The 64,813-nt window shown below is 35.7% G+C and overlaps 5 protein-coding genes and 3 pseudogenes across 10 annotated transcripts; 4 read left to right on the top strand and 4 right to left on the bottom strand.

Moving 5' to 3' along the window:
* Nucleotides 1–4,886: 4,886 nt before the first annotated feature.
* LOC148929626 (putative F-box/LRR-repeat protein 9) lies at nucleotides 4,887–6,713 on the bottom strand. Its single transcript, XM_089056959.1, has 2 exons — nucleotides 6,148–6,713; nucleotides 4,887–5,427 (listed from the first exon to the last, which is right to left on the bottom strand). Exons 1-2 carry the CDS (start codon nucleotides 6,630–6,632, stop codon nucleotides 4,887–4,889), a joined length of 1,026 nt encoding a protein of 341 aa, XP_088913085.1. The 5' UTR covers nucleotides 6,633–6,713.
* Nucleotides 6,714–8,579: 1,866 nt separating this feature from the next.
* Nucleotides 8,580–10,258, top strand: LOC125195492 (ras-related protein Rab-2-A-like). The gene is made up of 6 exons (XM_048093636.2): nucleotides 8,580–8,631; nucleotides 8,782–8,921; nucleotides 9,019–9,101; nucleotides 9,715–9,919; nucleotides 10,018–10,089; nucleotides 10,226–10,258. The coding sequence occupies exons 1-6, from the start codon at nucleotides 8,580–8,582 to the stop codon at nucleotides 10,256–10,258; spliced, it is 585 nt and encodes a 194-aa protein (XP_047949593.2).
* A 4,684-nt stretch (nucleotides 10,259–14,942) lies between these two features.
* Nucleotides 14,943–18,596, top strand: LOC125196429 (glucose-1-phosphate adenylyltransferase small subunit, chloroplastic/amyloplastic). The gene is made up of 9 exons (XM_089057327.1): nucleotides 14,943–15,301; nucleotides 16,124–16,420; nucleotides 16,651–16,920; nucleotides 17,016–17,195; nucleotides 17,410–17,513; nucleotides 17,616–17,727; nucleotides 17,909–18,007; nucleotides 18,101–18,220; nucleotides 18,297–18,596. Exons 1-9 carry the CDS (start codon nucleotides 15,050–15,052, stop codon nucleotides 18,411–18,413), a joined length of 1,551 nt encoding a protein of 516 aa, XP_088913453.1. The 5' UTR covers nucleotides 14,943–15,049; the 3' UTR covers nucleotides 18,414–18,596.
* Nucleotides 18,597–19,553: 957 nt separating this feature from the next.
* On the bottom strand, nucleotides 19,554–22,057 carry LOC125193577 (uncharacterized). 2 transcript variants are annotated; one of them, XM_048091401.2, is made up of 4 exons: nucleotides 21,961–22,057; nucleotides 20,205–21,382; nucleotides 20,043–20,109; nucleotides 19,554–19,845 (listed from the first exon to the last, which is right to left on the bottom strand). In XM_048091401.2, exons 2-4 carry the CDS (start codon nucleotides 21,335–21,337, stop codon nucleotides 19,678–19,680), a joined length of 1,368 nt encoding a protein of 455 aa, XP_047947358.2. In that variant the 5' UTR covers nucleotides 21,338–21,382; nucleotides 21,961–22,057; the 3' UTR covers nucleotides 19,554–19,677. The 2 variants fall into 2 exon arrangements, with proteins under 2 accessions (XP_047947358.2, XP_047947359.2); XM_048091402.2 differs by having other exon boundaries at nucleotides 19,704–19,841.
* Nucleotides 22,058–27,026: 4,969 nt separating this feature from the next.
* Nucleotides 27,027–34,348, top strand: LOC125193829 (uncharacterized; annotated as a pseudogene). Its single transcript, XR_016128819.1, has 6 exons — nucleotides 27,027–27,882; nucleotides 29,441–29,653; nucleotides 29,833–30,054; nucleotides 30,184–30,327; nucleotides 31,926–33,729; nucleotides 33,835–34,348. The product of XR_016128819.1 is annotated as an uncharacterized LOC125193829 (transcript).
* A 3,281-nt stretch (nucleotides 34,349–37,629) lies between these two features.
* On the bottom strand, nucleotides 37,630–38,826 carry LOC148929625 (uncharacterized; annotated as a pseudogene).
* Nucleotides 38,827–44,484: 5,658 nt separating this feature from the next.
* Nucleotides 44,485–60,098, top strand: LOC125195490 (uncharacterized). Of its 4 annotated transcripts, none has more exons than XM_089056301.1 (7): nucleotides 44,485–44,969; nucleotides 45,114–45,332; nucleotides 47,406–47,618; nucleotides 47,799–48,020; nucleotides 48,166–48,309; nucleotides 57,656–59,500; nucleotides 59,606–60,098. In XM_089056301.1, exons 1-7 carry the CDS (start codon nucleotides 44,486–44,488, stop codon nucleotides 59,995–59,997), a joined length of 3,519 nt encoding a protein of 1,172 aa, XP_088912427.1. In that variant the 5' UTR covers nucleotide 44,485; the 3' UTR covers nucleotides 59,998–60,098. The 4 variants fall into 4 exon arrangements, with proteins under 4 accessions (XP_088912427.1, XP_088912428.1, XP_088912426.1 ...); XM_089056303.1 differs by having other exon boundaries at nucleotides 44,778–44,969; nucleotides 45,106–45,332; XM_089056302.1 differs by lacking the exon at nucleotides 45,114–45,332.
* Nucleotides 60,099–63,438: 3,340 nt separating this feature from the next.
* On the bottom strand, nucleotides 63,439–64,296 carry LOC148929624 (uncharacterized; annotated as a pseudogene).
* Between the last annotated feature and the right edge of the window lie 517 nt (nucleotides 64,297–64,813).

Raw genomic sequence — 64,813 nt, 5'->3', positions numbered from 1 at the left:
GAAAGAGAGATTTGTAATATTACTTCATTTATTGAAATCTAAAGATAATTTATAATATTATATTGTAATTATAGTAAAATTTACTTTCTCTATCCAAAAAAATAGATCACTTTTGTCATTTTGGGACATCCACAAAAAATAGATCACTTTCTAAAATGGAAAGTTTATCTCTCATACTTTTCCCATTTTTTCTTCCCTCTCTCATACTTTACCCACTTTTTCTCGCTATCTCTCTTACTTTACCTACTTTTTCTTCTCCCCTCTCTTACTTTACCAATTCTACATTAAAATCTGTGCCGAACAATAATAGATCTATTGTTTGTGGACGGAGGGAGTATAAAATTAACTCGAAACCAGCTAGTCTATCCCGACTGACACCCTCAAATTCTAATCATGAGTTTGAATCAACTCAATTGCTTATTTTAGTAATCATATTATGACATGTAAATCAACTATATCAATGAGTTCAATTTAAATACAAATCACTAATGCAATTATATACTATATTAATAATCATATATTTATGTATATCACTAATGCAATTACATAGATCAACAAATATAATATAGAATTTATTTAATATTCCTTCCATTTCGTTCAAGATCACAAATTTATAAATTAAAATTATAAATTTCATGCACACCAGTATTTATTTAAACCTATATGTCAAAATATTTCAAATTTAAGCTCATAAATATTGATCTTTGCAATTTGAGAATAAAAAACTGCACAGATTATAATAATATATCTAATATTTTGTAGACTAGTCACAATTTAATTCTATAAATTATTATTTGATTTAATTATTTCAATTACAATATTGTGTGAGGTAATATTACATATAAATTACGTATCATCTCAATTACATCACTCTCTATATATACACACAACTCATTCTTATTATTATTCATAGTCTCCTTTTCTACGGCTTTAATTACATCACTCTCTATATAAAATAATGAAGTTGTTACTTTTCTTTCTTCTTTGTTTTTTTTTTAAATAGTATGTTCATATTTTTATTAGCATAATTATTTTATCAATAATAAGAAATTTAATTTGAATATTAACTTGTAATATCAATATTAACCGGGTCATCTTCTAATGCTTATAGCATCACAATCAAAAATCAAGACCAAATCTCCACCCTTAGATCTTAAAATGAGTGGTTGAGATTAAATTTTACGAATCTCAATAAATAGTAGACAAAATCTCAATACAGTTTTATTGAGATTTCACATGCATTATGTTGAGATTTCACATGCATAATGTTGAGATTTTATATGCATTATATTAAGATTGTTTTATGTATTTGTTGATAAAAAATATGTTACGAAAACTGAAACAAAAATCTTCAAATTTCATCATCCGAACGTCGTCGGAACATATTCAAGTGAGATATCGTTAGAATCCTTATAAAATTACCTTTAATTTGATATATTTTTTTCTAAAAAATAATATAAATCGAGTGAGTTATGTAAATTTAAAGTTTTAATAAGTGAAAATTGACATTAATACCCTTCAATTTTATTTAATACTCATTTAAATTTTTCCACATGGCATTATATCCACCACTAGATCTTCTAATCCAATGGTTAAAAATTAGTCTCAGTTTTTGATTGCTAATTAGTTAGCAATTGATCACATCCCCTGTAATATTATAAATTTGAAATCAAATCTAAAATCTTTATTAGAATACAACATAGACAAAAAGTTAGACGTGAGATCCATTAAGAAAGCGATTAAAAGCATAACGGACATATTTATTTGACGTGTAAATTGATATATTTGAATTATTTGATCATCTTAATTTGGCCATTTTATTTATCAACCCTAAACCCTTCGATGTAAGAATTTCATTATTTCAAAAGGTAATTTTTTTTCTATTTCCAAATATTGAAGTCAAGAATCAAGATTAATTCACTCGTTTGTGATTGTGGCTAAAAAGATCAATTAATCATATGTTTAGTAAAAATAAATTTTGAACATAATTTTTTTCCAAAAACAATCGTCAATTTTTCGAATTAAGAATACTTAACTTAAAAAAATCATTTTGAAGAAGGAAGAGGTTCATTGAAGAATGAAGATAAAAAGAGTATGTAAATTTCCTTTTTTTTTCTTATGTAATCTTCTGTTTTTTTTTTATGGAATTTGCAAATCCGTCAAACGAGGTTTCAGGAATTACTAATGCCGCCGTTGATTATGTAACAGAGCTTTCTAGTTATTACCTCCTCCCAATGGCGGATCCAGGGGGTGAAATATTTATTAGTAGGTTGGTTTAGAGCGAAAATGATATTTTTTTTTCGATTTTCGAGACGACGTCGGGGCAAACGGAGGGGGCGGACATGGTAATTTTACATCCGGATAAGAAGAAATTAGTCGCATGGAGGGGGCGGCCGCCCTCTCCTACCCTCCCCAAATCCGCCACTGCTTCCTCCGTGTGTCAACAGATGTCGCATTTTTTATGTTTTAAAAAATTATTTAACTTTGTAAAAGAAATATTAGTAGAATAAGTTAGTGGAACGTGAATCCTATTTTTATATAATTAGTTTTAGAATAAAATATGAGCGAAGTGAGCAAACGGAATGTAAAGTTCATTATCATAAAATAATAGGAGTAAAAAAGAAATAAGACATTGGATGGTGGTTGAAAAAGGAAAAATGAGACGATAAATGATGGAATGAGAGTACTTCTTTTTCTTCTAAAATATAGTAGCTTTCTAGAATTCTAGTTATTCGTGGGCAATTTCCCCATTTTTCCCTATGTTGGCGGTCATGTACTTCTCTTCATCTATTGGCAAATTATCAAGCGACATAAGATCGACGATAGAGCTCATCATGGGAACCTAAAAAGTTTGAACTATAACCTATTTATAATTATTGTTCACGTATTCAATCTCTGAATTTCTTGCCCCTCCAGACTCCATTTAATGCCCGTTTTTATATTTTTCATTCTTATTCACAAAAAACTAACATATCTCATAATTTATTCATAATAAATGAAATGTATAGATATATTCAATAATAAATATTGTAAATTATTTAAAAAATAATTTTTTTTATCATTTACATTTGATTTATTGTTGGTTTTTATGAAGTTGTATAGTTATCAATAGCATTTCTTTATCATCAAGTATGTTGAATTTTCAGCTTTTTGAAATCATGCTACTACGAGTTATTAAAAAAATACCTTACAACTATTGGTATGAATTGGACCTCCAATGTCAAAATCTTGGATCTGCCACAGGCTAGAACTGACGTCATTTACCCCAAACACGTCGTTAAACTTATACAACTAATAGGCTACAAGAATGATTAATGTTATATATGTGCGGCTCTTCCACGTCCTAGCCATTGACTCCTACAACGAACCCCTCGCAATAGGAGATCCATAAATGATAAAGTAAAAGAGTGGGAGAAAAAAGTGATTATAAATGGATATGGACTGTTTCTATTGGACTGATGAAAAATAAAATATGGTCTATTTTTATGGATGGAGGGAGTATAACTGTTGGTTCATAAGATTGAATCTCACAACTTAATCATAGATGGATAATCATGTGATAATTAGTCAATTCAACTAAAATAATTCATAACTTAATCTCAAATAAATTATTATATGATAACTAATTATGACAACCCAATCACAACTACATATATTGTTTATATCTATCTATGCTCAAAAGCAAACGGCAACCAACAACATTAAATAAGAAAAATCTAATGACCTCATGGTCGACAAAACAAGGCTTGAGGGCATGTAAACAAAAGATGCCTATGTTCATAAAAGTTGAGTAAGGAAGGTAATACTCGCAAAACACGAGTGGCACACAAGCTAGGTAACATTCTTGAGCCTATTAAACTAGTCATGAATTTTAGGAACAATTGGTTTAGATTTCTTCCTTAGACAGGATGGGTTTCATTAGACATAGCTAAATCTAACTCATACATATGCATATGAAATAACGGAGTCTGAACATCTACAATGGGGCGAAGGATGCGACGGACGATGCATCCTCTGCCCCTTAGTCCACCACTGCAGCACCACGGACTATGCACACATTATCCTCCGCGGAGGATGCATCGTCCGCGTACTATGACACGGAGGATGCATCCTCCGGCCTATCCTCCGGCCTATCCTCCGCCCATTGCAGGGGTTGCGGAGGATGCGACGGACTATGCACACATTTTTCATTTATAATTTTTTTTTTTTCTTTTATATATATCCCCAAGTTTTTTACTTCATTTCACACCTTTCACTCCACTTTCTTCTCCATCTCAATTTCTCTTTAAATTCAATAATGAATTCCGACGACTTTCCATTTTTGCAAGCATAAAAAACAAAAAATAAATATTGATAATAGGATTTGCATTTAAGTTGTGGTGTTTTTATATTTATTCTTGCTAATTGATACGTTTGTAAACATAAAAAAAATACAAAATATGAGTTAAAATTACAGGGCGGGCTATAGTCCGCCCTATTGCAGGTGGAAGGGGCAGAGGATAGAATGCTGACGTGGCGAAGCATAGGGCGGGGCTTAGGGCGTCGCATCCTCCGCCCCATCGTGGATGCCCTAAATCGCTAACTCAATAACTTGTCAACTATATGGAGTACATTACTAATGTCAACAAAAAAGACATAAGTATGTCACAACAAATTTAGTTATTAAAAAGAACTGCACCAGTTATTAAAATTCACAAAATTTTACAAAACTCAAGTGAGTGAGCGACTAGATTAAAGCACCAGATTTGATGTTGGACGTGAGGATATGAATTACTACTATAACTCAATAAAAACAATTCGAGTATGCACAATGTCTAAATCTACCATTCATAATTGTCAAAAACTAAGAGAACCAACTTTTAATAAAAAGCACAATAAAAGTAATTTCAATCAAAAACATCACAAGAAGCACCAACATTCAAAAAACCAAGAGGATACGGAGCATCAAAATCATAGGTATCCTGCCATTTCTTAACCCAATCCACGAAACTGATAGAGTCGGAACAGAGCCACAGATCTTTTTCCCAACATCTTTTTCCCGAAGATTTATCGTCAAAACCAGAGCATCGCCGAAGATCAAGTGATTTGAGATTGGGGCAGCCATCGAGAATCGGTTCCAGCACCTTATTTCCAGTCATAAATTGACAAAGCCGGAGATGGTGCAGATTAGGCATGGTTTTCCCAATTGCGGCAGCATACTCTCTAAAATCCGGACCCCTGGTTTCACAGTTGTGATATGTAACTGATTTCAAGTTTGGGCAAGCAATGCCAATGGTTTCAAAATCTCGGGGATGGACCCATGGCTTCATGACAAGGTGCAACTCTTCCAATTGTCGCAATTTAGTTATATGCAAAGTCAAAGGAGTACTTGCTCCTTCATAATCATATAGACACTCTACAAGCTTAAGGCATCGAAGCTGACTTGATCTGTCACAACATACACCAAATCAATGATTCTGGGAAAAAGATGTCACATTTTTTTTTTTGAAAAACTTCTCTTTCACATTAATATAAATATATTATTTTCTCTCTGCACTCAACAAACAAAACAATATCTCCTAAAATCTCGTGTCATTCCCCAAGTGTGTCATCTATTATGCGAAGGGAGTACTATATACTCCCTCCGTCCCCGAATAAGAGTTACTAATTTCCATTTTGGGCCGTCCCCAATTAAGAGTAGCACTTCACTTTTACCATAAATGGTAAGTAGGTCCCACATTCCACTAACTCATTTCACTCACACTTTATTATAAAACCAATATAAAACAATGGGTCCCACATTCCACTAACTCATTTCACTCACACTTTATTATAAAACCAATATAAAACAATGGGTCCCACATTCCACTAACTTTTTCAACCAACTTTTCTTTACATTTCTTAAAACCCGTGCCCGGTCAAAGTGCTACTCCTAATGGGGGACGGAGGGAGTAAGTATTAACCACAAAACTTGTGGTTAAATTTACAAATTTAGTACTCCCTCCGTCCCATGTTACTCGCACTTTACATTTTATGCCGTAAATTTATGATTGATTTTTTAGAATAATATGTGACATCACTTGATAAAAGAGCTCTTAACTTAATCTAGCATATTAATCAAATACATGAATTCTAACTTAAACTATAAACAGTGTAAGTAATTTGTACCGGTCGGCTACATAGTTTAGCAAGGCATCGAGGTGAGAACCGGCAAGCGTTAGATCGAGCAATTGTCCCTGACTACGATCCACTGCACAACGGGAAATGTGCTCAAATCGGTCGACTGCCAAGGAGCAAATTATGTCACGTGTGTTGACTCCGCTACGGGGAATTGTGTCGCGTGCGTGGACCCAGCAACAGGTATAGTAACTGCAAATGCTACGCCTATCAGATCCGCAGCGGCTGGTGTACCGGAAATCGCGGCGTCGAATATCCAAATGAATGACGCGCCAAATGGAGGGATCCTTGGAGGCTTTCCACCATGTAGTGCACACAAACTGCGCGCTCATCAGTATCTCTTCGGGGTGCAGCCTTTGCAATATATTCACCGTCAAATCTTCGGGAAGTTCGGTCCATTGCGGCGAAGGCGGGGCTGAGGATAAACAGGCCGCCGTCGGAACTGGAGGTTCAATTTGCATTCCTGTGCTGCACATCTTCGATATCTAGGTTTCGGTATTTGGGTTGGTTGTGTAATGTTTTAAAATATTGAAATAATTATAGGCTCCACGGTTCAGGTTACTCCCTCTCGGGCCACGGCCACGGCCGAAAACACTTCCACGGCTACAAAAATTTGTCCGGCCCAATAAAAGTCACTTCAAAGTCATATCACAAACATAAATCACATTATTAATCAATTGTTGGTATATTTTAATTGAATTGGAACAAAAATTATCGGACTAAAATAATTTGAAAAAAAAACATCATTAATTTAAAAATAAATAAATAAAACTAAATATTCGTTGTAAAATAAATATGAGAAAATTATACAACGACAATTAAATAAAAACACTTAAAAATACACCGTCGCCACTCACTCGGTGGCATCATCCGAATCCACCGCTGCTTCCCCATCGCCCGTTGTCGTCGCTGCCGCCGCCGATGCAGCAGACCCTGTCATTCCCAGTTGACCCCTCTGCCTCTGGCAGGGACGGATCCATAAATTTTATATACCTGGGGCAAACATATAGATAAAGGCATTTTAAGGATCTAAGAAGGGGCATATATAAGGGTATTTCAAAAAAAAAAAAATAATACTCAAAATAGCACAAATGAATTTTTTTGAGGAGGGGCATTTGCTCCTTGTGGAACTACTGTACATCCGTCACTGGCCTCTGCATGATGTCCCAGTGCACCCCCTTGGCGACCGATCGGGTCGGTCGCCGCGGCGTAGGCATTAGCGACATCGCCCAGATGCTTCAGCATCTGTAAGTCCAAGTTCTTGTCCAAAATCGCCACAGGGGTAGACATTCCCAAAGCGGTATGCAGACGCGACCGCATATACAACCTTTTACCAAAAATTTTGCTAGGGAGGGGGCGACAGTTGATTCGATTGGAGAATTCCGAGGGTAAAAGTGGGCATATACAACATTTTCAGCCAAATCGCGAAAAGCCGAGCCCTAATATATACCTGTTCACCACCGTGATTGTGTTAACATGAAACCACCGATAGTAGTATTTGTAGGGTGGAAACCCGAAACATGTTTATCGGATCGATGAATTTGTGTAGGAGCTACCATACGCTGTGAATGTGTTTCAAGGCTATTCAGCCCTACCACCAGCCCCCTTCCTAATACAAAATTCCAAAACAACAAAATAAACTGACCATTCGCATAATATTCATTGAAACATCAAGGGCATATTAGTAATTTAAGTCTGACTATGCCTAGATGACTAGATCAGTTGCATATATTTTCAATACGAGATCATTTGGAAAATATCAATTAGATATTAGCTCCTATAATGATTAAATTAATACTTATATGAATATTGACTAAAGTAAGACTCACATGAAATTAAAGAAAAGACCCCAACATCTCCTCTTTATGCGTTTTATTCGTTAATTGTTGCCGTTTCAAGCACAATCTCATTAATTTTTTCACTTTCTTGGGCTTGGTGAATTACCCATTACCTAAATATAAACCATTGTACATAATGGAAAAAATTACTACTCTTTTATGGAAACTAATTTGGGATTGAGCAAGCATGGAAATTATTGTTTAACGAAAATTATATTAGGATCAATTATACCATAAATACGCATATGAATTTTTACTCTAAAATTTAGTGATAACTGATAAAGTGTCAATCACCGTTGATTAAACAATAATAAATTTATAATAAAACCCATTATTAAATAATTGGGTTTGATCGATAATGCAAGATATCCTAATTGGACAAGGAAAGGGACTTGTAAGAAGGAAAGATTATCCTATAATTTAATTTCCATAATAAAAGCCTACTCCAACTCGCACTAGATTCTCTCTTTATCTATAAAAAGGATTATCCTATAATTCAATTTCCATTGCTGATCTATCAATTTTTCCCACACCAAATATCCTTAATTGAATATTTCTTAGTCTAGTTTGCAGTTTAACAAATTCATGTCTTCCAAGTACGATTATCTGTTTAAATTCATAATAATTGGTGACACAGGTATTAGATTTTTCTTATTACTACATTGGGTTGAATGGTTTGAATATATTCAAATTTTTGTGTTAGTTTATGTGATGCATGTACAAGAAAAAAGATTTTTTTAAGTATGTGTAATGTCTAATAATAGTGTGATTAATGTCTGAGGTGCAGGTGTTGGAAAATCATGTTTGCTTATGCAATTTATTGGTAGAGGTTTTCGGCAAGCTCATGATTTTACCGTTGGTGCTGAATTTGGGGCCAAAAATATTAAAATAAATAATAAAACTATCAAGTTATATATGTGGGACACGGTGAGTTCTATCTTTTTTTTACAATTAATTAAATAATTGATTGATTGATCAAATATATTGTGAATTTCATTTTAATAATTTTTTAATTTAATTTCAGGCTGGTCAAGAGACATTCAGGTCTCTTACAAGGTTTTACTATAGGGGTGCTGTTGGAGTGCTACTTGTTTATGACATCACAAGGTATTACTATTGTCACATTTGAAGTAACATACATGTAAAATAGAGTATTTATTGTAGACCAAATTGTTGGAAAAATTTACGAAGTTTTGTTAAATTGTGGTTCGTGTAATTTTAAAAAATTAGTTGGAAAAATCACGAAATTTAGATTTGTTCGGCAATCAACCAATGGTGATATTGTATTCATGATTTTTTTGACTAATTTGTAAAGTTGTGACATGAACTAAAATTTGACCATACTTCATAGTATTTCCCGCCGTTTGCCCTTTATTATCTAACAACGTGTCTTCAAAATTAGGAGTAATAAAAAAAATCAAAACTTATATATCAAGCCCATTTGTTTAAAATTTGTCATTTGTTTGATATTTAAAGTTAAGCTCAATAGCCTATTATCTATACGAAAATTAGAAAAGAAAATAGAGAACAATGAAATTCACTTAAAATAGCAAAGTGAAGAAAGGAAATCGATAGCTCATAGACTTCACTTGCTGCATCATTCTGCAAGCGACTGCTTAGACTTTGAGGCTCCAAGTTGCTATAATTATTACATAATAGAGTATTACTATACTATTGATTTCATGATTGGGATATCATTAATTTAATTTTTATTTTTCAGGAGGGAAACTTTTGACCACATTCCTACTTGGTTGGAAGATGTTAGAAAATATGTAGATACAAACACAAGCATAATGTTGATAGGTAGCAAATGTGAGCTTGATCACATGAGAGTTGTGAGTTTTGAAGAAGGTAAACACTTTGCTATGATGAATGGCTTGCAATTCATGGAGGCTTCTGCCAAAACAACTCAAAATGTGAATCAGGTATATATAAAATATCATCATATAAAAACTAATTAATTACTCTCTATTTATATAAATAATAATATTAATAACTACTATTATTGTATTATTTTATGCAGGCATTTATCAGAACTGCAGAAACAATCTATAGGAATATTGAAGATGGAGTTTTTGTTCTACCTAATGAGAAGGTATGTTGTTTTCTTAATTAATTAGAACTTATATTTCTTCAATTTTATAACATATTTTTTAATAAAATTAATTGATAAATTGACAATCTCTTTGTTGATTAATTATTGTAGAGTGGAATCAAAATTGGTAATGCAGGGAGAGGTGGTGGTGGAGCTTGTTGCGGATTGATTTGATTTTAATGAAAATATTTGTTAATTATTGTATGAGAGGCTCTTTTATTTTGTTTTCAAAAGAAAATGTTTTGAGAATTTGCAAGAGTACTTTTCTTTTAATTGTAATTCATAGTTTTTAGTTTTATTTGATACTACTAATGTTTATATTAAATATGTCTAACTACCAAAACTATTTTTTATTCTATTTCCGAATTATTGAAAAGATAATATGGAGGGGAGCAAAATTGATTGGAGTGGTTGACGAGTGACGACGACCAAATAAACCTTAATATGTGTAATAGCTTTTGTTTTGTCACTTTATTACCAAACGCAATGGTTGGAACAAATGCTTGTATAATTAGGGCACTTTTTTTCTTCTTTTTTTTTTTTGTGACCTTGATGATCTGATTATCAAACTACACAAATTAAAAGAAGTAATTTTTTGGTTACCAACGAATTTATCAATGAAATATATTGCACTATAAAAGGATAATAAAAGACAATTAACAAAGTGCAGAAGATCATTAGAAACAAGGGGTTCGTTTATACGTTACTAAGAGGTTGATAATTACTCTATTTAATTTACTTAATTTATTATATTTAAATCTCCCTTCAATTGTATTTAATTATTTCATCTACTTTATTATTTCTCCACTTATTTACTCCCTCCATCCCAGATAATTTGGGACACTTTGACCTGGCACGGGTTTTAAGAAATGTAATGGAAAGTGAGTTGAAAAAGTCGGTGGGATGTGGATCCTACTTTCAAAGTACTCCCACCGTTCCACAGTAATAGAGGCGTTTCGTTTTGAGCACTCATTTTGAAAAAATAATACTCCCTCCGTCCCGGCTAAGATGACACATTGCTTAGCCGGCACGGGATTTTAGGAGTTATTGGTTAAAGTGTTAAATTTTGGAGAGAGAAGGTAGATGTAAGTATTAAAATTAGGGATGTCAATTGGGCCAACCCGTTCGGGTTCGGGCCAACTCATTCGGGTTGTCGGGCTATTTGGGTCCGGGCTATTCGGGTTATGAAATTTTCGGGCCATAAATTTTCAACCCTGATCCTAACCCGCCGGGTTTCGGGCTAACCCATCGGGCTATTCGGGCCTAAGAATTTTAAAAAATAATCTCTTGTAATCAAATTTTCCTCAATAAAATGATTTTAATTTTTAATTATTTTTTTCTTCTTAGTGATAGAATCATATAAAATCTTCAAATTTTTCATAGTTTTCCTCAATAGTTGGGAGAGAAGTCTTTCATCTCAATCAACTATATTCTAAACAAAGATAAATTAATGTTAAATAGATTAATTTCAATTAAAGCTTGTGTTCGTGTAATTATTTTGGCATTAGTCATAATTAATTATTTTAAAATTAAAAATCATATCTTACATGAATAATTAATGATAAATATATTGAGATTTTGATGGATTAATTCCTAATTTTGGCGTTGGTGGCATAATGACAGGTGATAGGACGATGGGATAATGAGTTGAGGTGGAACTTGAAAGTTGATAATGTGGGATTGAGTATTAACGTGTAGAATGTAGATTGAAAAAGACTAATGAGTGTGTCACATGAAATTAAAAAATACAAAAAATCCTTAAAACTCAATATTTTTTAATTAAAAGTTGCAACCCATCGGGCCAACCCACAACCCGTTCGGCCCAACCCGTTTAACCCGCCAACCCATTCGGGCCAACCCGTTTAGCCCGTTTTATATTCGGGTTATAAACTTAAAGCCCTAACCCGCTCATTTTACCGGGCTATTCGGGCCGACCCACGGGTTTCGGGTTGAATTGACATCCCTAATTAAAATAGAGAGATAAAGAAAGATGAATATATTAATAAGATCGAGAAAAAGTGGTTGAATGTATTAATTGGAGAGAGAAAGTTACCAAAAAAGGAAATGTGTCATCTTAGTTGAGACAAACTAAAAAGGAAAACGTGTCATCTTAAGCGGGATGGAGGGAGTAATAAATAGTTAAAGTGGAGAAAGAATAAAGTAAGATAGAGAATATTGTAGATAAAACTCTTCACTACATTATTCTCGCTCTTACTTTACTCTTTCTCCACTTTAACTATATATTATCATTTTTTTAAAATGAGAGCTCAAAACGAAACGCCTCCATTACTGTGGAACGGAAGGAGTATTAGTTTTATTATAAAATGTGAGTAGGAATGAGTTAGTGGAATATGAGGTCCACTACAAAAAATGGTAAAAGTGAAATGAGACAAATTAGGTGGGATGACCTCAAATGGAATACTGGGTTGAATTATTTGGGACGGAGAGAATATTTAATAATCTTGTTTATTCAAATAATATATACTCCATCTGTCCGCGAATAAGAGTCTCGTTTTTCCATTTTAGTCCGTCCGCGAATAAGAGTCCCGGTTCACTTATGCCATAAATGGTAATAGGGTCCCACCTTCTACTAACTTATTATACTCACATTTTATTTAAAATTAATATAAACAAGTAGGACCCCTATTCCACTAACTTTTTTCTACCCACTTTTCTTAACATTTCTTAAAATCCGTCCGTCCATGAATGGCGGACGAAGGGAGTAACAAACATCACTCTCGGTATTCAAATCATACGATACTAGAAATAATCTCCACAATTATTAATGTCACAGTAGAAAAAGTAATTAAGAAATTAGAAAATATAAGCAACGGTGCAAAATCACTTTCGTCACAGATATTTTTCACATGCCACCTGTGACAACTTCAAATTTCTTTGATTTATTTATATGGGAAATTGGTTAATTGACCTGCCAAATATGGGACACAAAAATAAGGCTCACTTTACCAATTTACCCTCCGTATCACGTGTGGTGTCCCCCCGATAATGCAGTATTAATATTACAATCAATTTTGATTAAATTGGGTTTGTTTTGTAATTTTAAAAACCAATAAAAATATCAAGAAATCTAATGTTGTTTCTTGTTTGTAAGTTTTCAGAGACTTTGATTTGATAGAACATTATTCGGTATTGACAACTAGAGTTTAAGTTTTTATGTTTATCAGTTTGACAATATAATTAATAATTAAATTTTATGCTTGATCACGTTAATAATTTGAGACATGTCACAATATGTTAGGGATGTTAATGTAGCCCGTAACCCGTGGGCTGGCCCGAATAGCCCGTCAAATTTATAGGGTTAGGGTCGAACTTTTATAACCCGAAAGATATCACAACCCGACTAGCCCGCACCCGATTAACCCGCAACCCGTTAGTGCCAGACCCGAAAACCCGATGGGCTGGCCTGAAAACCCGATAAAATTTTTATTAATCCAATTTTTACTCCTAATTCGACACTTCATTGATTAATTTTATAATTATAGATAACTAAAAAATGTAACTTTCAATTTTATATTAAATATATATTGAATTTTTATTAATATAATAATAAATAAATAAACTAAAAGCTTTAAATTTATTAAAAATTATTTAAATTTCTAAAATATGAATTAAAATTTTATGAAATATCTCAAATATTAGTACTGGATCATGTTTATGATTGAATTTAAACATATATCTCAAATTTGTCATTATTAAACATTTTACATTTTATGAATATAACTAATTTTCATCATTATTTATGAGATTGATCGCATGTTAATCTTATCGGTAGCAACCCGATTAACCCGCTGGGCTAGCCCGAAACCCGACCTTTTAGGGTTAGGGCCGAACTTTTATAACCCGAAAGAAATCACAACCCGACTAGCCCGCACCCGATTGACCCGCAACCCGGTGGGCCGACCCAATTGACATCCCTACAATATGTTAATAATATGTTTTATCTAAACTAATATTTCGATGTGTAATAATTGCAATGAGCATTAAGATTGAAATTTTAACTAAAATAAGTATTATTTTAACGATTCACCTTTTATTATGTCTATTAACATATGCAATTATAAATAAGTGACATTAAATTTTAGGAACTTTGTCTGTTGCGTTAAATAGATAATGCTTTATTGAATATGTTTGTGTTAAAATGATAATACCTCTTAAAGTGACATTGTGACACCACGTATACAGCAATATTATAAACGCTACAGAAAAATTTTTAAACGCTACACAGCAATCGATTGCTGTATAGCGTGTTGGATATTGCTGACCGAGAAAAATTGCTGTATAGTGTATAGTAACAATATTGCTGGCCGTATTTTTTAGATTTTTTTTGCCACGTGACAGCTTATTATTCGTCCACGTGTACAAGTGATTGGCTAGAAATAATGGTATGGTGTTATTTTAAGAGGTAGTGACACCCTAACACTTTCCAAATTGAATATATTAGTAAATAATAAAATATAGTTTTTTGTATTAATGATGATTTGCTTTTTAAAAAAAAAATAGAAAAATATAAAATTTTTATTGAGATTGACTGAAAAGAAAAATATGACCCTTTTTTTTATGAGACTGACCGTATACAAAAAGCATTTGTCATTTATTTATCTTTATTTCTTTTATCATAAAAATAAATTAATTTGACCAAGACATACTCACATGATTCTAGGAGTAGACTTACTATCACAAAAATCCAAAACAAACGAAAATAAATTGACAAATCGCATAATATCCATAGAAACACCAAGGGCATATCAGTAATTCAACCCTCACTCCGCCTAGATCAATGAACATTCCCTTTCATCTTATAGTATCTCGTGATGTTACTATAAACTCACCACTCTCATCATCTCATCTCATTTCAGCTCTCTCTCTCTCTTTCTCTCTCACACACACATACACACACACACAAACACGCACAAAGTGTGATAGGAGCTTTTGCGTGGCAATGGCAGCGGCAGCAGTGTACCAGTCCACTCCGAGCAAAATTGCAGCGCCTCACCACTCGGAGAGTGTCAATTCGACGTCGTTTCAGAGGCTGTCGTTCGCGGCGTCCGACGCGGCCGGGGAGAAAATCACGCCGAAGCTCCGAATGCGGCGGAGATGCGAAACGGAGCGGCGGAGACCGGTGATTGTGTCCCCGAAGGCGGTTTCCGACTCTCAGAATTCGCAGACTTGCCTTGATCCTGACGCAAGCAGAGTAATTTTTTTTTTTTGTTCTCCATTTTCGATTGTATGGAAGGTGAAAACGAACTGCCTCTAGCTATATCGATTGGTTGATGAATTCGTCTTTGCGTGCGTGAATTCGAAGGATTTTTTTTTCAAATTCGTTTATGATTGTGTGTGAAATCGTTGCATTTTTGCGATATTGTGTGCTGCTTTTTTGCCTAAAAGTTAGTGAAGGTACGTGTTTTGAGATCTGAGCTTACTGTTTTGTGTAGCGATGAAACCTTTGCTTTGATTCGAAGTTATATTAGTGCTTTGTGCAGATCCGCGATTCGCTCTCTTGTGAAACAACAAACATTTAGAATGCATATGTAGCTTTAAACCAGGGGAGTCTTTATGCTGCTTAATTGATTTGAGCAAGCAACGAGTGTTACATTTGTTTATTGAAAATATAGTTTGGTGAAATTCTCTGTTATCTGCTAATGTATTCTTAAATTTTGGGTAAGGTACAGTTAGTCAGGCCAATACACACGTGCAAACAAAGTTTGACTCACTAAATTAGTAATGTGATTCCCCATTATACTATTCATTTACACTTGAATTAAGCATATGCATTGTTACTTCCATGGATTAGATCAGTAAGGTTCTCCAATTTCCATGTTATTTTTGTGCTTTCTTGTTAACACAGTTCAATAATTCTAAAGTACTGTGAATGGATTGAAGTATTTTTGTGATATCTAATTCAACTGATTTTATGTGGACATCGCATCTTCTATCTTGTGGCTTGGAAAATTGAATGTATTGTTATCGTATAAATAGAGTGGTTCATTAATAAAGTGTTATGGTCCTTCTGCAGAGTGTCTTGGGAATCATTCTGGGAGGTGGAGCTGGAACTAGGCTGTATCCGCTAACAAAGAAGAGGGCAAAACCAGCTGTTCCTCTTGGAGCAAATTACCGGTTGATTGATATTCCTGTTAGCAATTGCTTGAACAGTAATATATCCAAGATATATGTCCTCACTCAATTCAATTCCGCTTCCCTCAATCGCCATCTTTCGAGGGCATATGCAAGCAACATGGGTGGATACAAAAACGAAGGTTTTGTTGAGGTTCTTGCAGCTCAGCAAAGTCCAGAAAACCCCAATTGGTTCCAGGTACTTATTATGGCACCTGCATTCTCAATGTTCACTTAGATGAACATATATCATGCACAAAAAATTTAATCTTTTGTCTAACGGGTACAAGTTCTTCAGCTGCATTTGTTTCAATCAAATGTTATGCATGTTATGTTCCAGATTTGTAGTCGATGCTTGATATCATTTCAACCCAATTGCTCTTTTTTAGTGTGTTAAACCGGTGATACATAAAGTTTGTTCTTCTTTAGGGTACTGCAGATGCTGTGAGGCAATATTTGTGGCTGTTTGATGAGCACAATGTGCTTGAGTTCCTGATTCTAGCTGGAGATCATCTGTACAGAATGGATTATGAGAGGTTTATTCAGGCTCACAGAGAGACAGATGCTGACATTACTGTTGCTGCTTTGCCTATGGATGAAAAGCGCGCCACATCATTTGGACTGATGAAGATTGATGAAGAAGGGCGCATCATCGAATTTGCTGAGAAACCAAAGGGAGAACAGTTAAAATCTATGAAGGTGGATTTTTGGGCAAACACGCTCAAGCATTTTGAATAAGCTAAAAAATGGACCGATTTTTAAGTTTGCTTTTTTCCGTGGTTCCATTTTTGAAGGTTGATACTACCATATTGGGTCTTGATGATAAGAGAGCAAAGGAGATGCCTTACATTGCAAGTATGGGAATATACGTTGTTAGCAAAGAAGTGATGATAAATCTTCTCAGAGATGACTTCCCCGCAGCCAATGATTTTGGTAGTGAAGTTATCCCTGGAGCCACTGCGATGGGATTACGAGTATGCTTCTGAACTTCACTTTAGTTCGTCTCTACTTTAGTGCAGTGGTTTTGCAAACTAATTAATCGGGTAAATATAAAGGTCATGATGTTTTCTGGCACTATCTTCTCCTTTAATGTGATTGTGGATTTCTCAGTGACTTTACATAACACTATCACTTTCTACTCTTACCAATTTTGTGAAATAGGATCTAACAGTTAAATTTTCATTAAAGGTGCAAGCTTACTTGTTTGATGGCTACTGGGAAGACATTGGTACCATTGAAGCTTTCTATAATGCCAATCTAGGGATTACTAAAAAGCCAGTGCCCGATTTTAGGTAGGTGTTTGTTCTTATCACGAACCCTTCCTACTTATTGTTGTTTACCAGATAACCATTGCAATACCCTTATATTCTTCATATTTCAATTATCTTGTGCAGCTTCTATGATCGATCTGCTCCAATCTATACCCAACCTCGATATCTACCTCCTTCAAAGATGCTGGATGCTGATGTCACAGATAGTGTCATTGGTGAAGGTTGTGTGATCAAGGTGAGTAATCTGCAAACTGGCCTAGTATAATAGAGAAGGTTAATATATTCGCACCATCTAACCTTCTGTCAAAAATTAGTATAGCTTTTTATGCTAGTCTTCTACTCCATATAAAAAATAGCGAACAACATCCTTTAGTGTGCCAGATGATCCCATTTTATCGTGATCTTATTCCGTGCAGAACTGCAAAATCCATCATTCTGTGGTTGGACTTCGGTCATGCATAGCTGAGGGTGCAATCATAGAAGACTCCTTGTTGATGGGTGCAGATTATTACGAGGTAAATTCTCCCCTTGCAACTTAAAAAAGTTCTGATCTTTTCCTATCCTTGAATTCGGAGCATGTTACACGTTTTACTTCCTCTGCATTATAGACGGACGCAGACAGAAGGTTTCTGGCAGCCAAGGGCGCAGTACCTATCGGCATTGGTAAAAACACTCACATCAAGAGAGCCATCATCGACAAAAATGCCCGGATTGGAGAAAATGTGAAGGTGCGAACTTATATGGAGTGCATTTGAAAGAACATCCTCGCCTCACCTCTAAACTATGTTTTTCGATATATGGCAGATTATAAACAGTGACGATGTTCAAGAAGCAGCGAGGGAGACGGACGGATACTTCATCAAGAGTGGGATCGTCACTGTGATCAAAGACGCCCTGATTCCCAGTGGTAGTGTGATCTAGAAATCGCCGGTCCGATGAAGCAACGTGACGGAGGTGGAGAATGAGTTCTCAGCTTTATGGGTATAATCTAATCTTGATGTACATAACAGCTGAGAATTTAAGAACTTTCAATAGTTTTTTCCCTTTTGTTTAAATGGTGATATAATAATTTAAAACATTAAAATAAACGTTAATTTCATTGAATGCCTCTCCCTTTCATCTAAATATATTATGGAGATGCAGTCTTAATCTCAAGTTTGTTTCAAACATCAAGAGAAACATCGTACTAAAAAATGGTGGTTTTGTCTTAAATCTTACTGTGAAATGAGGTCTTGGTTGAATTTTATGATTGCCCTAAGAAATACTAGGGGTAAGTAAGTATAAAAAATATTCCACCGTTGTTTCATATTAACTCCCTACGTCTCACAAAAGATGTCACACTTGTGGGACAGCACGAGATTTTAGGAGGTTTTGTTTTGTGTGTTAAATAGAGTGAGAAAATATAAATTTTATATTCATGTAAGAGAATTTTTTCCAAAAAAGGAAATGTGACATCTTTTGTGAGACAAACTAAAAAAGAAAGTGTAACATCTTTTGTGGGACGGAGGGAGTACAAAGTTTGTGGTTTAGATAAATAATACTCCCTCCGTTCCATAGTAATGGAGATGTTTCTTTTCTGCACGGAGATTAAGAAAAATTATGTTAGGTGAGTTAAGTAAAGAGAGAATAAAGTGGAAAATGAAAAAGGTAAAGAGATGAAGAGAGAAAAAAATAAGAGAGAGTAAAGTAGGTGTGGAAATATGTGTTGACTTTTACTAAAAAGGGAAATGACTCTATTACTATGGAACGGAGGGAATAGTTATACTTACTACAAAAAGTTTGAAGTTTTGATAAATGATACAAAAAGTTTCATTAGACTTCGTCAAATATTTTGCCCACGCTTGGCACATAAATTCCATCATTTTTTGTTGATAATTTTTTTTTTAACATTGTGCGGATTTATTTCACATTTTATATAAAATCGTCAATTTATTTATTTGATGTTTACGAATTACTATAAAAATTTAATCCCATATCCAATTTTAAGAAACTTCATCAAATACAAACACATGTAAAAGGATATCTCTATTTTCTAATTTAACAAGAAAACCGATCATAATCATGCAATTGATCATCAATTTAACTCATGATGAAATAGACAAATTCATTCAAAGAGTTAATCAGCAATTTCACTCTTTATAGACAAAATTAGACAGCCAACTATAGACCAACCAAAAATTGCTGTCTATATACCTTCACTACCATCCTCCAAGTAGCCAAGCTGCACAAACTTCTGAGTCCTCCATTTATCCTTAAGATCAGCCGGGGTCCGAGTCGGGTCGAACTTTTCGCTCTCATCCAAGATTTTCTTCCAAGGGATGTTCACTCCCACCTGATATTCTCTCACTCCTTCCTATAGCAAACAGAAATCGTTAACCGAATCACTCAACCGGTTCCAAAGCCAAAGTCGGAAGAATGTCAAGTCAATGTAGAATAGTAATTTTCGAATACGAAGGCATAAGGTATGGTTTCGTTAGCAGATTTTATGATATAACCGCGTTAAAAAAAACGAAAGAAGCTTTTAACAGCGTTTCAAGAATCAACATTTACCCTGAGTGCTTCTTCTTCTTCCTCCGTCCACATCAGTCTACTACGTTTCCTGCTGCCAGGCGTGTCGCTACCTCAGCAAGTGATTAGTTCCTGTCAGTAAGGATGCATATACAAGAAAAGGCAGATTTCGAACATAGCTAGTAATTTATACTATAATCTTACGATTTTTTGGATTGTATTTCAGATTTGCTCAACCTCCTAGCTGAACTCAATTTTATAACTACTTTTCTCTTTCCCATAGCCGAAGATGGACTCCTAGCAGATTTCTTGGCAGGAGTAGAAGTTGGAGATGCGTGCTTCTTCTTATCGCTAAATTTACTTTGCAGGACTGAAATAGCATTGGACTCTTTGTCCACAAGCGTGATCCTTTTTGGTACTCTCGTAGCTCTTGCACGCCCAGTGAGTGTGGAGTCTTCGTTGGTGGAAGATAACGAAGTTCCAAAATCCTTCCCCTGAGCATTTTCTTCTTCATCAGAAGCTTCCCGTTCCTCTTCCTCAGCATTTTCCTCTTCCACAGAAGCTTCACGTTCCTCTTCCCGAATCTGTTTCTCTCCCACAGCTATATCGCCATTTCCCCTGTTCAAATCAAGCGAACGATCCTCATCTTTAGAGCCACCAGAAGATTCAGAATCTTCTTCGACCTTTTCCTCTTCACGAGGTTGATCAATAACCCTGTCATTGTTAGCCTTATTTTTACCATCCTCACATAATCCATTATTCACATTCGACTGATTTCGCCCATTCTCTTCACACGTCTTACTTTCTCGCATACCATTTTCACTTTTACCATACTCACATAATCCATTATTCACATTCGACTGATTTCGCCCATTCTCTTCACACGTCTTACTTTCTCGCATACCCTTCTCACTTTTACCATCCTCACATAATCCATTATTCACATTCGACTGATTTCGCCCATTCTCTTCACACGTCTTATTTTCTCGCATACCCTTTTCACTTTTACCATCCTCACATAATCCATTATTCACATTCGACTGATCTCGCCCATTCTCTTCACACGTCTTGTTTTCTCGCATATCCTTTTCACTGCCATCCATAAAGATCAACAAAGCCTTCTTTTTCGCCAGAGAAAATTCTCTAGCTTTGCGCGTCTCAGCAACAGCTTGCTTGTACACACAATAGGGGCAATAGAAGCGCCCGGCATCATCTAACCTAGCCGGACCGCCCAAACACCGCTCATGAACAGCCAAAGGACAGCCGATTTCATTGCAAAGCAGCACATTCCCACCTTTATCACATTTTATGCACAAATGCCTCTCCGACCAATCCATTTCAACCGAAACACCACCCCCTTCCGCCCTCACACGATCACAGCTCTGTGCATTACGATATTACATCAATTAGACATACAATTAATCCATCAAACACCTTCACAAAGCAATGATCTAGTTTAACAGCAGCAAATTCTTCAACCACACAGCAATTGAACTCAACCACAAGGGGGAAAAAAAGGCTATTTTCAATGTTTTTAAGGGTAAAATGAAATGTATAGAAACATTAAAACAGGGTAAGCTATCATTTTCCCCAAATTTGTAGTAGTAAACTTTCAAAACTCAAAACTCAAAACACAATAAACACTAACTAAATACAGATTTTTAATTATCTGATTCAGCCTAAATGCAACAAATTAAGCAGCAAAACATGAATGAAACAGTAATCCATTCCAACAGCCAAATGCTCCTAAAAAGATGCAACAATCAGAAATTATTTTGATGAACTGAAATAAAATGATTAAAAAATAAATGTCTACCAAAAATCAGAAACGCCTCGGCATTTGCAAATTTTAATAGTGAAATTGAACAGACAGAGTAACGAATACGCACAAATTCACGCAGCAAAATCAAATTTCATGGATTTGTAAATGCTAAATTGCTGTAAAAATGAGAAGTTGTACCGGTGGCGAAGGAAATTCCAGCTAGAAGAGAAGGCTATTTAGCTACAATTACTGTATGTAAAAAACTAAAATCAATGTGGCAAATTTTAAATTTAGGGTTTTTCATAGTCAAAGGATACCGATTTGTGGGTTATTAATTGTATGTACATATATTAATTTAAGATTGTGATCAATTGGGATTTTTTTATTGTAATTGAGTAATTGAGAAGCATTATTTTATTGAATGAATGTCCAAAATTTGTCATATGAAAGATATTTTTAAATTAATTAATTATGAAATGGCAAAATGATAGTTTCATGGTACTTCAATAAATACTTTTTTTAAATTTTAATTTTAATTTTAATTTTTTAAAAATATATATATATATATATATATATATATATATATATATATATTTTATTTTTTTGTCAACTACATTTATAATTCATGTAGGGGAGGGAATTCAGTTAGTTCGGTTCCGATCGAACCAATTAGTCGATTAATCGATTCCCATTTTTTTTTTCAAAATCCAGAACCGAAACCGAACCCTTTGTCGGTTAGATTCCCTATATATATATAAAAGTTAATTCGATATTCACAAAATCTCACATTAACACTTTATACACCATGACACTTATTAGAAATGGACCACTCACCCCTTAAAAAGCCTCATAAGGGGGAGGGTTATCCATACTTATATAGGTGAGCTAGGATCATCACCAAGTCGATATGGGACAAAATTAGGACCAAAATGATAAAATAGTCATACGTTAAGGACCACATTTGGCCCTTACTCAAAAATTTATTCCATCTTTCGAAGAAGAATAGTCCGTTGCGCGTTGACGAAGACTCAAACATCGATTTCACATTTATAATACTTAAATAATAGCACTCTTCGTCCGATTTGTAGCTAGTCGCGTTCTTTTTTGGGTTGTTTTCCATATAGTCGAATCATATCTTTTTTAGGAAAAACGCAACATATCTCATCTCTTTTACTTTGTTCGTTTTTCATTTCTTTACATACTTTATTAAATTATCATACTTTACTTTCTCTCTATTTAACTCAATTAACATAATTTTCTAAAATCTCTTACCAAAAAATTGTCTCTACTATATAGAGAGACGAATGAAGTACTACCTCCGTCCCTCAAAATTTGCTACACTTTGACTCGACACGGATTTTAAGAAATGTAATGGAATGTGGGTCATACTTTTAAAGTATTAGTTTTATAATAAAATGTGAGTAGGAATGGGTTAGTGGAATATGAGGTCCACTACCAAAAATGGTAAAAGTGAAGTGTCAAATTTTCAGGGACAGACCAAAATAGTAAACTGTATCAAATTTTCAGGGACGGAGGTAGTAGCACGTAGTATCTTGTAGCAGAAGGGCAGTGAAAATCTATTTAATTTTTTTTTATTAATAGCTAGGCAATTCTGTTGAGGTACATTAGAATAAAATTAGGCTTGTGAGATAATAAGAAACAAAAGATTAGGATAAGATTAGACTTGTAAATCATTAATGTACAAATCGGATTCCGATCAAATAGTAAGAAAATTATCCTTCAAAATCTTAATCTCAAAATTTAGAAAAATTCAGCCTCCATTTGGATTTTCCGGCATGTACCCCCAACTCCCTAAATTTAATTATATTGATAAATTAAAATATTTATCAATAGTTATCATAAGAATAATTTATGTTTTTATTTTAGTTAAACTAAATAGAAGATGGATTGTCGAAATATTAGGATTTATGTTTAATATTTTAGTTAAACATCTTCTATTATTTTTATATTAACCTAATTGAGAAATTAGGATTTACTTTAGTTTAACTAAAATATTTTACTTCTTTAATAATTTATGTTTTTATTTTCGTTTGATAAGTATTTTAATTTATCAATCTAATTAAATTTACAATATTTATGGATTAAATGAAAATAATATTTTAATATAAAAGAAACATAGTACATAGTACTCCCTCCGTCCCACATTTGTAGTAACATTTTTAGTTATGGCACGGGTTTTAAGGAATTGGTGGAGTGTGTAATTAATGAAGTGAGAGGTGAAGTGTGTAATAAATGAAATGAGATAGTGGAGTGAGATGATGGAGTGTGTAATAAATGAAGTGAGTTGGTTGAAGGTGAGTCCCTCTTTGACTTTTTGATTTTTTATTTTTGTTTTGATTTATTTTAATATAGATAATGGCATTTGGGTGTAATTTTAGTGAATAATGAAGTAAAATTTTATGTGCAAATATGGTAAATTCTAATGTTACTCCAAATGTGGGACGGACTTTTATGGCAAATTGTTACTCTAAATCTGGGACGGAGGGAGTAATAAAAATGAGAATGACTAAAAAAACCCTTGGAATTACATTTAGGTTAGAAGTGAGGGGAAAAGAGTATAAAAGACTCAAAATAGTAAAAAAGAATCTGAAATGATATTATACCCATACGTAGAGGCTTACAATGCATTTTTTTTAAATATGGATACCTCTAGCGTTCGACTAGTCATACGTAGAGGCCAATTTTGTAGTTCACTCTATATAAAGAAAAGAAAGAAAGGTGTTCTCCATATTTGAAATTAGAAAGTAAATAATAGAACCATAAATGAAGGTAAATGCAAATATTGGGCTTCAGATTTTTGTAAGTGTGATTCCTGCCCCTTTTTAAAGCCCATATCTTATCGGGCCAAGCCCATAATAGCTGAAGGTTTGCTAGAAATCGGCCCCAATCAAATTTTGTTAACTACTTGCCATTAATTAACTCTTTTTGTGTTAATTAAATCTAATTATTTCCTTCCTTTCGCTTATATTAAAAAAAATTATTTATATGATCTACCTTTTCATTTATTTTACTTTATTCTTTTCTCGTTAACTCTCAAAACAATACTATAAAAAATCACGTATCCAAAAGCAAATGTATTATTTCTAATGGAATGGATGAAGTATTACTCCCTTCATCCCACTCAAGCTGTCCATTTTTTACTTGGAAATAAGTCTCTTCCTCTTCACGTCTCATTAAAATATTCAACTACTCTTTTCTCTTTATTTTCTCCACCAAACAACTCCTCCTAAAATCCTATGTCACTCAAGAATATAGACATCAGTTAATTGTAAAAATGCACTGTTTGATAGATTTATTTTCCTGTTTAACGTAAAACAAGTTTTTGAAGACTTGAGCCGACGACGACCCAGCCTCATTTGCCCTGTTGATCACGTAAAAGGCATTGTTGAAATAGTTTTCCCAGAATTTCGTCAATATGTATAAATATCTTATAACAATCCAAAATCATAATGTCGTAGTTGATACATAAGTATTGTTCGCATAATTTTAACCAAAAAAAAAAAAAATGTTATAGACGGCAAAATTTTAGATGAATTTTATAGCCATAAGTATCAAACTATTTATATCGATCTCTGAGCCAGTCAAAAACCCAAAACTCATCCATGCTAGATCTTCACTACTTATGTTTCTCATATTTTCGAACACAGTTTTGTTTTTGTGACATTTCAATAAGCACTGCAAAAAAGTAGTATTCCGTCCATTCCATAATAAAGTTATTTTATTAATATTTTGATATATTTCATAATAGTGGAGTCATTTCCTTTTTGATAAATATCTACACATTTCTCTCACTTTCTTTACTTAGTTTTACTTCATTCTCTCTTCCTCTCTCCACCTTTTTATTTCTTACTTTATTCTTTCAACTCACTTAACATAATTTTTCTTAAACCGCGTGCCGAAAAGAAATGTCTCCGCTGCCGCGGAACAGAGAGATAATTTTTAAGGGCACAAAAATTGAGAAGCAATTTGAAATTTTTTAAAAGAAATAATAGTTTAGGATGCAAAATAAAGCGTATCTAATTTAAGGACAAATTAACTTAATTTTTTACTTTTTTAGGGCATTTCAATTTGCATTTTCTAATTTTAACTGTGACACCAATAATAAGGACAATTTCTTAAGCATTGGTCGTATATTTAAAAACCCAAATTAACGTCCTTAGCGTCCTTAATCCTTAACAGATTCTTTTGTTGTAGTTAAGCCTTGCACTAATTAAGTTGAGATAGCAATTATACATTGCCTGCAACTTTATTTATTCTTGATGTGGGATGCGATTAATTTGTACTTCAATGACATGTAGAAGGGCAAATCCGATTGAATTTTTTTTCTGCAAAAATAATTGCGAACAAGATTAGGGTTTTAGGATAATACACAAGAAAACAAAATATGAGAACAAGATTATACTCTCTCCCTTCCCAGATAATTCGACTCACTTTGACCGGGCACGGGTTTTAAGAAATATAATGAAAAGTGAGTTGAAAAAGTTGGTGGGATGTGGGTCATACTTTTAAAGTATTAGTTTTATAATAAAATGTGAGTAGAAATGAGTTAGTGAAATATGAGGTTCACTCCCAAAAATGGTAAAAGTGAAATGAGTCAAATTATCTTGGACAGACCGAAATGGAATACTGGGTCAAATTATTTGGTACAGAGGGAGTATAGTGAACTTATGATAATCAAATAATAAGAAAAATATTCAAAATCTAGAAAATTTAACCTTGGTATTTTTCCAACCCCAACTCCATATGTAATTATGCATCGATATGGAGATAAGTGTCATCCCAACTGAATTGTATTTTGACATAAGTGAGACTTTTTTTATTTTTTATTAATAAAATCTCTAATTTTAATTAGCTATCCAAACTTTTCTCTGTATACAAAAAATACTTCCCACTAAGGAAAGGTTGAGTTGACTACGACGACTCACATTTATCTTCATATTTGTGAATCTAATTGAAACCACATATATATAGACATCTTGATAGTCTGGAAATTGTTTTCATTTGTTTCTTAACCTGTTCTTAATTTTGTTAGTACACATAAATTTCCACACAAGAATCCTTCTCATCGTCATATATACGTTTACAAGAATCCGATTAAATTCCACATGCTTATTTTGGCGTATATTTCATTGAACAAATCAAATGGAATCAAATAATATCAACAAAAAATTAAAATTATAATTAAAAATCATACTCCGTTTATATAAAAGGATTACCATAAAGAGTCTGTTATAAAGAACACCGTCTACCAAATGAAACTAACCAGAAAAGAAATGGAGAGTTTTACTTTTACCTTTGCTCTTTCAGTGTTATTATTAAACAGCTTTGCTTTCTCCTTTAGCATTGTCGCAGATAAATATGCACTCATTTCCTTCAAAAACTCCATCACTTCCGACCCTTATTCTATTTTGAGCACCAATTGGACGCAAAACACATCAGTCTGTAATTGGATTGGTGTGTCGTGCGGCCTCAGACACCACCGTGTCACAGCTCTTAATATCTCTAGCTACGGCCTTGTTGGAACTGTTGCTCCACATCTTGGAAACCTTACGTTTCTCAGATATTTGGACATCAGTTTCAACAGTTTCACGGGGATCTTACCCTCTGAGCTATCTAAACTGCATCGGTTGAAGGTGATGAATGTGGGAGTCAATTCATTCACCGGAGAAATACCAACATGGATTGGCAGTTTACCTCAACTAGAGAAACTCTATATGTACAACAACACTTTCTTAGGTACAATTCCTGCATCTTTGTCTAACAGTTCTAAGCTCCAAATGTTATACTTGGACAATAATCAGTTGAATGGGTCCATACCACATGGTATTTTCAATGTATCTTCCCTGAGAGATATTAGAATTAGCTCTAATAGTCTAACAGGTGTGCTCCCAAGTGATATGTGCAATAGTCTCCAAAATATTGAAGTACTTTATATTTGGAACAACCAACTTTGTGGAGAAATTCCACCAAATATATGGAAATGCAGACACCTTCAGCAGCTGGCATTATCTCAAAATCATTTCAATGGAAAAATCCCAAGCGAAATTGGAAGTTTGAGTATGCTTAGAGAGTTGTACCTGGGCTTAAACGATTTCAGAGGTGCACACATCTCTTTTTAATTACCTCTATATGTGATTTCTACATTATTATCTCAGGGATGTATTAGTATGACAATACTTCTTAAAATGACAACGTAACACCAACGGTAGCATGCAATGTTATAAACGCTGCAATGCAATATACTCCCTCCGTCCCACTTTAGCAGTCCCATTGACTTTTCTGCCTTTTTTTTGTAAAAATGATAAAAAATAGTTAAAGAGGAGAAATGATAAATTAAAAGAGAGAATAATATAGAGAAGAGTCTTATCTACATTATTGTCTCTCTTACTTTACCCCACTTCAACTATTTTTTACCATTTTTACAAAAAAAGGACAGAAAAGTCAATGGAACTGCTAAAGCGGGGCGGAGGGAGTACATTATAACGCTATATGGCAGTGTAGTGTTTATAATATTGCTTGTTGCATTTATAACATTGCATGCTACGTTGGTATTACGTTATTACTATAAGAGTGGTGTCACCCTGACGCACCCCTACTATCTCATCCTTTAAATATAGCAACTTTTGAAATAACACGTTTTTTAATACACAATTGTAAAGTAAGAAAGATAGAAGAAAAATGTAGTGTACGTAGTGTTAATAAATTGTGTTTATCTACATTATTATAGGTAATATTTTGTTCAAAACTTTCCTAAAATATAAAATGCATAAATTAAGAGACGAGTCAAAATAAAAATAATTATTATTTTTAAAAGACGGGAGTAGTATATCATTGCTATAACAATTCATATTAGACACGCAACTCTTACCACTCTATAAAATAAGTTCATGGTCATTGGTCCCTGATTCAAAATTCTAAAGGTGACAAAATGTTAGATTTTTTACTTTATCCACCATATATATACTCCATCCGTTCCATAAAAATATGAGCAATAAGTATGACATAGGAATTAAGACAAAATTGGTAAAGTAAGAGAGATGAAGAGAATGATATGTTAGTAAGAGACAGGAGGGGATTGTTAGTTAAAGTAGTGTTAGTGGACAGTGAGACCTATATTATTAAATTGTTCGATGCATTTCAAACATACGAAGCCGAAAACGTCAACATACGATGAAATTTGGCTATCAAACGACGAAATCATAATTTTATGGGTTTTTCGAATTTTATTTTAATTCTTATAATTTCATTTAATTTGTTTTTTTAAATTACGTTTTATTGTTTTTCCATTAGTTTGATATTATTGAATAAAAATCATTTTTAAGAAATTATGCTTTCTTAGATTTTCCAATAAATTCAGTCATTCACGCAAATAAACAGTAATTTTATTATCATATACTATGATGTTTGTATCAAATTTAAATGCATAACTGAAAAGAGGCCGATTGAATATATGCTATAGAATAATAAAAATGATTATTTAATCAAATCAGTTTTCTGTATCAAACATATCTAAGCTCATAAAGGCCTCTTTAAACTGTTGTGTGAAGAGGCCTCTCATGGTTGAGAGTGGACTGCAAACCAAACTTACTCATAAACATATTGGGAAGATTTAATTATAGAGTTTCCTAATATCTTCTTTCAACGTCTATAATTGCAGGAATAATCCCCGAAGAAATAGGGAATCTTTCACAGCTAGAGGTGTTGAGGCTCAGAGGCTCCGGTCTGACCGGAAATATTCCATCTTCAGTGTTCAACATATCTTCATTGAAATGGATGGACCTCTCTAACAATAGTTTGTCTGGAAATATCCCAACTTTTCACCATCTTCCAAAGTTAGAGGGATTATATCTGTTTCATAACAATTTACAAGGTACGTTTATAATTTGAAATATCCTATACACCCCCTTTATTAACAAAATTTCTTCCATCGGAAACAAAACTATTTAGCCCTTTGTTTATTCAACTTTGTGTAAATTGTTGTGTAAATTGTGTTCAGTACTGATATTAGGGTTAACAAACTATTAGCTTTTATTTTTACCAACTTATTAGGTTGGCTGCCAAGTGATGTGTGCAGCAGCAATATGTCAAGCATGAAAACACTTGAACTCTATGAGAATCAACTTGAAGGGAAAATTCCACGAAATATATGGAAATGCACACATCTTGAGTACTTGATATTATACGGCAATAATTTCAGTGGTAACATCCCGTTAGAAATTGGAAACATGAGCATGCTTAGGTGGTTGGATTTGGGTATGAACGACTTTCAAGGTATACACATCTATTTTCATCACGATTTAATAGCAGTATTGTTTTTGGATATTCATAAGTTAAATTGCATATAATTCTTGAGATGATCAATGGTAGAATTTCACTGATGCATTTAACAACACAATTCAGGAGAAATTCCAGCAGAAATAGGGAAGCTTACACGACTAGAGACATTAAATATTCCATACGCCTCTCTAACTGGAAATATCCCATCATCCATTTTCAACATATCTTATTTGACAGACCTGGAACTGCGCTACAACAGCTTATCTGGTAATTATTAACTTCCTTGCTCGTTGTGATATATCATAGTTTCATGTGTATTTGTCTATTTGATGCATTATTTATTAGTATTAAATATACCTACAAACATACGGAGTATATCTAGTATAGCTGAAGGTCAGTACATGGATATCGAACATATGAAATAAGATTGCAACTGACTATCATATACTATGCGTCATCTACAATCTAGAGAGAGACAGGAGTGTTTGGTTTGATTTTAAAAACTAGAGATAAATAAATAAACAAATAAAAGAAAGCATAAAAACGAATAATACTATGTAGGCGAAAGAACGTACTAGAATTTTAAGATTTAAAAACATAATTACGAGCAATCATCCAATAAACTTCCTTGAATAACGGTCTCCAGAGTTATTAAGCCGGCGATCACTTGACTAAATTAAACCCCCTCCAGATGTGAGAAATCCGCATATTAGATGTTAAGATCAAACTCCACTTTAAATTTCTAAAAATCTAACTCCCAAAAATAATTAAAACCAATGACCTCACATGAAACCTCAACTCTCCCGAGTTCTATTGAATTAAAGTGTGAATTATCTCTTTTCCTAGTCAATTATTGGATTTCTATGAGTACTCTAATCAACTCTAATATGTACTAAAGAGGTAGCTAATATACATGGCACAAAGATAAATCAAATAACTACAAGAGCTAATAAGAAAAATCAATTCAATAACTTCACCAAACATTGACTGCACTGTGCAATGTTCGTAGAATGGTCATAACTTTCTCCACAGAACCCCGACTATGAAGTGCGAGATATCCATATGAAGCTCTTTCGAAGACAAAGAGAACAGTATGCATTAAACATTGAATGGACCTCAAGAATGCCGGAAATATTGGCTTAGATTGACGCTGCTACACCTTTTTTAAGTCTTTTTCAATAATTTCTCAACAAACTCGTCAAAGTATCAAAATGTAAAAATATGTGGAATAATGAACATAATATGCATGATTGACATTTTAAACGAGCCAAATCAAAGCCTTAAAAAATATGCAAAATCCGAAAAAGCATCATCCTTTTTTTGACTAATTTTATCTAAACTAGGTACTATTTCCGTCCACAAAATTAGTCTCATTTGCTATTTTTGGATATCCATAAAACATAGTTACATTTCTAAAAATGAAATGTTTCTCTCATACTTTACCTACTTTTTCTGATACAAAAAATTCATTTTAAAATTATTATTCAAAGTCTGTGTTTAGTTCAACAATGAGGCCTTTATGTAGGCAAAGGGAAATCCTAAATTTATGGAATGTAAAACTTAAAGGAAATAACTAAAGGGAAATAAACGAAAAGAAAATCCTAATTTGGTAGAAGGAAAAACTAATATTTTCCATCTACTAATTCTACTAACTAGGAAATAAATAAAAAATAATAATAATTTTCTCCCTACCACTCTTACATTATCTACTCTTTCTCTTTTTTTCTTATTTTATCAATTTTTCTCCTTCAAACTCGTGCCGTTTACAGAGTCTATTTTTTGTGAACGGATCGAGTAAAACATAAATGCATTGCTAAGTCTTACATATTCAATCTTGAAGAATATGTCATTCAATGAGTTTTCAGGTACTCTTCCTTCAAATTTGGGGATTTCACTTCTCAATCTCGTATGGTTTTGTTTGGGTTATAACAAACTTGATGGTCCAATTCCAAGCTCTATCAACAATGCTTCTAAACTTACCATTTTGTACATGGACAACAACTACTTCACTGGATCCATACCAGACTTTGGCAATTTGAAACGCCTACAAAGTATACATCTCAATCAGAATACTTTGAGTGGAGAGGAATCTTCAACCCAGGAGTTGACATTTCTCTCATCGTTAACCAAATGTCGAGATTTGAAGTACTTGGCAGTATCAGGAAATCCATTGAATGGTATCCTACCTGCTTCTATTGGGAACTTTTCCTCTTCTCTTCAAAGTATTTGGGCAGATAACAATCACATCAAAGGTTTCATTCCTTCTGAAATTGGAAACTTAAGTAGTGTATTGTTAATTGACCTGGGAGATAATCAGCTGCGTGGACCCATTCCACCATCAATTGGGAATATGAAGAAACTACAGAGAATGGGTCTTTATGAAAATAAGTTGGGAGGGTCTATCCCTAACGACGTTTGCCGAATGAATAGTTTGGGGGAATTGTACCTTAATGAAAACATGTTGGTTGGTCCAATACCTGAATGTTTGGGTGAAGTTAAATCCTTGAGATTGCTCAACTTAAGCTACAACCAATTGAACTCCACCATCCCTCCCAACTTGTGGAATCTTTCCTACCTCTTGGAATTGAGCTTGTCCTCAAATTATTTGAAGGGTCAATTGTCATCACAACTCGGAAATTTCAGGTTATATCCCTAGATCAATTGATAGTTGCCAGTCATTAGAATATCTCTCCTTATCAAATAATTTATTGGAGGGATCTATTCCCCAATCCTTTGGAAATGTTAGAAATTTGAGAGAACTAGATTTATCTTACAACAACCTTTCTGGATCTATACCCAAGTCATTAGATGACCTTCATTTTCTTGAGTATTTCAATGTTTCTAATAACAAATTGGTGGGGGAGATTCCAGATGGCGGTTGTTTTGGTAACTTGAGTGATAAGTCTTTTTCCAACAACCTTGCCCTTTGTGGCCCAATAAGATTTGAAGTTCCACCTTGCACAAAAGTTCATCATAGATCAAGAAGCTTGAAGAAATTGATGGTGCCTTTAGTGATTTTAGTTGGGACTATGGTGATTATCATCCTCGTGTTTCTAAAGAAACTTAAACCGAAGAAATCACCACTGCTTCCCAATGCTATTTTGCCGGTGACGGAATACAGAAAAGTTTCTTATATGGAACTACAACAGGGAACAAGTGGTTTTAATGAGAGCAACCTTCTTGGAAGAGGAAGTTTTGGTTCGGTATTTGTAGCAACACTTTCTGATGGGTTGAAAGTTGCAGTAAAAGTTTTCAACATGCAATTACAAGGAGCAGAAAAGAGCTTTAATACTGAAACTGGGATACTTGGGAGCATTCGACACAGAAACATAGTTCGAGTTATTGGATGTTGCAGTAGCCCAGAGTTTAAAGCACTGGTTCTCACATATATGCCGAATGGGAGCTTGGATAAATGGTTATATTCCAACATGCATTGTCTAGATCTTATCCAAAGACTGAAGATAGGAATAGACGTTGCGATAGCCTTGGAATATCTTCACCATGGCCATACATTCCCAGTTGTCCATTGTGATGTAAAGACAAACAATGTTTTGCTCGATCAAGACATGGTCGCTCATCTTGGTGATTTTGGCATTGGGAAGCTTTTTGACAACGAAGAAGTTGTCGTCCAAACACAAACATTGGCGACTATCGGCTATGCAGCACCAGGTGATGCATAATTCTAAACTGTTCATCTTTAATGATATTATAGTTTTTCCTTTTTAAAAATATCAATGTTTACTTGGATACTAATCATGCATGTTCCAAGGTTAGAGTTGGGAATGGAAGGGAGAGTGTCCACACATGGAGATGTGTACAGTTACGGGATAATGTTGCTCGAGATGTTTACAGGGAAGAAGCCAACAGATGATATGTTTGATGGGGAAATGAGGTTGAAAGAGTGGGTAAGTGAATCATTACATGAAAACTCAGTTCCTATTGCACCCGCTTTGCAATCTAGCGAAGATCAGGATTTCTGCGCAAAGGAGCAATGTGTGTTGTCAATTTTTGAGCTGGCAATGAAATGTTTAGCCACCGCACCTAATGAAAGAATCAACATGATTGAAGCAACGACTACTCTTCAGAGGATCTATGCAACAATGGTAACAGAAAAACGTCGTCCACCATATGCCTTTTCTGTTACTATTCGCGATAATGGGTTATGATGCTTGTACCATAGTGAACTTATATTGTGTACAAACTATGTCAATAGTTCATGTGGCATGTATAAGTTGTGAAGTTGGAATATGTGATGATGTTATAGTAAGAGTGGGAATGTGGAGGTGAATTTTATACTATTGAATAAGTCAAACAGACCACATATAATTCATATAAAAGAAAATAAAACCTAAACCATGAATTTCCTACAGTTTAGAGTTACCGATCTGATTCTCCAAAAAATCGACGATTGCTTGCGCCTTCTCCACGTGATGTTCTTCGTACTCAACCATGAATCTTCTAATCTATATCCCGAACTCATAATCTGACCTTTGGGTGGACAAAGCTTGTCAGAATCGAAAAGAGCTTGATTAGAAAGAAGAGGGGAGCACGAAAATTATGAGTTAATTAACTCTAAATCTCATTTCTAATATCCTTTTATATAGAGTTATGAGGGTCAGATTAGGGATTCATGGAGGTTGGACTTGGGCCAAACCTATTGAACTTTTACTAATTAAATTGAGCCACAGTTTAATACAAGTCTGACAGAATATTATTATCCACTACAGTAAAATAATATAGACTGCCCGTCCAATCCCAAATTACGAGTAATCCGGACTTTACCTCTTTAATTTATTATTTCTCGTGTTTCAGATAAAAATTTCCATTAATTAATTTAATTCTTCTACTTGAATTTTAATTAATTAATAGTATTTTTTTCAAAAGTTGTCTAGTTCAAAATCTTTATTTATTATTCTGGAACAAATTCCAACCGGCCGAGTTTCTGAATAATAAAACATTTTTCGAACACCTCTTTAGGATATTATCAAATTGGACTCACCTAGCAAATGATTCATTGCAATAACAATACTAGCACCTCTAGACATTTATCACCACCACCCAAAATATCAGGATTCTTGGATTGCGAAAAATCCGCAACATTTGATAAATCAAAATAGTGCATAATCAATATCGTATGGTGATAAACTCATGTTTTAGTCGGTTTAATTGGTCTGTTGAGGTGCCTAATGTTGAGTTTTGATGCTTGAAGTGTCTATTTCCAGCCAATTATCCTATTTTTTCGGAGTTTCATGTGTTTGTTGAGTGCTCTAGGATAAATAGACGAAAAAGAGGCAAAAATCTGGCCGTTTGTGCAAAGGAGGCAGCGGAGCCTCCAAAAGCTTCACCCGGCCGGGTGAATTTCACGCTAATAAATTCCACCCGGCCGGGTAGGAAGAAATTAGCGTATGACGGTCAGAAAGGGGTCGAAAAACGACACCCGGCCAGGTAGAATTTCCAGCACAAAAATCCCACCCGGCCGGGTATGTCAGTCTGGCGGGTTTGACTTCTGAAAACGCGATTTTTGACGAAAAAATCAGGAGAAAAACGCCTAGGGTTGCATTCTGCGAGATTTTTTGAACACTTACCGCCTCCAACACTCACACACACCCCTAAGAACACTTTGAGAGAGAGAATTGAAGAAAGAAGACTCCAGATCGGAAGATTGAAGACTTCATTCCATAGATTCGTTCCACAGGAGTTCTTAGTATCTATCTTTCATGTTTTTGTTCGGATTCTTTGTGTTAAACTTAGTTTTCTCCATGAACATGAGTAGCTAAACACTTTTTTGTAGAATTCTTGGTGATGATGCATTGATTCCATAGTTTTTATCTAATTAATTTTGTTCTTACCTTGCTCTTGTAGTTATTTGATTATTCTTGGGTTTATTCCTTTCAATTGTTTGATCACCACTTGATTGTGTAGGATTAATTAGATTAATCGAGAGATAAAATAATTAATTTGGAAATAGGAATAATTCACCCCTTAATGCAATAAAACTCGGGAGAGTTGAGGTTTTGAGTGAGGTCTTTGACCTAATCGAGCTTTTGGGAGTTAGGGGTTTTAGGATTAGAAGGGGACTTCAATCCTAGCACCTAAGCTGCAGGTTTCTCACCTCGGGAAGGGATTTAATCTATAATTGTGGTCGACTTAGTAATTCTAAAAACACCAAAAGGTAGGGCAATTTGATTGAATAAAAGCTTGGAATTGTGCATCGGATCCTTGAGTTCTACAATTTTCTCCATATTATCTTTTCACTCCGTGTTTACTTGTGTAAATTTTTTTATTTGTTCATTAAATGCTTTCGTAATGTTAGAAAACAACCAAACCTTTCATGATTCTCTAGATAGTAGTCAACATTTGTTCGTGGTAGTTAAGTTGATACAAATTTGTCTTTGTGGGATACGATACTCTTGCTTGCTAATTGCTACAATGTCTCCGTACACTTGCGGGTACTACTTGTGTTAAAATAAGTCGAGTCAAGTTTTTGGCGCCGTCGCCGGGGACAATTTTGTGTCGTTAGAGCTTAATATCGTGATAATAATTGAGATTACTAGTCTAGATATTATTTGCTTTATTTTTATTTTTATTTTTATTTTTGAGTTTTCAAATCTTTGTGTTTCCTTAGGCAGGTTGTATGCACACGCGTTCTAAAGGCCCACCTTTAGAGCCAATCGATCTTGAGATCGAAGCATCCAACTGAAAGAAGAACGCACAGAGGAGGTTAAACCAAAGGATTCGGGTATCTTCACCCGGTCATAGGCGTCTACCTTCTCCTATCCAGAGAACTCCAGTACCTAGTCCATCTCCACTTCCGTCACCCATACAATACGAGCCACGGTCTCCAATCCTAATGGCTGACGAGGAGAACAACAATTTTGAAGACAACGAGGAGAATAAATCAATGAGAATCCTACTCCGTGAGTAGATGGTCAACATGCAGAGGCAGTTCGATGAGCAGAGCGCGGGACCACCAATTCAGTCCGTGCAGAATCTGTATGCATATAGACGAGTTGCTAATCCACCAATTAATAAAGCCGGGATTGCGGCCAACAGCTTTTAGTTATAGCCGGGATTGATAAACAGGGCAGAATCACATGCATTTGGTGGAACTGGCTCGGAAGATGCCAACAAGCACTTGACCAAGTTCATACGAATCAGAAACATGGTGAAGGCTAATGTGGTCTCCGATGATCAGAATCGCCTCAGATTGTTCCCTTTTTCTTTGAAGGATGACGCTAGGGATTGGTACGATAGCATGGATCCCAACTCGGTCAAGACTTGGGATGCAATGGTTGAGCTCTTCTTGGATAAATACTACCCACCGAGCGAGGTACTAAAGCGCCAAGCTGAAGTCATCTCTTATGCAATGCATCCTCAAGAGAATATTCACGAGGCATGGAAGAGATTCAAACACCTGATGAAGAGATGCTCAAATCACGGATTAAGCCCAGGTCAAAAGATCGTAACTTTCCATAAAGGAGTGTCGCTACCTCAGCAAGTGATTAGTTCCTGTCAGTAAGGATGCATATACAAGAAAAGGCAGATTTCGAACATAGCTAGTAATTTATACTATAATCTTACGTTTTTGGATTGTATTTCAGATTTGCTCAACCTCCTAGCTGAACTAAATTTTATAACTACTTTTCTCTTTCCCATAGCCGAAGATGGACTCCTAGCAGATTTCTTGGCAGGAGTCGAAGTTGGAGATGCGTGCTTCTTCGTATCGCTAAATTTACTTTGCAGAACTGAAATAGCTTCGGACTCTTTGTCCACAAGCGTGATCCTTTTTGGTACTCTCGTAGCTCTTGCACGCCCAGTGAGTGTGGAGTCTTCGTTGGTGGAAGATAACAAAGTTCCAAAGTCCTTCCCCTGAGCATTTTCTTCTTCATCAGAAGCTTCCAATTCCTCTTCCTCAGCATTTTCCTCTTCACATTCCTCTTCCCGAATCTGTTTCTCTCCCACGGCTATATCGCCATTTCCCCTGTCCAAATCAAGCGAACGATCCTCATCTTTAGAGCCACCACAAGATTCAGAATCTTCTTCGACCTTTTCCTCCTCACGAGGTTGATCAATAACCCCGTCATTGTTAGCCTTACTTTTACCATCCTCACATAATCCATTATTCACATTCGACTGATTTCGCCATTCTCTTCACACGTCGTACTTTCTCGCATACCCTTTTCACTTTTACCATCCTCAAATAATCCATTATTCACATTCGACTGATTTTGCCCATTCTCCTCACACGTATTACTTTCTCGCATAGCCTTTTCACTCCCATCCATAAAGATCAACAAAGCCTTCTTTTTCGCCAGAGAAAATTCTCTAGCTTTGCGCGTCTCAGCAACAGCTTGCTTGTACACACAATAGGGGCAATAGAAGCGCCCGGCATCATCTAACCTAGCCGGACCGCCCAAACACCGCTCATGAACAGCCAAAGGACAGCCGATTTCATTGCAAAGCAGCACATTCCCACCTTTATCACATTTTATGCACAAATGCCTCTCCGACCAATCCACTTCAACCGAAACACCACCTTCTTCTGCCCGCACTCGACCACAGCTCTGTGCATTTCGATATTACAGCAATTAGACATACAATTAATCTGTCAAACACCTTCACAAAGCAATGATCTAGTATAACAGCAGCAAATTCTTCAACCACACAGCAATTGAAATCAACCACAAGGGGGAAAAAAGGCTATTTTCAATGTTTTTAAGGGTAAAATGAAATGTATAGAAACATTAAAACAGGGTAAGCTATCATTTTCCCCAAATTTGTAGTAGTAAACTTTCAAAACTCAAAACTCAAAACACAATAAACACTAACTAAATACAGATTTTTAACTCTCTGATTCAACCTAAATGCAACGATTTAAGCAGCAAAACATGAATGAAACAGTAATCCATTCCAACAGCCAAATGCTACTAAAATGATGCAACAATCAGAACTTATTTTGATGAACTGAAACAACATGATTAAAATAAATGTCTACCAAAAATCAGAAACGCCACGGCATTTGCAATTTTAACGGTGAAATTGAACAAACAGAGTAACGAATACGCACAAATTCACGCGGCAAAATCAAATTTCATGGATTTGTAAATGCTAAATTGCTGTAAAAATGAGAAGTTGTACCGGCGGCGAAGGAAATTCCAGCTAGAAGAAAAGGCTATTTAGCTACAATTACTGTATGTAAAAAACTAAAATCAATGTGGCAAATTTTAAATTTAGGGTTTTTCATAGTCAAAGGATACCGATTTGTGGGTTATTAATTGTATGTACATATATATTAATTTAAGATGGTGATCAATTGAGATTTTTTTAGTCTAATGGAGTAATTGAGATGCATTATTTTATTGAATGAATGTCCAAAATTTGTCATATGGAAGATATTTTTAAATTAATTAATTATAAAATAGCAGAATGATAGTTTCATGGTACTTCAATAAATACTTTTTTTTTAAATTTAAATTTAAATTTTTTTTAAATTTTTATATATATATTTTTTATTTTTTTTGTCAACATATACAATTCATGTAGGGGAGGGAATTCAGTCAGTTCGGTTCCGATCGTACTGATTAGTCAGTTAACCGACTCCCATTTTTTTTGAAACCCAGAACCGAAACCGAACCCTTTGTCGGTTAGATTCCCTATATATATATATAAAAGTTAATTGGATATTCACAAAATCTCACATTAACACTTTATACACCATGACACTTATTAGAAATTGACTACTCACCCCTTAAAAAGCCTCATAAGGGGGAGGGTTATCCACACTTATATAGGTGAGCTAGGATCATCACCAAGTCGATGTGGGACAAGATTATGACCAAAATGATAAAATAGTCATATGTTAAGGACCACATTTGGCCCTTACTCAAAAATTTATTCCATCTTTCGAAGAAGAATAGTCCGCTGCGCGTTGACGAAGACTCAAACTTTGATTTCACATTTATAATACTTAAATAATAGTACTCTCTTCGTCCGATTTGTAGCTAGTCGCGTTCTTTTTTGGGTTGTTTTCCATATAGTCGAATCATATCTTTTTTTTAGGCAAAACGCAACATATCTCCTCTCTTTTACTTTGTTCGTTTTTCATTTCTTTACGTACTTTATTAAATTATTATACTTTACTTTCTCTCTATTTAACTCAATTAACATAATTTTCTTAAATCTCTTACCATAAAATTGTCTCTCTTTACTATATAGAGGGACAAATGAAGTAGCATGTAGTATCTTGTAGCAGAAGGGCAGTGAAAATCTATTGAATTTTTTTTTTATTAATAGCTAGGCAATTCTGTTGAGGTACATTAGAATAAAATTAGGCTTGTGAGATAATAAGAAACAAAAGATTAGGATAAGATTAGACTTGTAAATCATTAATGTACAAATCGGATTCCGATCAAATAGTAAGAAAATTATCCTTCAAAATCTTAATCTCGAAATTTAGAAAAATTCAGCCTCCGTTTGGATTTTCCGGCATGTACCCCCAACTCCCTAAATTTAATTATATTGATAAATTAAATATTTATCAAAAAAGTTATCATAAGAATAATTTATGTTTTTATTTTAGTTAAACTAAATAGAAGATGGATTGTCGAAATATTAGGATTTATGTTTAATATTTTAGTTAAACATCTTCTATTATTTTTATATTAACCTAATTGAGAAATTAGGATTTATTTTAGTTTAACTAAAATATTTTACTTCTTTAATAATTTATGTTTTTATTTTAGTTTGATAAGTATTTTAATTTATCAATCTAATTAAATTTACAATATTTATGGATTAAATGAAAATAATATTTTAATATAAAAGAAACATAGTACATAGTACTCCCTCCGTCCCACATTTGTAGTAATATTTTTAGTTATGGCACGGGTTTTAAGGAATTGGTGGAGTGTGTAATTAATGAAGTGAGAGGTGAAGTGTGTAATAAATGAAATGAGATAGTGGAGTGAGATGATGGAGTGTGTAATAAATGAAGTGAGTTGGTTGAAAGTGAGTCCCCTCTTTGATTTTTTGGTTTTTTCTTTTTGTTTTGATTTATTTTAATATAGATAATAGCATTTGGGTGTAATTTTAGTGAATAATGAAGTAAAATTTTATGTGCAAATATGGTAAATTCTAAATGTTACTCCAAATGTGGGACGGACTTTTATGGCAAATTGTTACTCTAAATCTGGGACGGAGGGAGTAATAAAAATGAGAAAGACTAAAAAACCCTTGGAACTACATTTAGGTTAGAAGTGAGGGGAAAAGAGTATAAAAGACTCAAAATAGTGAAAAGGGTCTGAAATGATATTATACCCATACGTAGAGGCTTACAATGCATTTTTTTAAACATGGATACCTCTAGCGTTCGACTTATCATACGTAGATGCCAATTTTGTAGTTCATTCTATATAAAAAAAAAGAAAGGTGTTCTCCATATTTGAAATTAGAAAGTAAATAATAGAAGCATAAATGAAGGTAAATGCAAATATTGGGCTTCAGATTTTTGTAAGTGTGATTCCTGCCCCTTTTTAAAGCCCATATCTTATCGGGCCAAGCCCATAATAGCTGAAGGTTTGCTAGAGATCGGCCCCAATCAAATTTTGTTAGCTACTTGCCATTAATTAACTCTTTTTGTGTTAATTAAATCTAATTATTTCCTTCCTTTCGCTTATATTCAAAAAAAAATTTATTTATATATATGATCTACTTTTCCATTTATTTTACTTTATTCTCTTCTCGTTAACTCACAGACCAATACTATATAAAATCACGTACCCAAAAGCAATTGTATTATTTCTAATGGAATGGATGAAGTATTACTCCCTTCATCCCACTCAAGCTGTCCATTTTTTACTTGGAAATAATTAAGTCTCTTCCTCTTCACGTCTCATTAAAATATTCAACTACTCTTTTCTCTTTATTTTCTCCACCAAACAACTCCTCCTAAAATCCTATGTCACTCAAGAATATAGACATCGGTTAATTGTAAAAATGCACGGTTTGATAGATTTATTTTCCTGTTTAACGTAAAACAAGTTTTTGAAGACTTGAGCCGACGACGACCCAACCTCATTTGCCCTGTTGATCACGTAAAAGGCAGTGTTGAAATAGTTTTCCCAGAATTTCGTCAATATGTATAAATATCTTATAACAATCCAAAATCATGATGTCGTAGTTGATACATAAGTATTGTTCGCATAATTTTAAACAAAAAAAAAAAAAATGTTATGGACGGCAAAATTTTAGATGAATTTTATAGCCATAAGTATCAAACTATTTATATCGATCTCTGAGCCAGTCAAAAACCCAAAACTCATCCATGCTAGATCTTCACTACTTATGTTTCTCATATTTTCGAGCGCAGTTTTGTTTTTGGGACATTTCAATAAGCACTACAGAAAAAGTAGTATTCCATCCATTCCATAATAAAGGAAATTTGTCGCTATTTTGATATATTTCATAATAGTGGAGTCATTTCCTTTTTGATAAATATCTACACATTTCTTCTCACTTTCTTTACTTTGTTTTACTTCATTCTCTCTTCCTCTCTCCACCTTTTTTATTTCTTACTTTATTCTTTCAACTCACTTAACATAATTTTTCTTAAACCGCGTGCCGAAAAGAAATGTCTCCGCTGCCGCGGAACAGAGAGATAATTTTTAAGGGCACAAAAATTGAGAAGCAATTTGAAATTTTTTAAAAGAAATAATAGTTTAGGATGCAAAATAAAGCGTATCTAATTTAAGGACAAATTAACTTAATTTTTTACTTTTTTAGGGCATTTCCATTTGCATTTTCTAATTTTAGCTGTGACACCAATAATAAGGACAATTTCTTAAGCATTGGTCGTATATTTAAAAACCCAAATTAACGTCCTTAGCGTCCTTAATCCTTAACAGATTTGTGAATCTAACACAAATATTATAAACGCTACACAACAATATTACAAACACTACACAGCAATCTATAGATTGCTGTATAGTGGTCGGATATTGCTGTTCAAGAAAAATTGCTGTATAAAGACCAGCATATTGCTGCCCGTCTTTTTTCAGATTTTTTTTTGCCACGTGGCAAAATGGTGGTGTGGTGTTATTTTAAGGGGTGGTGGCACCCTAACATGCCCCTCTAACTAAAACCACACACACTATATATATATATATATATATATATATATATATATATATATATAGAGTCCTATTATCCACAAATCCACTCTTAAAGACCGAACCACCGAACCGTACCAAATTAGGGCTTTTAGATCTAGTTTTTTATGGATAAAATACAGAAATTTATAATTTATTTTCGCCTTCATCACGAGCCTATTTTAATTCATCCGAAGGTAAATAAGTCATACTAACATGTTACGAAGATTTAACTTTGTTCCAGAATGTATTACTTCATTCTAGTAGGTTTTTACTTCATTCTAGTGAGTTTTTACTTCATTCCAGTAGGTTTTTACTTCATTTCAGTACGTAAATGTGGTTTCGCCGTTGCGTGTCGGTCTTTCTCTCTACAATATCTATCACCAACGCCATGGAGCTAATATAGTTTAATAAACACATTGAATAATGTAATTAATTGTTGGAATGAAGTATGTGTAGAAGCATTTGAAGTACAGAATGAAGTAATAAACCTATATAATGAAGTAACATGTGCTAGTAATGAAGAAGAAAAAAATTTCGCAGCAACACATCTCATCAAAAAAACTAGATCTAATGCTTGTCGGTCTTTCTCTCTACAATATCTATCACCAACGCCATGGCGCTAATATGGTTTAATAAACACATTGAATAATGTAATAAATTGTTGGAATGAAGTATGTGTAGAAGCATTTGAAGTACAGAATGAAGTAATAAACCTATATAATGAAGTAACATGGGCTAGTAATGAAGAAGAAAAAAATTTCGCAGCAGCACATCTCATCAAAAAAACTAGATCTAATGGCCCAGATTTGGTCTCTAGTTCGGTCTTTAAAATTGGTTCGACATTAATCACAACTCTATATATATATATATATATATATATATATATATATATATATATATATATATATATATATATTCTGGAAATTGTTTCTTAACCTGTTCTTAATTTTGTTAGTACACATAAATTTCCACACAAGAATCCTTCTCATCGTCATATATACGTTTACAAGAATCCCATTAATAAATTTCCACATTACAATACTCCTATCATTTGGTAGCTACAGAAAGTGACACACAAGTATCATTCTAATCGTCATATCTACGTTTAGAAGAATCCGATTAAATTCCACATGCTTATTTTGGCGTATATTTCATTGAACAAATCAAATGGAATCAAATAATATCAACAAAAAATTAAAATTATAATTAAAAATCATACTCCGTTTATATAAAAGGATTACCATAAGGAGTCTGTTATAAAGAACACCGTCTACCAAATGAAACTAACCAGGAAAGAAATGGAGACTTTTACTTTTACCATTGCTCTTTCAGTGTTATTATTAAACAGCTTTGCTTTCTCCTTTAGCATTGTCGCAGATAAATATGCACTCATTTCCTTCAAAAACTCCATCACTTCCGACCCTTATTCTATTTTGAGCACCAATTGGACGCAAAACACATCAGTCTGTAATTGGATTGGTGTGTCGTGCGGCCTCAAACACCACCGTGTCACAGCTCTTAATATCTCTAGCTACGGCCTTGTTGGAACTGTTGCTCCACATCTTGGAAACCTTACGTTTCTCAGATATTTGGACATCAGTTTCAACAGTTTCACGGGGATCTTACCCTCTGAGCTATCTAAACTGCGTCGGTTGAAGGTGATGAATGTGGGAGTCAATTCATTCACCGGAGAAATACCAACATGGATTGGCAGTTTACCTCAACTAGAGAAACTCTATATGTACAACAACACTTTCTTAGGTACAATTCCTGCATCTTTGTCTAACAGTTCTAAGCTCCAAATGTTATACTTGAACAATAATCAGTTGAATGGGTCCATACCACCTGGCATTTTCAATGTATCTTCCCTGAGAGAGATTAGAATTAGCACTAATAGTCTAACAGGTGTGCTCCCAAGTGATATGTGCAATAGTCTCCAAAATATTGAAGTACTTTATATTTGGAACAACCAACTTTGTGGAGAAATTCCACCAAATATATGGAAATGCAGACACCTTCAGCAGCTGGCATTATCTAAAAATCATTTCAATGGAAAAATCCCAAGTGAAATTGGAAGTTTGAGCATGCTTAGAAAGTTGTACCTGGGCTTAAACGATTTCAGAGGTGCACACATCTCTTTTTAATTACCTCTATATGTGATTTCTACATTATTATCTCAGGGATGTATTAGTATGACAATACTTCTTAAAATGACAACGTGACACCAACGTAGCATGCAATATTATAAACGCTGCAATGCAATATACATTATAACGCTATATGGCAGTGTAGTGTTTATAATATTGCTTGTTGCATTTATAACATTGCATGCTACGTTGGTATTACGTTATTACTATAAGAGTGGTGTCACCCTGACGCACCCCTACTATCTCATCCTTTAAATATAGCAACTTTTGAAATAACACGTTTTTTAATACACAATTGTAAATTAAGAAAGATAGAAGAAAAATGTAGTGTACGTAGTGTTAATAAATTGTGTTTATCTACATTATTATAGGTAATATTTTGTTCAAAACTTTCCTAAAATATAAAATGCATAAATTAAGAGACGAGTCAAAATAAAAATAATTATTATTTTTAAAAGACGGGAGTAGTATATCATTGCTATAACAATTCATATTAGACACGCAACTCTTACCACTCTATAAAATAAGTTCATGGTCATTGGTCCCTGATTCAAAATTCTAAAGGTGACAAAATGTTAGATTTTTTACTTTATCCACCATATATATACTCCATCCGTTCCATAAAAATATGAGCAATAAGTATGACATGGGAATTAAGACAAAATTGGTAAAGTAAGAGAGATGAAGAGAATGATATGTTAGTAAGAGACAGGAGGGGATTGTTAGTTAAAGTAGTGTTAGTGGATAGTGAGACCTATATTATTAAATTGTTAGATGCATTTCAAACATACGAAGCCGAAAACGTCAACATACGATGAAATTTGGCTATCAAACGACGAAATCATAATTTTATGGGTTTTCCGAATTTTATTTTAATTCTTATAATTTCATTTAATTTGTTTTTCTAAATTACGTTTTATTTTTTTTCCATTAGTTTGATATAATTGAATAAAAATCATTTTTACGAAATTATGTTTTCTTAGATTTTCCAATAAATTCAGTCATTCACGCAAATAAACAGTAATTTTATGGCAAAATACATTCTTAGGTCCTTATACTTTAATCAAAATGTTCATTAGGTCCTCGTAAAATTTTTTCGTTTTAATAGGTCCTTATACCTTTCTCATAAATTTCATCACATCCTCGTACAATTTTTTCGTTTTAGTAGGTCCTTATACTATGATAATAACTTTTATTAGGTACTTATACAATTTTTTATTTTAAGATATTTTTTACTTTTATCTTAGATAATAATTTATATTTAATTAAATTTAACGAACCTTTTAATATTATAATCTAACTTATCTTATGATTATAAATATTTAGGGAAACGTATCTTTCAATATAAATATAAATAATCGATTGAAAATTCGGATAGTTATTCTAAAAAAAACTCCGCTTTTAATTTTCAATCATCACGATAATCTTTTTATTATTCTCTACAACTTATTGAGATTATTGGATAACAAGATGATATTATCTTTATAAACTATGCTAAGTTAAATAATGGAATATTAAAAAGTTCATTAAGTTTAATTAAATTTAGATTATTATCAAAGATAAATGTAAAAAAGTCCCTAAAATAAAAGATTGTGCAAGGACCTAATGAAAGTTATGATAAAAGTATAAGGACCTACTAAAACGAAAAATTGTACGAGGGCCAGATAAAAATATTGTGAAAAGTATAAGGACCTATTAAAACGAAAAAATTGTACAAGGACCTAATGAACATTTTAACTAAAGTATAAGGACCTAAGAATGTATTTTGCCTAATTTTATTATCATATACTATGATGTTTGTATCAAATTTAAATGCATAACTGAAAAGAGGCCGATTGAATATATGCTATAGAATAATAAAAATGATTATTTAATCAAATCAGTTTTCTGTATCAAACATATCTAAGCTCATAAAGGCCTCTTTAAACTGTTGTGTGAAGAGGCCTCTCATGGTTGAGAGTGGACTGCAAACCAAACTTACTCATAAACATATTGGGAAGATTTAATTATGGAGTTTCCTAATATCATCTTTCAACGTCTATAATTGCAGGAATAATCCCCGAAGAAATAGGGAATCTTTCACAGTTAGAGGTGTTGAGCCTCACAGGCTCCGGTCTGACCGGAAATATTCCATCTTCAGTGTTCAACATATCTTCATTGAAATGGATGGACCTCTCTAACAATAGTTTGTCTGGAAATATCCCAACTTTTCACCATCTTCCAAAGTTAGAGGAATTATATCTGTTTCATAACAATTTACAAGGTACGTTTTTAATTTGAAATATCCTATACACCCCCTTTATTAACAAAATTTCTTCCATCGGAAACAAAACTATTTAGCCCTTTGTTTATTCAACTTTGTGTAAATTGTTGTTAAATTGTGGTTCAGTACTGATATTAGGGTTAACAAACTATTAGCTTTTTTTTTCAACAAACTTATTAGGTTGGCTGCCAAGTGATGTGTGCAGCAGCAATATGTCAAGCATCAAAACACTTGACCTCTATGAGAATCAACTTGAAGGGAAAATTCCACGAAATATATGGAAATGCACACATCTTGAGTACTTGATATTATACGGCAATAATTTCAGTGGTAACATCCCGTTAGAAATTGGAAACATGAGCATGCTTAGGGGGTTGGTTTTGGGTATGAACGACTTTCAAGGTATACACATCTATTTTCATCATGATTTAATAGCAGTATTTATTTTGGATATTCATAAGTTACACCTTTCATATCATAAATTGCATGTAATTCTTGCGATGATCTATGGTAGAATTTCACTGATACCTTTTACAACTCAATTCAGGAGAAATTCCAGCAGAAATAGGGAAGCTTACACGACTAGAGACATTAAATATTGCAAACGCCTCTCTAACTGGAAATATCCCATCATCCATTTTCAACATATCTTATTTGACAGACCTGGAACTGAGCTACAACAGCTTATCTGGTAATTATTAACTTCCTTGCTCGTTGTGATATATCATAGTTTCATGTGTATTTGTCTATTTGATGCACTATTTATTAGTATTAAATATACCTACAAGCATACGGAGTAGATCTTGTATAGCTGAAGGTCAGTACAGGAATATCGAACATATGAAATAAGATTGTGTTGGAATCTATGCCCGGTCAATGGACTTTGACCAATTATAATTTCAACGAGACATTTAATTTTGTAAAATTAAATGACATAGCGTCGATCTACGTTCGGAGTAGATGACCGTGGTATATTTATTTTCTCAAATCCGATTCCCGGTGAGTGAGAAATAATTGTTTAAAGTTGTGCAAAATTGCAAACTTAATGAGCTATGAGATTAGGGAATAATTAAGAGAGTTAATTATCCCACATTGAAAGTTTCAACCTTATTAAACTAGTATTTAATAAGAAGGATTATTACATGGAATAATTATAGTGGACTAAGATGGGTTGTAGAGCCCACACGCGCGCACACGCGCGCGCCGCTGCCGCCTGCCCGCCGCGAGCCGCGAGCCTCGAGCCTCGAGCCCGAGCCCGTGCTCGTGCCCGTGTCCTTGTCCTTGTCCTTGGACTTGGACTTGGCAATTGGTCTTTGGGTGGTCTTTGGGCTGTTCTTTGGGCCTGGTCGTGGGCTTGGTGCGGGCTTGGCCCAAGTCTAGTTTCTTTTTAGACCACCACCGTTTCCACGTCAGCGAGCCAAGCGGGATGCCACCTCGTCAGTATGACGCGGTAAGCCAACGTGGCTGACACGTGATAGTCCACGTCGTGAAGGAATCTAGAAGCTTCTAGACTCAGACTCTCAGCTCTGTAACGCGTTTGTAACGCCTCGTAACCGACGACCGTTACGGTCTAGTTTTAATGACGGCCATTATGGCCGTTGACCCCCTGCAGTGGACTGAGCCTATAAATAGGCTAGCCATTCTAGCATTCTAAACATCAGAAACTAGAATACACTCTGCATCATACACTCTCTTCTCCCTCTGCATTGTTCTTCTGTCGAAGCTCTGCCCTCTCCTCCATCCAGTTCGCCGGAGCTCTGCCCTCTCCTCCATCATACACTCTCTTCTCCCTCTGCATTGTTCAGTTCTTCTTGTATTCCTTCTTGTAATCTCTAAATCTCCAACAATCGCAAGACGAGATATAACTTGCTTTTGAAGGGATCTAGACCTAAAACTGAACTAAACCTTTCGAAACTATAATTACCTTTGTTGGAAATGTCGACTGAATCCAACACCGCCGCTGCCACCACTCCGGCCACCACCGCCGCCATCATTTCCTCCACCATGGCATCCACCACTATGATGCCTACTCCCGGGGTCTATCCATCTTCATCAACAACCCCTTGGGTGTACACTAATACCCAGGGGCTCACTGGTGGATCCACTTCGAGTGGGTCGGTTGGTTCCACTTTTAGTGGTTCCTTCGGATCCTTTAATGGATCGAGTGTTGGGGCCTTCGGGTCTCACACGAATGCGGGGACCATCGAGTCTCACGCGACTGCTGGGGCCTTCGGGTCTCATGCGAGTGTTGGAACCTTCGGGTTCAACACGGGCTTTGGCTCCTTCGGGACCAATGCGACCATGGCGGGCTCTATGCCCAACATGAATGGTGGGGGCCCTATGCCCAACCATGTTGTTGGCTCCTTCGGGGGCAACATGAATGGTTCATTCCAAGGACCAAGTGCGGCACCGTTGCCACCAAGAATGATGCCACCCGCCGAAAAACCACCTAAGTTTGGAGGAGCTGACTTCAAGAGGTGGTACCAAAAGATGTTGTTCTACTTGACAACATTGGGCATCGCCAACTTCCTCACGGAGAACGAGCCGCCCGCGCCAAGTGATCAAGAGACAAGTGTTGAGGTCATGGCGGACTATGAAGCATGGCGCAAAGGAGATTATCTTTGTAAAAATTTTATTCTAAGTGCATTAGATGATAGTTTGTACAATGTATACTCCCTTGTAACCACATCAAAAGAGATGTGGGAAAGCCTAGAAAAGAAGTATAGTGTAGACAATGCGGCCGGTACGGAACATGTTGTAGTATCCAAGTTCATGGACTACAAAATGGTCGATTCTAAACCGGTCATGGAACAAGTCCAAGAGTTCCAAATGATCATCCATGGACTCGCGGCTGAAGGAAGGACTTCAAGCACTACCTCAAGCACAAGCGAAAGAAGATGAGTCTTGAAGACTTGATCGTGAAGCTGCGCATTGAAGCGGATGTGCGCAAGATTGATCAAAAGGCTAAGGGCTTTAGCCCACTTGACACCAAAGCCAACTTGTTGGAGCGGGGCGGACCCTCCAACAAACGCCCCCGCCCAAATCAGAAAGACAAAGGGAAGGGAAAGCAGCCTGCAAAGAAATTTGAAGGCGAGTGCTACAAGTGTGGCAAAGTTGGCCACTTTGCCAAAGACCGCCGCAGCAAGAAGAAGAAGCCGGCAGCCCACGTCGTTGAGAAGGAGTTCAAGGACTGGAATGAAGATGACCTCGTTGCCGTGGTCACTGAAGAAGTCAACATAGTTGACAACAAGGGCGGCTGGTACATCGACACCGGCGCTACAGCTCATGTCTGCTCGGATAGGAGCAAGTTTGCCTCCTACACTGCTGTTGAAGGGAGGAAGATCAACATGGGGAATCAAGCATCGTCCGAGGTCCTCGGCATTGGAAATGTGATTCTCATGATGACGTCTGGCGTCACAATCACTTTGAAGGATGTGCTGCATGTCCCGGACATCCGCAAGAACCTAGTGTCAGGATCAATACTAGTTAATAAGGGGTTTAAACTTGTATTCGAGTCTGATAGGTTTGTTTTGTACAAGTTTGGGAAGTCCCTCGGAAAAGGTTATGTAACCGACGGACTTTTCAAGCTTAGTGTGGCTACGCGCCTTGTTCCAAAGCCTTTGGCTAACAATAATAATAAAGCATCTACTTCCTCTTATTTGACCGAGTCTTCAAATTTGTGGCATTGTAGATTGGGACATGTAAATTCAAAAGCCGTAAAAAGATTAGTAAATTTAGATTTACTAAAGGCAATTGAAGTAGATACCCAAGACAAATGTGAAATATGTCTTGAGGCAAAAATGACTAAGTTACCGTTTCACTCAGTTGAACGAAAAACAAAACCCCTTGAATTAATTCACACGGATGTATGTGATTTAAAGATGGTGCAAACTAGAGGTGGTAAAAAGTACTTTATCACTTTTATAGATGATTGCACAAGGTATTGCTATATTTATCTTTTAAGAAGTAAAGATGAAGCAATCGAAGCGTTCAAAAATTATAAGAACGAAGTTGAGAATCAACTTGGTTGTAAAATCAAAGCGATTCGAAGTGATAGAGGAGGCGAGTATGTAGCCCCGTTTGAGGAGTTATGCAACGCAAGTGGTATAATTCATCAAACAACTGCTCCATACTCACCACAATCTAATGGTGTAGCGGAACGCAAAAATCGAACTCTAAAAGAGATGATGAATGCGTTACTACTAAGTTCAGGATTACCCCAGAACATGTGGGGGGAGGCTATTTTGACAGCCAACTATATCCTAAACAAAATTCCACTCAAAGGAAAAGACATCACTCCTTATGAATTGTGGAAAGGTAGGAAACCATCCTACAAATACCTCAAAGTGTGGGGGTGTTTGGCCAAGGTGATGGTTCCCCCGCCCAAAGAAGTTACAATTGGCCCTAAAACAGTCGATTGTATCTTCATTGGATATGCACTTAACAGTAGTGCATATAGATTTGTTGTTCACAAGTCTGAAATATCGACTATTACAGTAGGAACAACAATCGAATCAAGGAATGCCGTATTTCTCGAAAATACATTTCCTTGCAAGGACAAAGAAGAAGTCCCAATCAATTCCGAGACAAGAATTGAAAATGAGGCCACTAGTTCTAAAACAGTGGATGAAGCCACCAGTTCTAAATCCGCGGATGAAGAGCCTAAATCGCGCAAGCGAGTGAGGCATGATCCAAGTGATGAAGTACTAAGACGTGGTAGTAGGGTCAGAACACCAAAAACATTTGGTCCTGACTACATTGCTTTTATGTTGGATGAAGAGCCAACGTCGATAAAAGTAGCCTTCGATGGCCCAGACGGGTTACATTGGAGAGAAGCTGTTCAAAGCAAAATTGATTCAATTTTGCTAAACCACACTTGGGTGTTGGTTGATTTGCCCGAAGGTGCCAAACCTTTAGGGTGCAAATGGGTGCTTAAAAGAAAATTTAAGGCCGATGGAACAATGGATAAGTATAAAGCCCGACTAGTTGTAAAGGGTTTTAAACAAAAGGAAGGACATGACTTCTTCGATACCTATTCACCTGTAACGAGGATTACATCTATCCGAGTGCTTCTCGCGATTGCTGCATTGCACAATCTCGAGATTCATCAAATGGATGTCAAGACTGCGTGTCTAAATGGTGAACTAGAGGATGAAATCTATATGGAACAACCCGAAGGGTTTGTAGTGCCCGGACAAGAGAAGAAGGTATGCAAACTGGTTAAGTCCCTCTATGGATTAAAACAAGCGCCGTTGCAATGGCACTTGAAGTTTGAAAATGTGATGTTATCAAATGGGTTTAAAATCAACGAGTGTGACAAATGTGTCTATATTAAGAGCACTAATAACGGGTACGTTATAGTGTGTCTCTACGTTGATGACATGTTAATCATGGGTAGTAACACTCAAGTGATTAACGAGACAAAAGCCATGTTAAAGAGAAACTTTGACATGAAAGATATGGGTCTAGCCGATGTAATTCTTGGAATGAAAATTCTAAGAACATCCGATGGAATCATCTTAACCCAATCTCATTATGTTGAGAAGATATTGAAGAAATTCAATGCCTATGATGGCGCGCCGGTTAAAACTCCAATTGAACTCAATGTTCACTTGAGCAAAAACAAGGGCGAACCCGTTGCACAAGAAGAATATGCACGGGTCATTGGGTGCATTATGTACTTAACTAATTGCACTCGGCCGGACATTGCTTGTGCCGTGAACAAGTTGAGTCGCTACATGAGTAATCCAAGCAAAGAGCATTGGAGAGCTCTTGTAAGGGTTTTGAGATATCTAAAACATACTCAAAATCATGGGCTACACTTTTCGAGATACCCCCCGGTACTTGAAGGGTACTGTCTCGTGGAAATCCACGAAACAGACATGTATAGCCCGTTCAACTATGGAATCAGAATTCATAGCTTTAGATAAAGCTGGGGAAGAAGCCGAATGGCTAAAGAACTTCCTTGAGGATATTCCAGGTTGGTGTAAGCCAGTGCCTCCCGTGTTGATTCACTGTGATAGCCAAGCCGCTATCGGGAGGGCGAACAATGGCTTCTATAACGGTAAGTCTCGACATATTCGTCGACGACATAATACCGTAAGACATTTGATCACAACAGGAGTGATTACAATTGACTACGTGAAGTCAATAGATAATCTAGCGGATCCGCTAACCAAAGGGTTAAACCGTGATCAAATGAATAAGTTGCTAGAGGGAATGGGTTTGAAATCCACAAACTAAAGAATTGTCATAGTGGTAACCCAACCATGATGACTGGAGATCCCAAGAACTTGGTTCAATGGGAAAACTAAGCTATGAGAGTTCGCGAGAAACACTCATCTACATCTATTCCCTAGAGAGCAATAGAGTGTTTGAAAACTTGCCTTGTGGTGAGGATAAGTCTATGACTTTTAATGATTCCTAAGGATCTCAAGGAGATTGAGTTCTCAAAGAGACCGAGTAGGGCAAGATACTCGAGTAGGAATCACCTATGTAAGTGTGAAGTGTGGCCGCTTCAAATTACACACTTATGAATCCAAAGTGGTGTCCAAGGCCGCAAAGGACACAAAACGTGAGAACGGATGAGGTTGAGGTGTTTAAGTGTTAACACCATTGTCTCGGTGCACGTCGTGGGGGACTAGTTCAAAGCATCGCGCTACTAGGCCGCCTGTGTATCCGATGGCGTTGACTATGGAAGGTTCAAAGCTAAAAGCTACCTATCCTTATGCTTATATACCTCTCGAGGGTTGAGCTTGTGTCTGCATGCATTTGCATTTGGCTATTTCCACTCATGTGGGGGATTGTTGGAATCTATGCCCGGTCAATGGACTTTGACCAATTATAATTTTAACGAGACATTTAATTTTGTAAAATTAAATGACATAGCGTCGATCTACGTTCGGAGTAGATGACCGTGGTATATTTATTTTCTCAAATCCGATTCCCGGTGAGTGAGAAATAATTGTTTAAAGTTGTGCAAAATTGCAAACTTAATGAGCTATGAGATTAGGGAATAATTAAGAGAGTTAATTATCCCACATTGAAAGTTTCAACCTTATTAAACTAGTATTTAATAAGAAGGATTATTACATGGAATAATTATAGTGGACTAAGATGGGTTGTAGAGCCCACACGCGCGCACACGCGCGCGCCGCTGCCGCCTGCCCGCCGCGAGCCGCGAGCCGCGAGCCTCGAGCCTCGAGCCCGAGCCCGCGCTCGTGCTCGTGCTCGTGCTCGTGCCCGTGTCCTTGTCCTTGGACTTGGATCTTGGCAATTGGTCTTTGGGTGGTCTTTGGGCTGTTCTTTGGGCCTGGTCGTGGGCTTGGTGCGGGCTTGGCCCAAGTCTAGTTTCTTTTTAGACCACCACCGTTTCCACGTCAGCGAGCCAAGCGGGATGCCACCTCGTCAGTATGACGCGGTAAGCCAACGTGGCTGACACGTGATAGTCCACGTCGTGAAGGAATCTAGAAGCTTCTAGACTCAGACTCTCAGCTCTGTAACGCGTTTGTAACGCCTCGTAACCGACGACCGTTACGGTCTAGTTTTAATGACGGCCATTATGGCCGTTGACCCCCTGCAGTGGACTGAGCCTATAAATAGGCTAGCCATTCTAGCATTCTAAACATCAGAAACTAGAATACACTCTGCATCATACACTCTCTTCTCCCTCTGCATTGTTCTTCTGTCGAAGCTCTGCCCTCTCCTCCATCCAGTTCGCCGGAGCTCTGTTGATAGCGGTGCTGCTTCACCAGAGACGTAGCCGTTTTATCTTTGGGGACGAAACGCCAATCCGAAGAGCACTACCGGGGCGTATCTCGTCTTGCGGAAAGAGGACTCCTCGACTCGGCTTGTTCCTGTTCTAAAGTTTATAGTTTCGATTTACATTTGTAATTTTCATTTCAGTTCGTTTCTGTATTCCTTCTTGTAATCTCTAAATCTCTAACAGATTGCAACTGACTATCATATACTACGCGTCATCTACAATCTAGAGAGAGACAAGAGTTTTTGGTTTGATTTTAAAAACTAGAGATAAATAAATAAACAAATACTCCCTCCGTCCCGGCTAAGATGACACATTGCTTAGCCGGCACGGGGTTTTAGGAGTTATTGGTTAAAGTGTTTAATTGGAGAGAGAGAAGGTGGGTGTAAGTATTAAAGTAGAAAGATAAAGAAAGATGAAAATTTTAATAGGAGTGAGAAGAAGTGGTTGAGTGTATTAATTGGAAAGAGAAAATTACTAAAAAAGGAAATGTGTCATCTTAGTTGGGACAAACTAAAAAGGAAAACGTGTCATCTTAAGCGGGACGGAGGGAGTAAAAGAAAGCATAAAAACGAATAACACTATGTAGGCGAAAGAACGTACTAGAATTTTAAGATCCAACAACATAATTACGAGCAATCATCCAATAAACTTCCTTGAATAACGGTCTCCAGAGTTATTAAGCCGGCGATCACTTGACTAAATTAAACCCCCTACAGATGTGAGAAATCCACATATTAGGAGGCGTTCGGTTGGTTATATTAATTGTGTCTCGCCGACTTACTAATTTGATGCTCGGTTGCCGCAATCTAAATTAATCTGAGCCCACAAGGCCCGTGTCAAGCCCATCTCAATGTTGCCATTTTAAGTGTTTATGGCAGACAACTTATCGCACCACTAACCCTCCGATTAATTTAATCTCACCCCTCTCTTCTCTCTCTTAGTTGTTGTCATCAATTACAACATTAACCGACTAGTCACATCTCAATGGTGGCATCTTGATAAAGCCCATCTTGAGCTATCCCATACTACAATCTCAAGACTATTTATCTAACCAACCGAACAAGGCCTTAGATGTTAAGATCAAACTCCACTTTAAATTTCTAAAATCTAACTCCCAAAAATAATTAAAACCAATGACCTCACATGAAACCTCAACTCTCTCGAGTTCTATTGAATTAAAGTGTGAATTATCTCTTTTCCTAGTCAATTATTGGATTTCTATGAGTATTCTAATCAACTCTAATATGTACTAAAGAGGTAGCTAATCAGTCGAATATACATGGCACAAAGATAAATCAAATAACTACAAGAGCTAATAAGAAAAATCAATTCAATAACTTCACCAAACATTGACTGCACTGTGCAATGTTCGTAGAATAGTCATAACTTTCTCCACAGAACCCCGACTATGAAGTGCGAGATATCCATATAAAGCTCTTTCGAAGACAAAGAGAACAGTATGCATTAAGCATTGAATGGACCTCAAGAATGCCGGAAATATCGGCTTAGATTGACGTTGCTACACCTTTTTTAAGTCTTTTTCTATAATATCTCAACAAACACGTCAAAGTATTAAAATGTAAAAATATGTGGAATAATGAACATAATATGCATGATTGACATTTTAAACGAGCCAAATCAAAGCCTTAAAAAATATGCAAAATCCGAAAAAGCTTCATCCTTTTTTTTACTAATTTTATCTAAACTAGGTACTCTTTCCGTCCACAAAATTAGTCTCATTTTGCTATTTTTGGATATCCATAAAACATAGTTACGTTTCTAAAAATGAAATGTTTCTCTCTCACACTTTACCCACTTTTTCTGATACAAAAAACTCATTGTAAAATTATTATTCAAAGTCTGTGTTTAGTTCAACAATGAGGCCTTTATGTAGGCAAAGGGAAATCCACTTATGGAATACAAAACTTAAAGGAAATAACTAAAGGGAGATAAAGGAAAAGAAAATCCTAATTTGGTAGAAGGAAAAACTCATATTTTCTATCTACTAATTTTACTAACTAAGAAATAAATAAATAAAAATAATAATTTGCTTCCTCCAAGTCCAAGTTATGCTGGAACAATCATTTTCTCCCTACCACTCTTACATTATCTACTCTTTCTCTTTTTTTCTTACTTTATCAATTTTTCTCCTTCAAACTCGTGCCGTCTACAAATGAGTCTTTTTTTTTTGGACGGATCGAGTAAAACATAAATGCATTGCTAAGTCTTACATATTCAATCTTGAAGAATATGTCATTCAATGAGTTTTCAGGTACTCTTCCTTCAAATTTGGGGATTTCACTTCTCAATCTTGTATGGTTTTCTTTGGGTTATAACAAACTTGATGGTCCAATTCCAAGCTCTATCAACAATGCTTCTAATCTTACCATTTTGTACATGGACAACAACTACTTCACTGGATCCATACCAGACTTTGGCAATTTGAAACGCCTACAAAGTATATATCTCAATCAGAATACTTTGAGTGGAGAGGAATCTTCAACCCAGGAGTTGACATTTCTCTCTTCGTTAACCAAATGTCGAGATTTGAAGTACTTGGCAGTATCAGAAAATCCATTGAATGGTATCCTACCTGCTTCTATTGGGAACTTTTCCTCTTCTCTTCAAAGTATTTGGGCAGAAAACAATCACATCAAAGGTTTCATTCCTTCTGAAATTGGAAACTTAAGTAGTGTATTGTATATTGACCTGGGAAATAATCAGCTGCGTGGACCCATTCCACCATCAATTGGGAATATGAAGAAACTACAGAGAATCTCTCTTTATGAAAATAAGTTGGGAGGGTCTATCCCTAACGACGTTTGCCGAATGAATAGTTTGGGGGAATTGTACCTTAATGAAAATATGTTGGTTGGTCCAATACCTGAATGTTTGGGTGAAGTTAAATCCTTGAGAGTCATCAACTTAAGCTACAACCAGTTGAACTCCACCATCCCTCCCAACTTGTGGAATCTTTCCTACCTCTTGGAATTGAGCTTGTCCTCAAATTATTTGAAGGGTCAATTGTCATCACAACTCGGAAATTTGAAGTCAATCTACTATCTAGATTTGGCCTGTAATCAAATTTCAGGTTATATCCCTAGATCAATTGATAGTTGCCAGTCATTAGAATATCTCTACTTATCAAATAATTTATTGGAGGGATCTATTCCCCAATCCTTTGGAAATGTTAGAAATTTGAGAGCACTAGATTTATCTTACAACCACCTTTCTGGATCTATACCCAAGTCATTAGAAGACCTTCATTTTCTTGAGTATTTCAATGTTTCTAATAACAAATTGGTGGGGGAGATTCCAGATGGCGGTTGTTTTGGTAACTTGAGTGATAAGTCTTTTTCCAACAACCTTGCCCTTTGTGGTCCAATAAGATTTGAAGTTCCACCTTGCACAAAAGTTCATCATAGATCAAGAAGCTTGAAGAAATTGATGGTGCCTTTAGTGATTTTAGTTGGGACTATGGTGATTATCATCCTCGTGTTTCTAAAGAAACTTAAACCGAAGAAATCACCACTGCTTCCCAATGCTATTTTACCGCTGACGGAATACAGAAAAGTTTCTTATATGGAACTACAACAGGGAACAAGTGGTTTTAATGAGAGCAACCTTCTTGGAAGAGGAAGTTTTGGTTCGGTATTTGTAGCAACACTTTCTGATGGGTTGAAAGTTGCAGTAAAAGTTTTCAACATGCAATTACAAGGAGCAGAAAAGAGCTTTAATACTGAAACTGGGATACTTGGGAGCATTCGACACAGAAACATAGTTCGAGTTATTGGATGTTGCAGTAGCCCAGAGTTTAAAGCATTGGTTCTCACATATATGCCGAATGGGAGCTTGGATAAATGGTTGTATTCCAACATGCATTGTCTAGATCTTATCCAAAGACTGAAGATAGGAATAGACGTTGCGACAGCCTTGGAATATCTTCACCATGGCCATACATTCCCAGTTGTCCATTGTGATGTAAAGCCGAACAATGTTTTGCTCGATCAAGACATGGTCGCTCATCTTGGTGATTTTGGCATTGGGAAGCTTTTTGACAACGAAGAAGTTGTCGTCCAAACACAAACATTGGCGACTATCGGCTATGCAGCACCAGGTGATGCATAATTCTAAACTGTTCATCTTTAATGATATTATAGTTTTTCCTTTTTAAAAATATCAATGTTTACTTGGATACTAATCATGCATGTTCCAAGGTTAGAGTTGGGAATGGAAGGGAGAGTGTCCACACATGGAGATGTGTACAGTTACGGGATAATGTTGCTCGAGATGTTTACAGGGAAGAAGCCAACAGATGATATGTTTGATGGGGAAATTAGGTTGAAAGAGTGGGTAAGTGAATCATTACATGAAAACTCAGTTCCTATTGCACCCGCTTTGCAATCTAGCGAAGATCAGGATTTCTGCGCAAAGGAGCAATGTGTGTTGTCAATATTTGAGCTGGCAATGAAATGTTTAGCCACCGCACCTAATGAAAGAATCAACATGATTGAAGCAACGACTACTCTTCAGAGGATCTATGCAACAATGGTAACAGAAAAACGTTGTCCACCATATGCCTTTTCTGTTACTATTCGCGATAATGGGTTATGATGCTCGTACCATAGTGAACTTATATTGTGTACAGACTATGTCAATAGTTCATGTGGCATGTATAAGTTGTGAAGTTGGAATGTGTGAGGATGTTATAGTAAGAGTGGGAATGTGGAGGTGAATTTTATACTATTGAATAAGTCAAATAGACCACATATAATTCATATAAAAGGAATAAAACCTAAACCATGAATTTCCTACGGTTTAGAATTACCGATCTGATTCTCCAAAGAATCGACGATTGCTTGCGCCTTCTCCACGTGATGTTCTTCGTACTCAACCATGAATCTTCTAATCTATATCCCGAACACATAATCTGACCTTTGGGTGGGCAAAACTTGTCAGAATCGAAAAGGGCTTGATTAGAAAGAAGAGAGGAGCACGAAAATTATGAGTTAATTATCTCTAAATGTCATTTCTAATATCCTTTTATATAGAGTTATGAGGGGGCAGATTAGGGATTCATGGAGGTTGGACTTGGGCCAGACCTGTTGGACTTTTACTAATTAAATTGAGCCACAGTTTAATACAAGTCTGACAGAATATTATTATCCACTACAGTAAAATAATATTGACTACCCGTCCAATTCCAAATTACAAGAAATCCGGGTTTTACCTCTTTAATTTATTATTTCCCGTGTTTAAGATATATAAATATCCATTAATTAATTTAAGTCTGCTACTTGAATTTTAATTAATTAATATCTCTTTTCAAGAGTTGTCTAGTTCAAAATCTTTATTTATTATTCTGGAACAAATTCCAACCGGCCGAGTTTCTGAATAATAAAACCTTTTTCGAACATCTCTTGAGGATATTATCAAACTGGACTCACCCAACAAATGATTCATTGCAATAACAATACTAGCACCTCTAGACATTTATCACCACCACCCAAGATATCAGGATTCTTGGATGCGAAAAATCCGCACCATTTGATAAATCAAAATAGTACATAATCAATATCGTATGGTGATAAACTCATGTTTTAGTCGGTTTAATTGGTCTGATGAGGTGCCTAATGTTGAGTTTTGATGCTTGAAGTGTCTATTTCCAGCCAATTATCCTATTTTTTCGGAGTTTCATGTGTTTGTTGAGTGCTCTAGGATAAATAGACGAAAAAGAGGCAAAAATCTGGCCGTTTGTGCAAAGGAGGCAGCGGAGCCTCCAAAAGCTTCACCCGGCCGGGTGAATTTCACGCTGATAAATTCCACCCGGCCGGGTAGGAAGAAATTAGCGTATGACGGTCAGAAAGGGGTCGAAAAACGACACCCGACCGGGTAGAATTTCCAGCACAAAAATCCCACCCGGCCGGGTATGTCAGTTTGGCGGGTTTGACTTCTGAAAACGCGATTTTTGACGAAAAAATCAGGAGAAAAACGCCTAGGGTTGCATTCTGCGAGATTTTTTGAACACTTACCGCCTCCAACACTCACACACACCCCTAAGAACACTTTGAGAGAGAGAATTGAAGAAAGAAGACTCCAGATCGGAAGATTGAAGACTTCATTCCATAGATTCGTTCCACAGGAGTTCTTAGTATCTATCTTTCATGTTTTTGTTCGGGTTCTTTGTGTTAAACTTAGTTTTCTCCATGAACATGAGTAGCTAAACACCTTTTTGTAGAATTCTTTGTGATGATGCATTGATTCCATAGTTTTTATCTAATTAATTTTGTTCTTACCTTGCTCTTGTAGTTATTTGATTATTCTTGGGTTTATTCCTTTCAATTGCTTGATCACCACTTGATTGTGTAAGATTAATCAGGAGATAAAATCATTAATCTGGAAATAAGAATAATTCACACCTTAATGCAATAAAACTCGGGAGAGTTGAGATTGAGTGAGGTCTACCCTAAACCCTAAACTCAGATTGAGTGAGGTCTTTGACCTAATCGAGCTTTTGGGAGTTAGGGGTTTTAGGATTAGAAGGGGATTTCAATCCTAGCACCTAACCTGCAGGTTTCTCACCTCGGGATGAGATTTAATCTATAATTGTGGTCGACTTAGTAATTCTAGAGACACCAAAAGGTAGGGCAATTTTTGATTGAATAAGAGCTTGGAATTGTGCATCGGATCCTTGAGTTCTACAATTTTCTCCATATTATATTTTCACTCTGTGTTTACTTGCTTTTATTTGTTTATTTGTTCATTATATGCTTTCGTAGTGTTAGAAAACAACCAAACCTTTCATGATTCTGTAAATAGTAGTCAACATTTGTTCGTGGTAGTTAAGTTGATACAGATTTGTCTCTGTGGGATACGATACTCTTGCTTGCTAATTTCTACACTGTCTCCGTACACTTGCGGGTACTACTTGTGTTAAAATAAGTCGAGTCAAGTTTTTGGCGCCGTTGTCGGGGACAATTTTGTGTCGTTAGAGCTTAATATCGTGATAATAATTGAGATTACTAGTCTAGATTTTATTTGCTCTATTTTTATTTTTATTTTTATTTTTGAGTTCTCAAATTTTTGTATTTCCTTGGGCAGGTTGTATGCACACGCGTTCTAAAGGCCACCTTTAGAGTCAATCGATCTTGAGATCGAAGCATCCAACAGAAAAAGAGGAACGCACAGAGGTTAAACCAAAGGACTCGGGTATCTTCACCCGGTCATAGGCGTCTACCTTCTCCTATCCAGAGAACTCCAGTACCTAGTCCATCTCCACTTCCGTCACCTATACAGTACGAGCCGCGGTCTCCAATCCTAATGGCGGACGAGGAGAACAACAATTTTGTAGACAACGAGGAGAATAAATCAATGAGAATCTTGCTATTCGTCAACTCCGTGAGCAGATGGTCAACATGCAGAGACAGTTGGATGAGCAGAACGCGAGACCACCAATTAAGCCCATGCAGAATCTGGATGCATATAGATGGGTTGCTAATCCACCAATTAATAATGCCGGGATTGCGGCCAACAGCTTTGAGTTAAAGCTTTGATTGATAAACAGGGCAGAAGCACATGCATTTGGTGGAACAGGTTCGGAAGATGCCAACAAGCACTTGACCAAGTTCATACAAATCAGCAACACGGTGAAGGCTAATGTGGTCTCCAATGATCAGAATCGCCTCAGATTGTTCCCTTTTTTCTTTGAAGGATGACGCTAGGGATTGGTACGATAGCATGGATCCCAACTCGGTCGAGACTTGGGATGCAATGGTTGAGCTCTTCTGGGATAAATACTACCCACCGAGCGAGGCACTAAAGCGCCAAGCTGAAGTCATCTCTTATGCAATGCATCCTCAAGAGAATATTCACGAGGCATGGAAAAGATTCAAACACCTGATGAAAAGATGCTCAAACCACGGGTTAAGCCCGGGGCAACAGATCGTAACTTTCCATAAGGGAGTGTCGCTACCTCAGCAAGTGATTAGTTCCAGTAAGGATGCACATACAAGAAAAGGCAGATTTCGAACATAGCTAGTAATTTATACTATAATCTTACGATTTTTTGGATTGTATTTCAGATTTGCTCAACCTCCTAGCTGAACTAAATTTTATAACTACTTTTCTCTTTCCCATAGCCGAAGATGGACTCCTAGCAGATTTCTTGGCAGGAGTCGAAGTTGGAGATGCGTGCTTCTTCTTATCGCTAAATTTACTTTGCAGAACTGAAATAGCTTCGGACTCTTTGTCCACAAGCGTGATCCTTTTTGGTACTCTCGTAGCTCTTGCACGCCCAGTGAGTGTGGGGTCTTCGTTGGTGGAAGATAACGAAGTTCCAAAGTCCTTCCCCTGAGCATTTTCTTCTTCATCAGAAGCTTCCCGTTCCTCTTCCTCAGCATTTTCCTCTTCACATTCCTCTTCCTGAATCTGTTTCTCTCCCACGGCTATATCGCCATTCCCCTGTTCAAATCAAGCGAACGATCCTCATCTTTAGAGCCACCACAAGATTCAGAATCTTCTTCGACCTTTTCCTCTTCACGAGGTTGCTCAATAACCCCGTCATTGTTAGCCATACTTTTACCACCTCATAATCCATTATTTACATTCGACTGATTTCGCCCATTCTCTTCACACGTCTTACTTTCTCGCATACCCTTTTCACTGCCATCCATAAAGATCAACAAAGCCTTCTTTTTCGCCAGAGAAAATTCTCTAGCTTTGCGCGTCTCAGCAACAGCTTGCTTGTACACACAATAGGGGCAATAGAAGCGCCCGGCATCATCTAACCTAGCCAGACCTCCCAAACACCGCTCATGAACAGCCAAAGGACAACCGACTTCATTGCAAAGCAGCACATTCCCACCTTTATCACATTTTATGCACAAATGCCTCTCCGACCAATCCATTTCAACCGAAACACCACCTTCTTCCGCCCTCACACGACCACAGCTCTGTGCATTTCGATATTACAGCAATTAGACATACAATTAATCTGTCATACACCTTCACAAAGCAATGATCTAGTTTAACAGCAGCAAATTCTTCAACCACAAGGGGGAAAAAGGGCTATTTTCAATGTTTTTAAGGGTAAAATGAAATGTATAGAAACATTAAAACAGGGTAATCAAATAAAGAGCAACAACTAAAGCTATAATTTCCCCAAATTTGGAAAGCTTGGAAGACTAAAATAGTGATCTTTCAAAACTCAAAACTCAAAACACAATAAACACTAACTAAATACATATTTTTTTAACTCTCTGTGTGAGACTTAATGGACCATATCTGAATTAATTGTGTCTTGGGCTTGGGTGTTTTCAGCCCAATGACTTATTAATTTCTGGGCCCATAGCCTTAGGCCCGGTTGGTCGATGTCTTACTCTCGAGAGTGGCTGGATTGCTGCCACGTTGCAACTCCACGCGGTTCACCCTC

The sequence above is a fragment of the Salvia hispanica genome, chromosome 4 (assembly GCF_029641045.1).
Source record: "Salvia hispanica isolate PSC_SH4W2 chromosome 4, Shi_PSC_v1, whole genome shotgun sequence".
NCBI lineage: Eukaryota > Viridiplantae > Streptophyta > Magnoliopsida > Lamiales > Lamiaceae > Salvia > Salvia hispanica.
Note: the sequence above shows the minus strand (reverse complement) of the source record. Positions and strands in the feature narration are given on the sequence as shown.

Bases quoted from the DNA above. Each gene is read 5' to 3' on its own strand.
- LOC148929626 (XM_089056959.1), bottom strand. From the start codon at position 6,632: ATGTGCAGCACAGGAATGCAAATTGAACCTCCAGTTCCGACGGCGGCC. The intron at 5,428-6,147 runs GTACAAATTACT...ATGTTGTGACAG, and splicing joins CTAAACTATGTAGCCGACCG to ATCAAGTCAGCTTCGATGCC.
- LOC125195492 (XM_048093636.2), top strand. From the start codon at position 8,580: ATGTCTTCCAAGTACGATTATCTGTTTAAATTCATAATAATTGGTGAC. The intron at 8,632-8,781 runs GTATTAGATTTT...TCTGAGGTGCAG, and splicing joins CATAATAATTGGTGACACAG to GTGTTGGAAAATCATGTTTG. The intron at 9,102-9,714 runs GTATTACTATTG...TTTATTTTTCAG, and splicing joins CTTGTTTATGACATCACAAG to GAGGGAAACTTTTGACCACA.
- LOC125196429 (XM_089057327.1), top strand. From the start codon at position 15,050: ATGGCAGCGGCAGCAGTGTACCAGTCCACTCCGAGCAAAATTGCAGCG. The intron at 16,421-16,650 runs GTACTTATTATG...GTTCTTCTTTAG, and splicing joins AAAACCCCAATTGGTTCCAG to GGTACTGCAGATGCTGTGAG. The intron at 17,196-17,409 runs GTATGCTTCTGA...TTTTCATTAAAG, and splicing joins CCACTGCGATGGGATTACGA to GTGCAAGCTTACTTGTTTGA.
- LOC125193577 (XM_048091401.2), bottom strand. From the start codon at position 21,337: ATGGATTGGTCGGAGAGGCATTTGTGCATAAAATGTGATAAAGGTGGG. The intron at 20,110-20,204 runs GTAAGATTATAG...TTGCTGAGGTAG, and splicing joins GAAATACAATCCAAAAAATC to CGACACGCCTGGCAGCAGGA. The intron at 19,846-20,042 runs GTAAATGTTGAT...TGTTTGCTATAG, and splicing joins AAGAAGAAGAAGCACTCAGG to GAAGGAGTGAGAGAATATCA.
- LOC125195490 (XM_089056300.1), top strand. From the start codon at position 44,486: ATGAAACTAACCAGGAAAGAAATGGAGACTTTTACTTTTACCATTGCT. The intron at 45,333-47,405 runs GTGCACACATCT...CTATAATTGCAG, and splicing joins GGGCTTAAACGATTTCAGAG to GAATAATCCCCGAAGAAATA. The intron at 48,021-48,165 runs GTATACACATCT...AACTCAATTCAG, and splicing joins GGGTATGAACGACTTTCAAG to GAGAAATTCCAGCAGAAATA.